The 56,795-nt window shown below is 38.0% G+C and overlaps 4 protein-coding genes, 1 long non-coding RNA gene and 1 pseudogene across 5 annotated transcripts; 1 reads left to right on the top strand and 5 right to left on the bottom strand.

Moving 5' to 3' along the window:
* Positions 1 to 8,656: 8,656 nt before the first annotated feature.
* On the bottom strand, positions 8,657 to 9,252 carry LOC145018010 (uncharacterized). The gene is made up of 2 exons (XR_013666770.1): positions 9,113 to 9,252; positions 8,657 to 9,025 (listed from the first exon to the last, which is right to left on the bottom strand). It is a non-coding gene; the product is annotated as an uncharacterized LOC145018010 (long non-coding RNA).
* Positions 9,253 to 9,311: 59 nt separating this feature from the next.
* LOC145016100 (uncharacterized) lies at positions 9,312 to 10,927 on the bottom strand. The gene is made up of 4 exons (XM_078974517.1): positions 10,196 to 10,927; positions 9,754 to 10,003; positions 9,401 to 9,660; positions 9,312 to 9,353 (listed from the first exon to the last, which is right to left on the bottom strand). The coding sequence occupies exons 1-4, from the start codon at positions 10,925 to 10,927 to the stop codon at positions 9,312 to 9,314; spliced, it is 1,284 nt and encodes a 427-aa protein (XP_078830643.1).
* Positions 10,687 to 12,357, bottom strand: LOC145017639 (uncharacterized). Its single transcript, XM_078975629.1, has 2 exons — positions 12,251 to 12,357; positions 10,687 to 12,156 (listed from the first exon to the last, which is right to left on the bottom strand). Exons 1-2 carry the CDS (start codon positions 12,315 to 12,317, stop codon positions 11,003 to 11,005), a joined length of 1,221 nt encoding a protein of 406 aa, XP_078831755.1. The 5' UTR covers positions 12,318 to 12,357; the 3' UTR covers positions 10,687 to 11,002.
* A 12,762-nt stretch (positions 12,358 to 25,119) lies between these two features.
* Positions 25,120 to 27,156, top strand: LOC145014742 (Haloacid dehalogenase-like hydrolase (HAD) superfamily protein). Its single transcript, XM_078973172.1, has 6 exons — positions 25,120 to 25,532; positions 25,686 to 25,792; positions 26,114 to 26,222; positions 26,295 to 26,456; positions 26,648 to 26,821; positions 26,915 to 27,156. Exons 1-6 carry the CDS (start codon positions 25,263 to 25,265, stop codon positions 26,942 to 26,944), a joined length of 852 nt encoding a protein of 283 aa, XP_078829298.1. The 5' UTR covers positions 25,120 to 25,262; the 3' UTR covers positions 26,945 to 27,156.
* Positions 27,157 to 27,541: 385 nt separating this feature from the next.
* On the bottom strand, positions 27,542 to 31,056 carry LOC145014741 (phosphatidylinositol 4-phosphate 5-kinase 6-like). The gene is made up of 8 exons (XM_078973171.1): positions 29,560 to 31,056; positions 29,298 to 29,465; positions 29,023 to 29,188; positions 28,816 to 28,932; positions 28,527 to 28,720; positions 28,328 to 28,431; positions 28,156 to 28,222; positions 27,542 to 28,063 (listed from the first exon to the last, which is right to left on the bottom strand). The coding sequence occupies exons 1-8, from the start codon at positions 30,672 to 30,674 to the stop codon at positions 27,787 to 27,789; spliced, it is 2,208 nt and encodes a 735-aa protein (XP_078829297.1). The 5' UTR covers positions 30,675 to 31,056; the 3' UTR covers positions 27,542 to 27,786.
* A 16,061-nt stretch (positions 31,057 to 47,117) lies between these two features.
* LOC145018234 (dirigent protein 21 pseudogene) lies at positions 47,118 to 47,729 on the bottom strand (annotated as a pseudogene).
* Positions 47,730 to 56,795: the final 9,066 nt, after the last annotated feature.

The raw sequence follows: 56,795 nt of genomic DNA, 5'->3' as shown, positions 1-56,795 counted from the left end.
TCCCGAGCCGAAGCTCTGCCCGCGAGAAGTTCAATTTTTTTGGAGATCTTCCAGATCTACCGAAAAATACTACTTCTGCAAGTCGTAGTGCTGTCCGATCGTATTTTGATCAAGTGAGTGTATACTACCTTTCATAAACGCAATAATAATACAAGTATGGTTTGAGTGTATTAAGTTTATTGTTGTTTATATGTGTAAGTGTGTAGTTACTTTCTTCTAACACATAAATATGACGTATTTGCTATGAAATACATGCTATGTGTTTATTTGTTATTTGTCTATTTGAGATGGGCATGGAAATTAGAGTTTTATACAGGTGTTAAATGATTTAAACTATGTAAGTATTTATGTCTACAAAATTGTTGGGTAGAACATAGGTAGATGGAATAGTTGGTGACTATGGAGTTAGCGCCTATTGTATAAACCTTGGCGACTATGGAGTTAGCGCACGTTGAGTAAACCTTGGCGACTATGTAGTTAGCGCACGTTGAGTAAACTTTGGCGACTATGGAGTTAGCACTTGTTGAGTACGCCTTGGCAACTATGGAGTTAGCGCTTGTTAAGTGAACCTTGGTGACTATGGAGTTAGCGCCAGATAACTATGGATTTAGTACTTGATAAATAAGCTTTGGCAACAATGGAATTCGTGCCAAATTCATTACGAATAAATGAATGAAGGATAGTTGGTTCTTAGGGTAAAACCTTAAGGAGATAATGGGGATGGGTAATTGGGTTGATTGTTTGCTGATTACATATAATAATTATATTATTGTGGGTTGAAAACCCTATATGCTCACCAGGCTCCCAAGCCTGACCCACTCAGTTTTCTTTTTATTACAGGTAATGGCACAAGGGTATAAGTTGGTGGACTTGATGAGAGATTTTGGATTATAGATCAGTAGTTGAATAACTATTGTAAGGTCTATTTTATATTGTTTATGCTTTTGGTCTGTATCGAACATGACATCCCAAGGTTTTATTATTTAATGAAAATACATTCTTTTTGAGAAATGTTTTGATAAATGGTTATCATATTTTATTTTGGGAACAAATTCCGCAACTCTTTTAATCAAAAGATTACTCTGATTTTATAAAACAAAGCATAAACAAATCGGTCTTTTCTGGCCGTGAAATTGGGGATGTCACAGATCCCATAGGATGTGTATTGATTATACAGAGCTAAACAAGCTAATGGTGAAGAACCGTTGATGATTTGTTCGATCAGCTGCAAGGTGCGTCTTGGTTTTCCAAGATTGATCTTCGATCGAGATACCATCAGATGAGGATTCGGGATGAGGATATACTGAAGACGGATTTCAGGACTCGGTATGGGCATTATGAGTTAGTAGTGATGTCGTTTGGGCTCACTAATGCCCCAACATCATTCATGTACCTTATGAATAGGGTGTGCAGACCGATGCTGGATCGGTCGGTGATCGTTTTTATTGATGATATCTTGGTCTATTCTAAGACTAGGGAGCAGCACAAATAGCACTTAAGGGAAGGGCTGGAGACCCTAAGGGCAGAGAAGTTGTATGCCAAGTTCTCCAAGTGTTATTTCTGGCTGCGAGAGGTATAATTCTTGGGGCATATCATCAATCAGGAGGGTATTTCGGGTGATCCAGCCAAGGTTGAGGCTGTGATGCGGTGGGAAGTACCGAAGAATACATTTGAGATTCGTAGCTTCTTAGGTTTAGCGAGTTATTATCGGAGATTTATTTAGGACTTCTCCAAGATTGTTATGCCATTGACACGACTAACCAAGAAGAATGTGATGTTTCGGTAGGGTACGGATCAACAGTTGGCTTCGAGATCTTGAGGCAGAGATTGTGCGAGGCTCCGATCCTTGTTTTACCAGAGGGATTAGATGATTTGATGGTGTATTGTGACGCATCGATTTCATGGTTAGGTGCGGTACTGATGCAAAGAGGGCATGTGATAGCATATGTCTTGCGACAACTAAAGCCTCATGAGGCGAATTACCCCACTCACGATGTCTGGAGATGTTAGAAGACTCTAGTCCACATCTGTGCCAAGAAGAGGGCGCACATACATTTTTAGATCTATAGTCTTAAAAAACACAAACAGTCCGTGAAGAGTAATGTCTGCGCGTGGTCTGCGCCGCGCAGACAGAAGAGGCTAAGAATATTTGCGGGCAAAAAACAAACACCACCTTATTCTAAGGCTATATAATCCTAACCGTATACAACTATACACCATATACTTACCAATTCACATAATCAAGTAGCACATAACAATCAAATCCCTAGGCTATAAGGAATCACAGAAGTCAGACAATACTTATCATACACTTCCTGAAGGAATCCTTAGCCTATTCACTAGCACGTTTTCGAAAACATTTTGTGAAAATTCTCGGATCCTAGTTTGAGTTTGGATCCAGAGCTCTAATTCTAACTTGTAACGTCTCATTTTCACGAACAAGTTTTTCATTTTTAATTAAGATAAAATACTGATAAACCCAAGTTAAGAATCTTATTTGTTCCAAAATATAATTGTTTGAAAAATCATAGTATTACAATATATGCAGAATCTCCAATGTTGTTGATGAGTGTGTATAGTCACGCCGTCGTCTTTCCACGATCACCAATGGTACCTGAAAAACGTTTAATCCATAAATATATGCCAAAGTTTAGTGAGTTCCCACAACATACCTCACACCAAAATACACATACAATGCATGCACATACACACACAAGTCTTCTGTATGACTCGACCGCCTTGTGAGACCTATAATATACCTGGACCGTCTCGAGAGGCCTACAATACACCTAGACCACCTACATGGGACTTTAGGCCATGATTGGTTTCCCTCCCGTGCCTACAGCCTATAGTTGGTTTGCACCTAACCTACAACACACCGCTGACCCATCTGGGTATATTGGCTTACCTTAAAAAGAACGACCGGCTCAACCTACCACACGGTATGTTGACATATAAACCAATAAGAAATCAAACAAGAACATAAACATATGTAACTTTCTTTATATGTCTAAATGTTTAACAACTCACTATAGCATACCGAGGCTTGTACAATACACTACATCACTACTCGAAGATCACTAATGAATGCATAACTGTGTGTAATCAGAGGTGAGATAGACAGTAGAACAGATGATCCCACTCTAGAGCCACAATCAAACAAGGAACATGTAAGAAAGCCTAGATCAATAGTTCTCAAGCTATCCTAGATGACTGCATACAATCCCTAGGGGACTCAACTAGATGATCACCAAGCCTTGGTACTCTAACCAACATACCAATACTCCTAGATACTAACATACAAGGATATATACTGCAACACAAAGTATAGTGAGGAAACTCAGTTGAATCGAAGACCAAAGGAAATACAACAACACCCTTACACCCTGCACTGATCACTCTTGCGGACCGAATGACACCAAATACAGATAACTCCTTAATCAATAACCCAAGTCCTTTAAGTTTGACCCAAAGTCAAACTGGTCAAAAGTAGACGGTCAACGGTCAACAAAGTTAATGGTCAACCAAGTCAATGCTCACCACGATGTGGAGAGCTCTTGGCCATGTCGTGGGAATACTAGGACAAAAAGTTGTGAAACAGAGAATCACAACGTCGTGGCAAACCCATTGCCACGTCGTGGGAACTGGCAAATTGCCATATTCTTCATTAAGTTTTTTTCATCCTTACCGATCTAAATCCATTACTTCAAATACGGTCTATTTTAATGACCTAACAGATAAAGTGTTAGATTAGGTGTCTAAGCCTATAACTATTTTGGTATGTACTTGATCCGATTATAAGCATGGTCCTTTTGGGTTGCCTTCACCATAACAATTGATAGGATGAATTAAAGAGAAAAAGGATTAATTATGATTTATTAATATATTATGTGAATAATATATTAAAAGAGAAATCATATTGTTTAATTAATATTGATCAAGAATTAATTTAGAATTAATTTTGTGGTCAAAAGAGATTAATTAAATAAAGGGGACTGGTACTGTAATTATAAGATAGTTACAAAGTTGGGCTTAGGATCCATAAGGATGCAATGGATGAATTCTATATGAGAGTCCTTATAGAAATCGTCCAAGGCCTTTCTGGAAGGATCTTTGGGCTACTTACGGACTAAGCAACTGGATTAGGGTTTCCAAGTTGAAAACCCTAGAAGCCTCAACTATATAAGGACCCCATAGGCTCCTAAAAACGCGTGTAACACTTGTAAGAGAACCCTAGACGTTTTTGATGCCTCCTCCTCCCTCTCATAAGTCATCTTGTTGCTAGTGGTGTTTGTGACTCCATTAGAGGTGCAAGATTTGAGGCACTAAGCTTTCAAAGGTCAAAGATATTCAAGGAGAACTTGTTATTACTACATAACAATAAATGTAAGATCTAAACCCTATTTTATATGTCAAATTGAGTTTTGTATGCTAGTTCTTAGGATCATTTCTTTGGTATTCAATGTTGTTGTGTTCATAGTAGAAAACCTAGATCAAAGCAATTACGGTTGCATGTACACCATAGGAATGATGTTATGCTCATTACCCATCATAAAGATCCCAACTTTATCCATTAGGACTCCACCTCAAGGCAAGATCTACAATTCTATGTCTAATAAGTCCTTAATGAGGCAATGTCTTAAACATGGATACAAAGTAACTCCAACCAAGACTCCTTTCTCAAATACCACAAACATAAAGACCACAAGAGGACCATAACAAGCTCTGGAGTTCCTTAAACTCCAAGAGCATCCTTAGAAGGGACCAAACCACCCAACATGACCCTAAACTTGAATCTAAAAGAAGAAATGCCAAGGTATGGACTTTATACCTTAAATAACTCGGAAATCAGAAGAGGATGATGACTATAAGTCAGACCCTTTCCCCTTGAACCAAATGATGTTTCTCCTTCCTCAAGTTCCACAAAAATCCTAGAACAAGGTCTTCAATCAAGCAAACAAGCTCTTAAACAACCATGAAGGCTAGGGTTTCGTTGATAAAGGGTTGGAGGAATGAAGAGGATATCATAATCCTTAAGATTGTGTGATTAAATATGGAGGAAACCCTAAAATCATGGGTTTGGGCTGCAACAGCTGCCACGTCGTGGCAGCCATCCGAAATGCATGTTTCATGCATTTGGTGCCACGTCGTGGTTCCCTATTTACCACATCGTGGCACTAGATTTTTTTCCCAAAAATCTTACCTTTGGCCCCTCCGAGTCCTCAACTAATCTGTTCTGAAAAATGGATGTTACAAATTACATGATTAAAATGCTCATTATCATGAAATTAATTATGAAATAATTCATACAAATGAGTCATTCCATAATTATAGCTTTTATTTTTTAGAATCATATATATTGTGTGAATATAAAAATAATTATAGATTGTGAGATAAAAAAACATCGACGATTTTGATGGGATTGACAATATTTTCTTATCCATAATTACATATTTGTAATTTAGAAATGTTTTAATTACTCGGGAATTAATAAGAACTATTGAATTTTTTAGTTCAACGTTTCATAGTTGTTCTTACCTTAACACAATAACTTTGATGTTTTGTATACATATTTATAGATATATTTTATTAATAAATATTTAATATAGATTTTAAAAGTTAGCTTTTTTCTTTTACATTTATTTTGGGAAAATCGAGTAATCTAACCAAAATTTTAAGTTTTTTTATAATAAATTAACAAATCTTCTTTTCGAAAAATAATCACTTATACTCCAGAGTAGGCAAAAATGGGTCAACCCCAATATTGTAGTCTTATTGTATATATATATGTGGCTTACACATTCACATTCGGAAGATACCATTCCGAATAATGCTCATTCTGAATTTCTTGCAACCAAAATATCAAAGCTTGTTTAGTGTTTTATACCATGGATTCAACAAACCAAATTAGTTTTATTAGTTCATGTATCTACACGTAGAACAAATCTAGAATGCGTATAACATGTCCGACCGGAATGACATATTGCATGTAAATTTATTGTTATTTTTAGCCATTATGACCATATAAGTAGCTCAGGGGATGTTTATTTTAAAAAAAAAACATCTTCTAGCCACTTTTGGCTTCACAACGCAAAACACGTGCAACAATTAGGTTTTTGTCGTTGTTTGTTTTTAAAAGGCTTCTAACTTAAAAATCTCTACATGTGTATTGTGTGATGCACATTGTACCAACTACTTTAAAACACTTCTAAAACCTACTAAAAAAGAGAAATGAGACATTTTTCACAAAGCGCCGCTCGTTCTTCTTTCGCCACTCGACCTTAACCCTCCATGGAACCTGATCGCCGGTGATTCGTCGCAGCCTCACAACACCATCATCTCGCCTGCCTCAACCCTTCTCCGTTACCTTCCTCCGCTTTGATATCTCGTCACCTTCCTCAACTATGATATCTCGTTGCACCACTCCAACCCTCGTGAATCATTAGCATCAACAAGTACGTTTCTTATAACATATCATGAATTCGATTTTGGTTATGCTGATTTTTTTTAAATCGATTGTTGTTTTATGATTTCCTTAAATGATTTTTCAAACTTTTTGAAATACCAAAGACTTGCTGAAATCGATTTTCTGATTTGTTGAATGTTAGATTTTTCTGATTTTTGTTATGCAAATTTGCTTGTGTGTTGATGTTGTTGTTATGTTAATTTGCTTAATCGATTTTTGTTTTCTAATTCATGATTCAAGTGTTGCTGAAATGCCATTATAATGTTTAATCGTTGCCTAAATCATTTTTTTTCTGATTCATGATGCTAGTGTTGCCGAAATGTCCTAGATTATAGATTAATTTCATCAATTGAAGTTTTTGTTATGTTAAAATGTCATTCTTGTGTGCTAAATGTCATATTTTTGGTTTGATGTTGTTCAAATCTTATAAGGTTTTGTTTGCTAAAATTTGAATTCTATACGTTTTTTTGTTATAACAATGGGATATAAACATATATGTTTTTTGCTAAAAAACTATTTTAAGTTCGTAAAACCAGTTCATTTAAATTTCATTTTATTGCAACAATATGAAGACGTTAAAAAATAAACATACTTCTTATAACAAACTATAACCGTTTGGTCCACCTCTTATGTTGCAGAGGGTTTTAGAAGTGGTCCATAGACTTTAGGCGTTTTCGCTTTGAAAAACAAACAAGACGAAGAACTTATGTGGAATGTCTCTTCGAAATGTTTTTTTTCCTTTTTCTTTTTGATATTGTTGACTAAAGAATGGATATTGATTTGTATTAAACCAATACCTACGAATTTGTCCGAAATCAGAAACAGTGCGTTTGAAGATGTCTCGGATCAATTTGCAAGAATGTTGCTAAAAAAATGGGTTTTATGGACGAAGAGATTGTATACCACCTATAAGAACTTTCAAAACTGGTCCCGATAAAGGTAACATTAAATTAAAATAAATGTATACTAAGTATTTGTCTTTACGATACTAAAACTAAACATTAATTTTTGGTTGCATTGTTTTTACAGATGAAAATATTAGATGTGGAAATAGAAAAAAAAAAAAATTACACACCAAGCCACCAAGGGAACCCATAAAAATAAGAAGGAAATCAGAGAGTGTTAAAGTTGAAATTTAAAGAAGATAGAACTTCGAAAGACGAGACCAGATCAAGTTTAGGAAAACATGTTATTTTAGAGTAGTTGTTATTTTATAATTTTGACAAAACTTCAAAAATGGTCCCTGTGGTTTCCAGAAATATCAAGTTTAGTCCCTAAGTTCAAAAAACCTCACAGATGGTCCATGTGGTTTCAAAACTTTTAACAAATGGTCCCTCCGGCTCACTCCGTTAGCATTTCACCGTTAACTCATTTTTTAATAAAATATTGCAGGGGTAATTTCGTCATTTCAGTTGTAACCTCCTCTCTTTAAAAGAAATTGCATGTCCGATTTTTGGGCAAATCCTTTAGCTTCATCAGTCGATCATCTCTCCTCCTTTCCACTGTTGCTCGACCGTTGCACCCTTCACGACATCCAATCGCTTCTGATTCAAAGATGGTGACTTGCAGATGTGGGAATGAAGCAACGAAGATCACTTCATGGACGGATCGTAACCATGGAAGGCAATTTTGGAACTGTAAAAGATGTGGTTTCATTCGATGGTCTGATCCCCCTATGTGTGCTAGGGCATTGGTGGTGATTCCAGGTTTGATAAGATCAAAGAATCGATTGGAGGAGAGGGTCGCCATTGTAACTGCACAATTGTGGAACTACCAGCTGATGTTGTTTTGTTCATGGGTGTTTTTTTTTGGTATTATTTTAATCTCTAAATATCTTCTGAAGGTTTGGATGGTAATGGAGTTTTGGTTTTTGGTTTGTAACCATTGCAGGGTTTTTTTTTTTATTTTAATCGGATAGGGGTTTTTTTGCTTTCAGTTTATGTAGGTGGTTTTGGAATTGGTGGTGTTGTATTTGGTTTATGTATCAGATTAATGTGTAATGCAGTGGTAATGGTAATGGTAATGGAATGTAGTTTGTTATAGTTCATTGTTCAATTTCTTGAATGTTTTTGAAATGTAATTGTTAAGTGTATTGTAATTGCATCTTGAAGATGGTTTTCATTTGCAATTGAAATGTACATTGTTATTAATTGATCTGTGAAGTGAAGGGTAGTACACAAAACATATTAATTCATCACCAAAAAGTGCATACACACCATTACATTCAAAGTTATAAAGTTCTTAACACAACCATGATCCAAAAAGTGCATACACACCATTACATGCAAAGTTTTCAAGTTCTTAACACATCTTCAAACAAGTACACATTACATAAGTTTCTAAATACCTACAACACCAACATCCTAATAACCACTAAAAAGTCAATTTTCAGCCTCCTCCAACTTCACCACTGCCTCCCTGCCCTTTACATGTTCTGGAATTGTGCCCTTTGTTATGACACTTTGAACAAGTGACTGCCAAATATTTCCTGCTCAATCTACCAGCTTGGCTGTTTGGCTCATCAACACCCCTTCTTCTCTTCTTCTTAGGCCTCCCAACCTACACATGTTGATATACTATAGTTAAAATTGAATTCATTCCATGTTCACATGTATACTATATATTTTGTGTACTTTAAATACAAACCTGTGTCTTATGTTTTGGTGGAAGTAAAGTGAATGGGCAGTCACTTTTAGGCCACATTGTACGTCCATTCAATGGATCAATTTTGTTGAAATACATGGCTTTCCATGTTGATAACCTATAGCAAGGATGGACCCATTCATCAACATGTAGGGCATTTTCATCATTTTCAATTTTGTCCCATATAGCACAAACAGCATGTCTACATGGGAAACCTGTAATCTCCCAAAACCCACAACTGCAACTGTGATCATTCAAATTTACCACATATTGGTCTTGCCATGTGCTTGCCACTTGGTACTTCCCTGCCCCATTGTATTTAGCCACATACTTTGATGCATCAGCCTTAATCTTTTCAAACAGTGTAGTTGCAGTAGGGGTTAGAAGTCCTTCACACTTATCTATTTCCTTTTGCACCACACATAACCTCTTCATGAGATACTCTCTAATATACTCTAAGCAAGTGATAATAGGTTTATCCCTACCTTCATCTAGCTTTGAATTGAATACCTCACAAAGGTTATTCAACAAACAATCAGTATGTGCCCTTCCTGAATAATATATATTAACAGAAGACAATTACACATATAGTAAACACACAAAAGGGAAGATTAACAATTCTCAATAAATTTCTAGAAACTTACCACTAAAGTGAGATTTAGCCCAAGTGTTTGCTGGGATCTTAGACACCCAAGCATGAGCCTCTGCATTGATCTTCTTCAACTCATCCATTGCTCTGTTAAAATGATTGACTGTTGTTGCTCTACCACACTCCCAAAGCTGGTCACTTAAGTCTTTTCCTTTCCATTGCTTCTTCATGTTTTCCTGGATATGCCTCAAACAGAACCTGTGTTCTGCACTAGGGAATACTTTCTCCATTGCTGATATTATTCCCTAAACAAAAGTCAATGTAATCAACATTAGTTAACCAAATGTATTTAGTAAAGGTAATAAAAAAGTTAGGTGGTACACACCTTTTGTCTATCTGAAATGAAGGTAAAGTTTGAATTTGGTCCCAGATCCAGATCTTCTCCTAATAGTTCCAAGAACCAGGTCCAGCTACTTGTTGATTCTGTCTCTACCTACAGGGTATATGCCATTGTTTGAGTCCAACCCTACAGCAGTTAACACTTGCCCAGGGTAAGGGCCCTTCATGAAAGTACCATCCAGACCTAGAAAATCTCTTAATCCAGATTTGAATCCTAACTTCAATGCACCTAAACAGACATATATTCTTCTAAAAGTTCTTGTGGTAACAGACAGGGAGGTTTCTGGATACACATCAATCCTAACTGTTGTACCAGGATTAGTGTTGAGTAGCTCCAACACATAATCCCTCAAAAATCCATACTGTACTTGGTAGTCCCCACTAATGATACGCTCAGCCATTGACTTTGCCCTAGCGACCTTTTGCAATGACATTCCTACCTCCAGTTTCTTGCACAACTCTTCGTGTAAAGCTTTCACTGGAATTTTAGGGTTACTCTGTATTTGTTGAACAATTAAGTTTGCTACGTATCTGGAAGTGCAAGCTTTAACCTCCCTTGTTTGCAAACATTTATGCTCATCTTGTACCGTTTTCACCAACCAATCCTGATTTTCATTAGCCCTCGATATTTGGACTGCCCATGGACATGTACCTTTATTGGCAATTACATCTTTACCCTTGCACTTTGCCCTACTTCTGGTTGAGGGTCCACCACTATCAACTCCTGTAGAAGGCTTACTTACAACACCTTTACATTTCACCCTAATCCGGATTTTGTCATTTTTGGCTAGGTATAAAGACCTCCTTGTTGCTACAGCATGTGAGTTCATGTAGTTTTTAACATCAACCTTGGTTTTGAAGACCTGACCAATCTGAAATGGTTTAACATGAACCTCTCCATGTGATCATGTACTTGACTTACTCAACTCTTTTAGCAGTCTCTTCCTATCATCTTCATGAAATCCTGCAAATTGATAATCATCAGTGGCAATAACTTCCAACTCATTATCAAAGTCAACCACTCCAATCCCATCATCTTTTGAATGATTGTTCAAGATTCCATGTTCATCTACATCAACAACATTATGGAATTCACTCATGTCTACATCTACATCAAATTGTATGTTAGACTCATCCACATTGTATTCACTGTCATCAGAATCATCTCCACTATCCTCAGAACCATGGCCACTCTCAGAGTAGAAAGCATCTCCACTATCATCACTCACCATACCCTCTAGATAATCCACTTCTGGTTGTTTTTCAAATGAAGTTTGAACATTAAACTCAGCATCATAATCAGCATAAAGTGAGTAATCCTTTACAAATGGTTCATAGTCATCAACTGTTGTAGTATTAGCTCCATTATCAGCTTGGCAGCTTGGTTCCTGTACATGGTAAGTTCCCAATTGTTCTTCAGTTTCAACTGCACTAGTGATCACTTCTTCTTGAGTTTCAATTTCATGATTCACCACTTCCTTTTGAATGACATGACTTTCTTTACCTTGTGACCTTATAAATGGTACAATACTCTTTGAGTAATCATGGCCTTCATCAACATCTAACACTTGTGACTGCTCATAATCAGGGTTCATAGACTTGTTTAGATCAAGCTTTCTACTACATGAGCCTGCTTCTCTCCTACAAGGTTTCTTTCTATTCATTTCAGGTGACACACTATCAGGCTCTAACTCTTCAATAACAACTTTAGAAGGAGACTTGTAATAACTACCTACCCTTGTCTGATCAGTTTCAATATACACCCTAATAAGTCTGTGTTTAGGGACATATGATACCATTTTAAGTACATCTTGATCATTACCTAAAGGCATTAAGCCATAGTCCAAAGGGTATTCAGGGATACAGAAATGGTAGTAAAGGGTTTGCTCAGTTTTGTACCCTAGTTCTCGAACCATGTCGTCAAGATCATGAACTGAAAATAAATCAGTGTCAACATAATCTACATATGCTACAACACCATCAACGTATTTCCTTCCAGGTGCTTTGGTGAAGACACCACTGTAGTGTATCTTCAACGTGAAATAGTTCTCATAACCTTCTGTAAACACAAAAAAAAGAAAGAGTAAAATCAATGATTTCCTTACGTCAACACAATAGACCAAGAAAAAACAAGTTTTGTTGTAGTATTGTACCGTATGTTTTTCCTAAGTCCTCCACGGTTACAAATTTTTCTCGAAAACACCATATTGATAGCACCATTGCAATTTCTGCAGCTTAAAACCCTAAATCCCAATTTCTGTTCTTTCTTCTTCGATGGGAATGAACCCGATGACTAAACCTGTAACTGGTTATCTTCTTGGGAGAGGGACGGGTAGTGATGTGCAAGCAAGTAATCATTTCATATTAAAGAGAGGAGGTTACAACTGAAATGACGAAATTACCCCTGCAATATTTTATTAAAAAATGAGTTAACGGTGAAATGCTAACGGAGTGAGTCGGAGGGACCATTTGTTAAAAGTTTTGAAACCACAGGGACCATCTGTGAGGTTTTTTGAACTTAGGGACTAAACTTGATATTTCTGGAAACCACAGGGACCATTTTTGAAGTTTTGTCTATAATTTTTGTTATGAATACGTTTTATAATGTTTGGTTTCATTTTTTGAACCATTTAACTTTTATAACACACACACACATAGACACACACACACACACACACACACACACACATATATATATATATATATATATCACAGTCTCCGACATCCAGTGAGTCGAGTGATAATGATGCATTTCAAAAAAAATATTAACTACTACACCTTAAGGACGACCAATGATGTATTGTTGATCCGATTACGTTAGAAATGATTCAACGTGCCAAGGATCGAATTATAATACTAAAAATCACATTACCGCCTTTGTGGCCGATGAGCATAGAGAACTAGCATTGTACAATATGCTAATGCTCCTCATTATAATGTCTGAAGATATACAATAATTTTTCTTAACACAATGGACATCATCAAAGAAACACGTAGGACTTGAGCAACGTTAGAAGAACGAGCGCAAATGTCTAATACTGTGTTCCGTCTAACTGAGACCTATATGGAATTGTTCAAAAATCATGTAGACACTAATTGTTTTCATCGTATGAAAGTTCCCAGTTATCTTGGAAATTCACTCTAATTTTAAATGTTGTAATGCCATTTTAAACTTAAATATGTAAAAAAAAAATTGGCATGTTTTTCTTAAAGGGCGGCGGTACTTTTAATTCACATTAGGTAAACGAACCTTAAAAAAGCTATTATATACTTAAATTGGTTTATACAAATGTGGAAATTATAAGAGATATATATTTTTTTCGCGGTAGATAAAATCTCCACAAAGTATAGTATCTTCTGTAAGACGATTCCATTCTGCCCGAAGCCTATCAATATTTGCATTCGCATCTCGAATCCACTTCCCAACCTCCTTGAGTTTTTTCCGAGTTTCAACCACCAAATTTTCTTTTTCATTTACTTTTTTCTGCTAGATCGTCTGAACATTTATTGAGTATCCGTCTCTTTTCAGAATCCCTTTTGGATTTTTTGGCGTCCGTAATCACTAGGAAAAAAGAAATCCGGGTGTTCAAGAAATGGGTTAATATCCAACAAACATAGCAATCTTCTCTTTACAATGCCAAACACCAAACACATATGAACTCATTCTCTTTTGGATTTTTTGGCGTCCATAATCACTAGGAAAATATCATCATACATTTTATCTGAGAGTGGAAAATCTGGGTCTTCAAGAAATGGGTTAATATCCAATAAACATAGCAATCTTCTCTTTACAATGCCAAACACCCAACACATATGAACTCATTCTCAGGTAATTAGTTTGATAATGTACTTCATTTACAACCGGTTATGTAGTGGATGGTAGATGAACAATAATAGTATGAGATAATTTTCCGGAATGTGTGACCGAAATCCTAGTCCGTATATATGCAGTGGGGGTTTGTGCAATGTTATTGAACCACTATAAATAAGAGTTAAATTGACTTTAATTATAGATTTCAAAAATGGCAACAAATCAGCCACTTCCATGGACTTCAGAAAAACAAATTGTGCTCATTCGGTCTTGGATTATCATTGAGGATGATATTGTTGTTACCGGTCTCCCATATTTGATGTATGGATCACTTTGGGACCATTTGAAAAATATGTTTCACTGTGAGTTATCTCATAGAGAGTATCGGATAAAAAAAAGTGAAGTCTAAGTTTAAGTATATAAGAACAAATGTGAAGATCTTTAACAAAAGTTATCACAAGATCTAAAACGAATTATTGAATGAAGATAAAGAGGTAATTTTGCAAACTGTTAGGGAGCAATACATAATCATAAATGACGGGGTCGATGTTATATACAAAGACAGTTTATTTTAAAATATGTCCCGAAAATCTAAATTTGTTTTTTTTGTTATTTGTAATATGTAATAAATAATAGGCAAATAATTATTTTCTTTTCTTCGTTTCAAATCGAAATCAAAATCCAAACCTCATTAATTAGTTAATACAAAAATAATTGTGTTTTTTCATTCCAAATCAATATCCGAGTATAATTAATTATGATTAAAAATAAATTATTCGATTACATAGGAATTAAAACATTTCTCATTCAAAAGGAGGGGGAGAGGAAGCCTATTTTCGTATGGTATGTAACTCGATACACATCAGACCTCCAATACAACTAAACCATATGGTAAAAGTCTGTGAAAGTTAAATAACGTCATACCGTAAGAGCATGACCGCACACTATATCACGACTATGCCATTTCTATACGTCCAACAGTTTAGATCTACAATGCAACTTTTTCTAAAAACACTTGAAAAATATCAGACAACATCTCAGACAACATCTTTCTTGTCTGCCACCGAACAGACTTATGCATCCTCATTTAAAGCACCATCTCTGCCTATGAGGTGAGTACATCTATAAACCGCCTTGAAAAATAAACATTATGATTTTGATCATTTTACAACTAAATAATATTTTATTATTTTTATAGTATCTTACCTCCCATGTCACTGCTTTTGAATAAAAATCCGTTGAATATATGATTCCTTCAATGACGATTGTTATCTGTATATTACATTCATGAACCGGTAACATCTAGATGAATTCTGGAATATCAATGTTTAGTAAATTATAACGGATGTTAGGGACAGGCCACTCACATGCAATTGGGGGTAACTGACCGAATGTTTCTTCAAAATCAGACATAGTATATGACTTGCATGTACGCTAAAACAAAGGTTCAAATGTTCTGTTTTTCGACCAATTATTGAGAGCACAGTCGATGTCAGTCAATGTCACACTCTTACAACAATACTCATGTAACGACTGGTTCCTGGTATGTATTTAAATTTATAATTTATTCTAATTTATAGAACAACTCGACGAGTTGGGAGCCCCAAACTCGTCGATTAGAGATCAAAAAGGGTCGCGCATTTTAAGTGACCTATTGGAAGAGTTGGGAGACCTTAACTCGAAGAGTAGGCTGGCATATGTGAAACCCTAATTTATAAGGTTTGCCCCCTATTTAAACACCTTAACCCCAAGGTGTTGGCCCCATTTCCAGCCTCCACTGTCCAAAACCCTAATCTCAAAACCCTAATTCTATAGTGTTTGTGAGCCATTTCAAGTGTTTTAGTGTGTGTTTTGAAGCCATTGGAAGAAGGAGAAGTTTAAGGACACAATAAGGAGTTTATAGATCTAGAATCCTTGCCTCATCCACGATATTTTGTTGGTATAAAGCTTGAACCTTGATTTGTGGTTATTTAGATATCCATTTTTGAAGTTCCTTGCTTTGTTTGGTCCAAATGATATGATTCTTGGGATTTGGACATCCCAAGTGGAGAACACTTCAGATCTAGGGCCCTAAGGTGTTTTAATGGCATAAATGTGCCAATTTTATGACCATGGAAGTCCCATGCGACCTTTAGACTATCATTTTGTCCTTTTGGAGCTTCTAATGGCCATGCATGTAGAGAAAGCTGAGACTTTACGTGATCATGGTCTATCTTGTAGTTTTGGTGGTGTTTGGCTTAAGACTTTGGCCTTTTGGGTTAGGGTTTGAGCTTAATCCCTTTAGGAAAGGTATTAATGGGTAAAGTTGGAAACTTTACCCTTCTAGAGGCATTTCCAACGTAGATCTAGAGTATGGGGTGTAGATACGAAGAATAAGTGCTTAATGCATTGAGAAGGGTTAACAGACTAAAGAAATCGACGAGTCCATAGGGGAACTAGACGAGTTGGGTCGATGTGTCCCGATTCTGTTAAAAAGGAAGAACTCAGCTAGTTGGAGGAAAACTCGATGAGTTGGATCACGAGTTCACGGTTTTATGATTCATGGGAACTTGGCGAGTTGAAGGGAAAACTCGACGAGTTGAGTCAACTCGGAGTGTTGACTTTGACTTCGACCTAGACTTGACTTTGACCATAGTTGACCCTAAAGGGGTTATAAGTATGAAATGGTATCTAAAGGGTTGTTTGGTTCAGGGAGTGAATAGAACTGATTCCAGGCAGATACGTTTCAGCCGTCATCCGACATTTGAGGTGAGTTTCCTCCTTGATTGAACGGGTCGAAGGCACCAATGTCGGCCCGTGTATATTATGTGTGCTGATTAGTAGCTAAGTGTGGGCAGGGCCCGTATCTTAGCATTACTTGAGTATGGATATGGAATGGCTTGATAGATTTGGTTATACTTGTTGTTTGTGTGATACTTGTATGTATTTCTTAGTTAGTTGAGTGTGGGCGGGGCCCGAATCTCACTATTAGCTGAGTGTGGGCGGGGCCCGTAACTCTTAGTTAGCCGAGTGTGGCGGAGCCCATATCTCCTAGGTAGCTGAGAGTGGGCGGGGCCCGTTATCCGAGTGTGGGCGAGGCCCATATCTCCTTGAGTGTGGGCGGGGCCCGTAACTCCTAGTTGCACGTTATGTGTATGGTATGTGGTAGTTTGGGGGAGATTTACTAAGCTTCGTGCTTACGGTTTTCAGTTTTTGTTTCAAGTATTTCCGGTAGCAAAGGGAAGAGATTGGGATGACTACATTATACACACCATGATGTTTAGCCTGGGTACTTTACTCTGATATATTTGACATATATTTTTTATATGGATACTTTGATTGTGATGTTTTGAATACTTTGACTTATGTTTTTTACGGATGTCTTGATAACTATGGTTTTATTTAATAATTAAAAATGAAATTTTTGGTTCTGAATTTTGGGATGTTTTAACTTATTATACGAATTAGGGAATACCTGACCTAGGGAAGCAGTTTATCACATCTTCCATATTGGTTATGAACGATACTTCTTTAGCGTACCCAAGAGCTTCCTTCAACCTCATTAGGAACCATGTACAAGAGTTGACAATATTTTTCACAAAAAAAAAACATTATAGGCTGGTTGTTTCCGTCCATAACAACCACTATGAATATTGTTTGTAGGTAGTCCCCTCTTAGAGGGACATTACCTATAAAAATGACAGACAACAAGCAACATGTGAATCTATAAAGTTGTATCTGTTTTGGAAAAATAAAACAATTAGTTGTAACAACATTAAAAATTTTAAATAAACAATTAAAATTTGCAACAAAATTATTTGTCATACATATAATAGCCACAAAACAAAGTTGAAAACGACCATAATATCAATTTTTATGTTGGTGGAACTATAAGGGTTTGTCATTCCAAAGTTGTGTAGGTAAACAGATAAGTTGATAAAGTTTTCTTCTTCATCGCTGTATGAGAAAATCATATTTAAAAAGTTATAAAACAAGATGATTACGAATTTTGATTGTAAGTAAAAAAAAAATGAAATACACATGTTATATAGTGAATAAAAATCTAGTAATTTTTTCCTGAATGTTTGTCCAGAATGTATGTTTGGGGTAAGATATACAGTCCGGACTTTCTGTCTTATATGTATGGTTTTGATTAGGGTGGTTTGGAATTGACTATTTCAATCCGGAATGTACAACCACAGGTTTCGAAATGGAATCAATATCTACCATGTCAATCCGAAATGAATAGTAAATTCTCCGGAATGCATATTTCAAAAAAGATAGTAATTATTCCACATATTAAAAAAAATTGATTATTTTTAAATTAAGTTAGTCATTTATAATTGTTAGTTTAATCAATTTCTCTTTATTTTAATACATCATGGTTAATTTTAGTTTTGTACAATTTTGGCTTTATAAAAGAAAGGTTATTTTGTGTATGAGGTATCAACTGGTGTGCTATCTATACAATTTGGACTTTTGATAAGTAGAAGACGAATGTGGTTTTCATGGGATGCCACGTAGATGGTTGTGTCCTTATTGCTCAGAACAATTCTGCAGACTAGATGATCACGACATAATCCATACGCAGTCGTCTATCTTTTTATCTTGTTAAGAAAAATAAATATCTTATCTCAATTTAGAATTAACTTTCGAGTGAATGACAAGTTCGTCATTTTGCTTTCTTTTTCTTTTTCTTTTTCTTTTTCTTTTTTCTTTTTATTTGGTTCTGGTTGCTTTTATTTATTATTTATTATTATTATTATTATTTTTTAAATATTCCAATTGTTTTATTTGTCTTGCAATTAGTTTCTAGAACGTTAAATTTGAAAAAAATAACTAGATTATTTTTATTATTTAGAAATATGAAATGTATCCATTTTTCTTAATTATAAACTAAAAATAACTTTTCCAATGCAATCACTTATTTTGTAATATCTAGTGGCGAAAATTTATATACACTAACAAAAGATAAAATATATAGTTCTCAATATACAAGTTCAAAAAATTCCGGTCTACGAAATTTTTTGATGTTTGAGAAGAGATTTTCTTAAAGAAAGTCCGAGAGGTCATTGGTGACAAGTATCAAGTATGTTTTCATTTTTCATTTCGCGATATACCGATGAACGTTTTGAACTTGGGGTGATGGCCGAAGAACATTGACATATTAAGTAATTTTTCTTCTTAAATTCCATTTTTTACCACAAGTTGTTCCTTAGTCCCAGAATTGATTCCCAGAGCAAAAATCGATTCGTTTTTCTTAGAGGGTGTTTCTTTTATCTTTTAAAGTGAATTTTCATATTTATCTTTTCCTAAAAATTAAAAAGAAGATAAAAGATGTTTGATAAAATGAAAATGACTTTTATAATAAACTTTTTAAATAGAAGGAAATTGAATCTTTTGAAAAGTCACCTAGATGTGACTTTTGTAACTTTGCAACCACTTACAACTTAAATAACTTTTATATCCTAACTAAATGTCTTTTTTAGTCATTTACATGTAAAAATTAAACCAAATATTTTTTAAAAACAATTTTTGATTTTTTCCTCTAAAAAACTAATCCAAACATATTTTAAAAAACAACTTTTGTAAAAAATCCTTTTACAAAAATGACTTTTACCTCTCAAAAGGTAAGCCAAATAACCTCTTAGATTATGAAATAGTTCATCACATTGAGAAACCTTTATACGACTTTTTAAAAAAAAAATATTGTTTATAACTCACCATGCTTGTAAGAAAAATAATATAGATTATCATAAACCAAGTTGACATAGAACAGAAAAAGAACAATTTTATACTCCGAAACCCAGTTAATACCCGCTATTCTCCTATGTGTTTAAGATATACTAATATTTCAGCATCAATAACATTACTAAACTGTTTAGTAATGCAACAAACATGTAAATTAATGCTCAATCATAAGAACAATATCTAATCCATCCATGTCAATATCAAAATTGGGTGATTTTCATTCAGAGAAATGATTTCTCACTCCACTGCAATGGTTTTTTTTTTTTTTTTTTTTTTTTTTTTTTTTTTTTTTTTTTATAATTATTTATTCCTTAATCATCTAATTATCGTAGATCTCCGTCAATTATATTAAGGAAAAATAAAATAATAACAACATACTTCAAATGTACCTTGTTAATGACATTGTATATCCACACTAAATCATCTTTAATTATACATTTCATACATTTGTATCTTATTATTGCTACAATTGCATTGATGATGATGATGATGATAATAATAATAATAATAATAATAATAATAATAATAATAATAATAATAATAATAACAACAACTAGTGGAAAGACCCGGGCTTCACCCCGGGATGTTTTTGTGTTTTTTTATGAAAAAATGTAAAAGTTTTGACTGTAAGAACCAAAAGTGTTAAAATGATTATGGAATTAAAGGGGTTGAAATTAGCAAGTTTTTAGAAAAGGGATTAAATTTGTCAATTCCTTAAAGTTCTGTGGTAAAACTTTGAATATTAAAAGTTTCCTAAAAATATAAAATTTGTGATTGAAATGACCAAAAATATCAAAATGGTTAAAAAGTGAGAGACAAAGTTGACAAAAAATATGCAAGTTTATTTTTCATAAGGGAACAAAATTTTAATATATATATATATATATATATATATATATATATATATATATGTATATATATATATATATATATATATATATATATATATATGTATAATAATAATAATAATAATAATAATAATAATAATAATAATAATAATAATAATTAAACAATGGGTATTAAATTATAAAAAAATAAAAAATGCCAATATCATTCTATGGGTGTTATATATGTAAACCAAAAGAAGCTTAAAATAATCTAGATGCATAACAAACTTTATATTAGATGTCATATTGATGGTGATAATTGGTTTGTATAATTTGCGCTATGTTTAGGATGAATGAGACAACTTTCTAAGTTTTAATTTGGGTTGTGACTTGTGAGGTTTTGAAGGGTATCACTCGACCGAATGGGAATAGACATGTAAAGTAACGTAGTTGGCATTAGGGATTTCAAAGGGTCCAATCGGAACGGATGTAGCATCTTAATATTCTTATTTTGTTTGTTGTGAATTGTGATCATCGTATATTTGAAATTGCATGACCATGCAACATGGTGCGTTGCTTCACTAGTGGTTTTTAAACCCAGAATCCTTATAGAATGGATTGGAAAAAAAGGCGATGGCAACCAGAACACAAACATAAGAAAATAAAGAATTTTTTAAACCTCATGATAGAATGATTTATAAATCCTTCAAACTGTCTTATATTAAAATTCTTAGATTTAGAATTCCCTTTCCTTGAACCAAACAACGATTTAAATGATTTTAGTTTCAAATTCGCTAATTTACTTTATAAATTATGTTAATAAACAAACAAATAATTTAGTTGTTAATTAACTCGACATCATTTTATATCTATTTGGGTATATCTAGGTACTTACATATATGTAAGGACAAATTGCACACGAATATAACCAATATTTTAGTGATTTTTTATTTTTGGACATGCTAATAATACTTTAGTACAAAGAAACAGAACTTTATTTTTGTTTTTAAAAATCCAGTTATCAAATTAAAATTAAAAATGATATTATTAATATTTATCTTTTAACAGAGTTTTTTTTTTTTTTTTTTTTTTTTTTTTTTTTAAAAGGTTGCAACTCCATTATAATAAAATACAATCTGATTTAACTTGTTTTTATTGAAATTTGTCAACAATGTCTAATGTAGTAATAATTTGTGTGACAGGAAATTTGATTCTTCATTTGTCAAACTATGCGCACATATAAAGTCCATTAATTAATTCTGTTATCATGATTTATTTTTAAAATTTTAAAATTCTAGAAGTTTAAATCTTAAACCCCTCTTTTTCACCCTTTCACGCATTATTCCACACAAAGTATGAAAGTTAATGAATATGAAACACAAATAGAGGTAAATTATTTAGAACTTAAATTTAAAATTCACATTATTATTATTATTATTATTATTATTATTATTATTATTATTATTATTTTGATATTGCTTTTTGTTTTAGAATTTCAAAATTTAGAAACAATCAAACAAATGAACTCTAAATAATCGTGGTTAATTATATATTTTAGAGTAAATTACACGAATGGTCCCTATGGTTTAGGGTAATTTGCACGTTTGGTTCCTAACTTATTTTTTTAAGACAAAATTGCAAAAATGGTCCCTGTGTTTGTCAAAATTATGTGGTTTTGGTCCAAAAAAGTTTGATGGTGTATCAGTGGTCCAATTTTGGATAATCTGTGCGATTTTGGTCCTTATAGTTAGCATTTTCGTGTGACTTTGGTCTATACCCAACCTAAAATGACTAATATGCCCTTAAAATTATTATTTTTCTATTTGTTTTAATTGAATTCTAATTCCTTTAATTAAAAAAAAACAAAAAATATATATCAACCCACGAATCTCTCTCTCACACACAGAACTAAACATTTTAGATCAAACATTCACCCAAAAAAATCATCTGTGTTCTTCAATGTTCTTCAAGGTGTTCATCAGAAAAACAAAAAAAATTATCAACGATTTCCATTTTATGATAAACAAAAAACTCCTCGTTATCTTCAACAGTTAATCATCAGCAAACTTTTTAGATCACACAGCTCATATCTCAAATCGATGTACCCCTCTTTCTCTCACAATCACAGGTACTCTCCTTCCAGTTCTAGCTTCAATCGATAACAACCACAACCCTCCCTTCCTAATATTTTGTTCTGATTTGATTCTCACCCTACCTTCTTCGATTCAGATCACACGATCTTGGTGATGGTGTGTCTGGTGGTGTTGAATGGAATTCTGTGGTAAATCAAGAAGAGATTAAGGTTAGTCAACATGAGAGAAGAAGGTGAGGAGGGTTGATTTGTAGGGGTGGTGACAGGATGGTTGTCGGATCTCCATTGTTTCTCACCATTATTGAACCTCCATCATTGCCCACCATGGAGCTTTCAAACGACGGTATACGCAGAGCAGGAGCTTTAAAATGATGGTGGAGGCAGATCAGGAGCTTTAAAGCGACATAGAAGTTCAATCAAACAAAACAGAGCATCGAAAAACTAACTTAGAAGATGGATGAGATGGAGCCCCCTGTGGAGGAAGAGAAGCACGATCTGACGCAAGCCCTAATTTAAAAAAAAAAAAAAAAACGGGTTCAGGGGGACTTGGAAGAATCTTCGATGGTTGATGATGTTAACGGAGAAGCTCCGAAGGTAGCTTTAAAGAGAGGAATTTTGGAGAAGCTCCACCATTATCAGACATTGGATGCCATGTTTCAATTAATGGTCATAAGATGTAGGAGAACGAGAACCTGTGGACAACAGTGTAGGGGTTGATGAAGCAAGGAACGAACAAGTGGGGGATACATGGGGTAAGTCGGTTGGTGATCGTATAGAACAAACAGTAACGACCTAAAATGCAGGTCCTAGCTCCAACGATAGCTTTGATGCATGGATGTGGATTTTGGGTGAGTGTGTGTTCTTGAGACTATATGTTTGTGGAGTAATGGACTCCGATCTAGTATCTGAAACCGCTTGCTTATAGTAAACTGCAAATGGGAGAAGGCCACTGAAACCCTAGAAGTATCGGGGTTTAATGGAACCAGGTGATGAAGGATGTTGGTTCCAGATAATGTTGTTAGTTCTGGATATCAGTGATGAGGATGAAACCGGGTGATGAAGGGCTTCTTTAAGATAAGAGTGGGGAACGGGTTATTGTTTTTATTATTTTTGTTTTAAGTTAAAAAGATATAAATTAAACTAGTTTATGTATTTTAACAATTAAAGAAAATGAAAAATATAAATTATAAGGGCATAACCGTCATTTTAAGTGTATAGGGACCAAAACCAATAGAAAAATCTAATTTTGGACCAGTGATGCACCAACATTTCGTTTTGGACCAAAATCACATAAATTTACCAACCACAAGGACCATTTTTGCAATTAACTCTTTTTTTAACTCGGAAGGTCCATATTGTTTGTTTTTGTTACACGCTTGGTCTCTGTCTTACCTAAAAAGACTATTTTGCCCCTGATTTTTTAATTTATTTAAATAAACACACTCTCAACCTGACTCCCCTCACCTTATCCTACCTATCCTATCATTTTTCCATATTCAAATAATAGTTTTTTTTAGGTAAGACAGGGACCAAGCGCGTAACAAAAACAAATAGAAGGGACCAAACGCGTAACAAAAACAAACAGTACGGACCTTTCAAGTTAAAAAAGTAAATTAGGGATTAAACGTGCAAATTACCCCAAACCATAGGGACCATTCGTGTAATTTACTCTATATTTTATATCATTTTCCTAGATAAATGATGTAATATCATTAAATCTTTTGGTATGGATAACATGAAAGTTTTATGGTGATGAGTTGGAGGAGGAAAACCATCTGAAAACAATTAGGCTGTAGGTAGTGGTTACCACCAATCCATCGAAAAAGTGGTGCCACCTCTGCGTCACGTCAGCTTCACCACCAATCCACTAGACATTAGAAATGATTATCACTCCACAATATTCATTTTTCTTATTTTTTAAGGGTATAATGAGATACAAAAGAATATTTTCAGGGACCATATGTGTAACATCAATTAAAGAGAAAATTGGTGAAAGCGACCTTTACTGCTCCTCCTTATTTCTTATTGGCTGTCTTGATGTGTCTTTGCACTCACGCCACATCCAAGCCACAACCCTTGGGGTGGTGTTCACTAGTCTTTTGCATGCCACATAAGCCTTCCATGCGTGGTTTTCTATCCCACTCTGGATAACCTTATAAAGGCCTCATGGTGATGACCTGGTGCCATGACCAGGACTTCTCTTGCTGTTGACCACAACTTACCGCAATCTATTACATCTCTCTTCTTCTCTCTTCTCTCACTTTTCCTTTTTTATAGATCTTCTTCCCACCGAATCACCCTTGGGAGTATACGACTTTGATGTGGAAGGGCAGATGGTGGTAAGGTGGAGGGAAACTAGGAGCCCTCTCGTGTATAAAGTAAAGTCTTGTCATTATTTAAATTTTAAACTTTCAATACCTTGTTAATTGTTATGTACTACAAAAAATAAAAAATAAAATTGTGGGGTATAATGGTTAAAAATCGCAATCACAAAGGGGTCAACGGTCATTTATGCAACAGTTATTCACCTCTCTCTCTCCTCCTTTCTAAACCACAGCTCCATTTAACTTGAATCAAAGCGAACAAAAAAATTAGGCCAAGAACCAAATTGCATCTCTTGGAAATCATCTTCATACCCACGATCAATTTCTACGCCGTGATGTCTGAACTCAAATGAAGCTCGGTGAATATTAATTAATCCTCTAATGGCGTCTCGCATGACAACATTCACTCGCCTCTTCTCCTCTAATGGCGTCGTATCAACGAATCGCGTAACCACGTTTTTGGGTTTGGGTTCGGGGTACAGCTCGTACTCTTCGGCAGTGGCTTCCCTTGAATCAGAGGCGGATTCTCGGTTGTTCGGTTTGAAAGATTACGAAAATTACAGAAAAACGCTCCATGGTGGAATCACTCATAAAGCACTGTTGGTGGACGCCGTTGGCACCCTCGTTATCCCTTCTCAGCCCATGGCTCAGGTCAGTCTCCGTGTGTATCATCCGAAATTCAAATTCGTAGGATCGATGTGTCGATTTAATTGATAATTTGCTCGATTCTCGTTATTTTTTTTGGGAAACCGTTAATTTGTTCTTCATTTTACGAGGATCCACTGAATTTGGTTGTAATTGTAGATTTATAGGCAGATTGGGGAGAAATACGGAGTGGAATTTAGTGAAGATGAGATTCTGAAGAGATACAGGAGAGCATATGAGCAACCATGGGGCAGATCTCGACTCAGGTAACCTTTTAGCATTTATTGATTTCTGTACATTTACTAAATTTGCATTTTGATGCGAAAAGTTTATTTAATAGTTAAAACCGTCAATGGAAAAATTATTTACCGATCAAATGAGCCCAAAGCTATGAGATAAGATATTCTTGATTCTCGTAAACCATCAAGAATTAATGGCGATGGCTCTTGATTTAATGAAGCAACAAGATTCAACCGAGTAAAATATAGAATGAAATCAGTGTAAAGAAATTAAACAACCCAATTTGTGTTAAGCATTTAATGCTCAAGATGGAAGTGATAGACTTACTTTGCTTCACAAACACACAGATACGTAGATGATGGAAGACCTTTCTGGCAACATATAGTTAGTTCATCAACAGGCTGTTCTAACTCTCAATACTTCGAGGAGCTTTATAATTATTACACCACTGAAAAGGTACATTTCATTTTATCATATACACATACACTGCAATTATACATCTAACAATGATTTGTTTCTCATCAAAAGGCATGGCATCTCTGTGATCCAAATGCTGAGAAGGTGTTCAAAGCTCTGAAAAAAGCCGGTGTAAAATTGGCAATTGTTTCAAACTTTGACACACGTTTAAGACCTCTTCTACGTGCCCTAAAATGTGATCACTGGTTCGATGCCTTGGCTGTTTCAGCTGAAGTAAGTGATATATTTAATTAACTTCTGTTGGTGGTGGGCCCCATTGACATCAGTCGGTACAATCAGTCTGTGTCCAAGTCCCAATGCAAGGCAAAACACAGTACAATCTGTTCTGTCTGTTCCAGTCCAGTCCTCCATAACAAACGGGGTCTTAATGAATTGAGATATTAATAATGGTTTTTGTTCTATAGGTTGCAGCAGAGAAACCAAATCCTATGATATTTCTAAAAGCATGTGAGTTATTAGGGGTAGAACCGGAAGATGCTGTCCACGTAGGCGATGACCGTAGAAACGATATATGGGGTGCCCGAGATGCGGGCTGTGATGCTTGGCTTTGGGGAAGCGATGTCCATTCCTTTAAGGAGGTATGTAACAAAATGTCAATTTTATCCTTGTACTTGTATATAAAATCAAACGTTATAATACTTATGTATGGAATGGTTTATTTGCTAATCTAGATTGCTGAAAGGATAGGTGTTGAAGTCTAAATGAAACCGAAGCTTTTTGGTTTTGAAGAAATAACGTGGCTGTTGTAAAATAGGGTTTTTGGTATCGAAATATAATGATGTATCATATTGTTCTATGGGTATGGTATAATTAGTCTATTGTGTTATACCATATTTTTAAGTCTGTAAGAACATGATGCAACTGTTGTATTCGATCCTTTTATTTTAATATATATTTTCTGTAGTTTTTGATATGAGCATGAGGGAAGTACTACTTGGCATTGTGTATGAAACTAATGAGATTTATAATAAATACTATTTTCTATAATTTGGTAAAGCAAATGAAACATTGACTAAATTACATAAATCGTCCATGTAGGTTGGGGTAAATTGCACTACTTGGCGTGACCCTTTTGACCTGTGTTAATTTGGTCTTGGAGCTGACTTGCATTAGATCACAATTTGATCCCCTTTGGTATTATAAATTCCAATCACACCAAAATGATGACACTAAATTAAGTTGACAACAATCATGGTGTGCCATGGTTGGTGTCAATGTCAATAGACACACCATATTGTACAACATGTGCAAGTGTAGTAGCGTCTTGGCTCAAAGAACGTGGCAAATTATTCCTTGCAAAGTCATTTATTTCTACACCAAAATTTCACATGTACATAATTGTTTCCGAAGAAAAATACCGAATTGTTCAATGAAATGTATTGTACAACACACAAGTATACTTACATGGCAACACATTGTACACTATAGAAACTAAAGAAGCTACTTCTACATGGTACTCCTGCCTGCCTTGGGTAAGTAGGTAATATGATTTAGAGAAATAGACAAGACGTATATCTGTACAAAGATTCTTAATTTTTCCTTTCTATTGATCATCTTCCTTGAAAATCGTGAGTATAAAATCATGAAAACGTTTAGCATATTGTCGGGGATCAACAGCTGATATTGAGGTAGGGTCGTAATGCATGGACTTGTAAGCATGCTCGAGTTTCTTGGTAATGTCGTAGTCTTGAAGTATGTCTATGATTCCGAAAAACATTACAACATCATAACACTCCCCTGTTGGTTCCCCTATCAGTTCTGTTTCTATCGTCCTCTCCATCTTTTCAATTCGTGCTTGCATGCCAATTCCCAATTGGTGTCTGCAATCATATATACACAAAAGCAAACTCAATGTGCAACCTAAATCTATTACTTTAAATTAACGTCATTTAAACAAAACCAATTGTTTTACCCAGATGGGTCTGAAAGAAGTTTGTCCATATCAGCCACAGAATACGAGTCCTCTACTGCGCCATCACCTGCAAATTAAACATGTTGAAAGATGTATGATAATTAAACAAACATGATATGGAGCTCCTAACCCGAATTCTATTCAAGTGAAAAGGAGAAGAGTGATTAATTACCAACAGGTGTTAAGTGCGATGGTTCTCTGAAGTGAAGACCAACCAAGAGACTATAATCCATTATTCTCTCCTGCTCCAGGAAATCACTGTCCTTCTCTATTTGCCTTTACATACATTTAGTCATGATATCCATGAACAAATTCTAAAAACTTTTTAAAATTTTAACAATGGCGCATTAATTTTGTTTTGTATTTTGTACCTTCTGAATTCTTCATTCCATGTTTTTGGTAATCGGAAAAAGTACTTGAGATCAAGATCTTTAAGTATAGTGGTTGCCTCTATTTCTGACTCTGGCTTATCCGTAAGTCGACCAAGGGAAGACCCTTTTAAGTCGAAGCGTCTATGAATGGTGTGATTCGTGCAGAAAAGATTTCCCATAATAATGAAACGTACCTACGTTATTTAAATTATTATTAATAATATATTTTAACACCTAATATATAGCATCCCAAGATAGAAGTCTTTGACTCATTGGTGTTGGATCATACCTTCCTTTGAGCAGCACCAGTTAACCTCACGCAATGCAGTCCAAAGAATTTTGTCAATAAAGTGTTTTCGTATTGTCGGAAATGATTGAAGTAAGCAGAAAGCATCCTTAGAATCACCTAATTAATGATCCACATTTGTTAATTAATCCAAAAATGGAAGTGAAAGTTGGTCAACATTGTTCATGTTATTGGAACTACGAATCTCACTTTGACTTCAGCTTTTTTGATGGTCTTGATCATGTACCGATCATCATAACTCAGGTAGAAGAAGCTTCCACTCTTCCCTGGTGAGGAGAGCTCTCGAAGGGAATCATTCCCACACATAGATAGCATATATTCAGCTGCATCTACCTTAAACAACATCCTTAATGTCCTATACGAGTACATAACATCGAAATGATATGTTTATGTCTGGATATATATATATATATATACAAAAGGAAAAACTAAGTAAAAAGAAGTAAACTTATTTATTGTGTTACCTGAAGACCAATGGGCAGTAATCCTTCCATTTGAATTCACAAGATTGGTGTGGAGGGGTGTATTTGGATCCCTCTGGTGGGAATCTCGTCCATACTTTCTCCTTTGGATTGAAAGCCGATGGCTTTAAATCTAATGAGGGAGTGGGACCCGGTCTTCCTACGGAATGCCTACATGCAACATCATTTCATCAGATTAATCCAAACCATGAAAGGCTGATCATGAAAAGAGGAAATAATAAAGCACAAGACTTCAAAATATAACCTGATTCCTAGTTGCAAATTGAGCATGAGTTCATAGTTCTTATGTCCTTTGGATATGATATCTCCTTGTTTCTTTACGACTTTGGGGATTTGTATTGGACTTGCTTCTACTGACGAATTACTAGGTGATGGTGATGAAAATGACGTATCATCTCTTGCCTTTAAATTTGCTTCTTCAACAGTACTACTCACATCGAAGCTGCTTCCGTCAATGGACATTCGTCTGGACCTAGGTGCAGTGTCACTAGTACTAGCAGTGCTACTGCTGCCCTTTGTCGATCTCCAAACTGCTAGTTTCTTGTGAGATGGCAAGATCGGGACCTTATCAAGAGGACATATTTCACATTCCTTAAGATCAACTTCATAAACTTGTTCTTGAGACCAGTCTTTATGTTCATCTTTAGAATTATCATCAGATGGATGATAATCACCGTTTTGGTCTGCGGCATCCTTACTCCAATTACCTTCATAAAAACTCCCATCAGCCCACTTGAATCTCCCATGCCCACTCGGTATACCATCATCCCATAACCCCTCAAACGTATTCCCGTTACTCCAAACCAGTTTTCCCATTCCAGACATCATTCCATTCTTCCATTCTCCATCGTAGCAATTCCCATCTTTCCATTGATACTTACCATTTCCTTCTTGTAACCCTCCACACCATTCCCCATCATATATATCCCCATTAGTGTATTCCTTCACCCCATGTCCATGTTTCAAGTTCATAACCCATGACCCTTTATAAGTATCTCCATTTGGCCCTGTATAGATCCCTTCTCCATCCATATACCCGCTTTTAAATTCGCCTTGATAGTTGGCTCCTGAAGGCCAACTGAAGGTGCCTTTTCCCATGGTTTTTCCACGATACCAGTCTCCCACATACATGCATCCATCGGTCCACCAGTATTTGCCAAAACCATGAGGAAAGTTATCCAACCAGTGACCTGTGTAGTAATCTCCGTTTGGGAGATAACGTTCAGCATGAAACACCTCTCCTGATGCATGAATCTCATCTTCTTCATCCATGTTTGCAACGGGGGATGAACTGAAGATATTGCTAGCTTGTCGTCTTGCAGCGTGTGTTTTCCTCACGGTTGCCTCCCATGCCTTCATGTCGCGCAGATGTAAATGTAAGGATGATCATGAATTTATAAATTTAATTTGTTCCTAGACTTTTTATCGGTTTCAATGTTTATGCATAAAAAAATTAAACATCCCTTCTTGGATTTGAATGTTTCTTTACACAATAATTATCAACGTACTGATCATGACAATGTAGTTGTTTGCACCTGGTTTCTGCCATTGTAATTAACGACATGCAACCTCGGAAATGGCTTCTCCAGTTCTCTCTCTATCTTGATTCGTCCCTTTTTTCGTGTTCTTGATCCTTCTTCTCTTTGTTCCCTCTCTCCGCTCAGATCAATCCCTCCTATGTAAATCAGAGGTCATCAAACCTCAGGGGAAATTCCTGTTTTTTTGTTGAATTTTCGTGTTTAATTTTGTGATCGGAGATTAATGTCTTGCTGTTAGATTAAGGAAAGATCTAAAATAATAAAATAATAAAATGGGGAGTTAATGGTCATATTGGTCTGAAACAACAAAATTTGCATGAGTCAATTAATTTGCACAATGAATTTAAGATACTCACGGTACATGTGGAGGGATGTGCACAAACTGTTGCACTTTTAAATGCATGGACATACCTTCAGAAATACTATCACACCCTTTTATAAATATCACTACACTAACCACACCAAGATTATAAGATTATACTCCGTGGACATCAGCAACAACAAATTAAAAAAAAAAAAAAATTAATACTTAATTATTGAGCAACGATAATAAAAAGTTTAATTATATATATATAATATTGAAAAACATATTTCTACTATAAATGAATAATTTACAAATAGATTCAAACTGAAGAAATATAATCACATCACATAATGAATACAATATACAAACAAAAATAATGAAATAAAAATAAAGTTGTTCAATTATTAAAAATAGTATAAACACCACATAATGAATAATGAAGCTTACATAAAAACATGGAATAAATTAATTATTGGCACGTCTTGAACTCCAATTAGTAAACATAGTATTAGAAAGAAGATCTCGATGGTCAGTCTATCCTTGCAACGTCTCCACGGTAGAAATAATGTTGTAATGTTCGTCTCCAAATTGGGTGTGATTTGTAGGGATTTGTTGATCAAGGGGGTCTTCCGTCATGGTTGTACGTATGAAGTTATGCATCAAACAACATGCAATGATTATGCGTGGCGTAGATTCTATTGGATGGTCTGCATTATCACGTAAAATCACCCATCTAGATTTAATTAATCCAAAACATCGTTCTATTAGAGTTTCTTGCTGATGAATGTCTCGTGTTATATAACTCTTTAGTATTTATAGGAGGTCGAGACCAATCGATAAGATGGTAACGTTGCCCGTGATAAGGTGTCAAAAACCTTTACCATTTGTATAACCCGCATCACAAAGGTAGTATGCTCCTAAAATAGATTCTACATATTTAGTTAGATTGTATTGATAATATTATGTAGCTTTATGTGTTATGTATATCATACCATGCGGTATTTTAAGACCATGTGGTCTACTAATAGCATCTCGCAATACTGGACTATCTGCTGCGGAACCCTCCCATCCCGCTAGTACATGTATGAACTGAAGATCTCTCGAACACACTCCAAGTACATTAGTACAAATCTCACCCTTGCATGTTCGATAAGCTTTTCTCTTTGCTGCAGGGACATTAACTTTGATATATGTTCTATCTAATGCCCCTAGGCAACCCTGTATCTAAAACAAAATATTTAATTAATATTGGAATTAAATAAATTTATAATAACTAATTACTAACCTTAAACCACCTCCACCTCTCATCGGTTTCGTCATCGAGTATTGGCACAAGTTTCTTGTAGAACTCTTTATGTAATCGACATACCGCATCTAAGACTACCTTGAAATATCGACTTATAGTTTCACCCGACCTTTTGAATCTTTCAACTATACTCCTATTTTTTTTCGTTATGTGCAATTACATGTAAGAACATAGCAACTTGCTCGTCAACTAACATGTTTTTGCTATTTTTCAACCCCCTCTTTGTTCAAGCATGTCGCATAGTCTCGTAAATGCATTTCTATTCATTCTTATGTTAACCACGCTTCTTTTTATCACTTTTATAAACCATATCATGAATATATACTATCACGTCTATTAAGGTTTGTAAATGTTCACCGTGTCTGGTGGGGTTTGTATTGATCTTTATAAATAATACAAAGATTACAAGATAAGGAAATAACAAACTTTCCTACTAATATAAGCTATACAATATAATTGCTATACTTATCATGATTATGTCGAATCATGTCTATTACCCCCCGCAAGCAAAGTGGCGGTGGTCCAACACGAAGCTTGGCTCTAAATTCTTCAAACAGCGGACGAGGAAGACTCTCAGTGAAAATGTCAGCAAGCTGGAGATGTGAAGGAGCAAACTTAGTATGAAGTTTCCCAGAAAGTACCAATTCCCTTACAAAATGGTAGTCAATATCAATGTGCTTGGCTCATTTATGTGAAATTGGATTTTGACTGAGGAATAAGGCACTCTTGTTATCACACAAAAGAGTAGGACGCGATGTAGATAAAACATGCAGTTCTCGTAATAAATGAGTGATCCAGATTATTTCAGCCGCAGTATTTGCTAAAGCACGATATTATGATTCACAACTAGACCGTGAAACAGTAGGCTGCTTTTTGGCACTCCAAGAAACGGGATTACCTCCAAGAAACACATAGTAACGATAGGTGGCACGACGGGTCTCAATGCAGCATGCCCAGTCAGCATCAGAGTAACCAAGGATAGAGGGCGTGTGAGCATGAGAAAAGGAGAGACCATATGACAACGTCCCTTTGACATACCGTAGGATGCGTGTAGCAGCCTGAAAATGATCTTGAGTAGGAGCATGAAGAAATTGACTAACCTGATTGACAGCATATGTGAGATCAGGTCGAGTAATAGTCAAGTATTGAAGTGCACCAACAAGAGAACGATAAATGGTAGGATCATGAAAAGGAGCACCAGTAGTGGTAAAATAATCGGATGTCGAAAGAGGAGTGGCAACTGGTTTGGCGTCCAAAAGTTGTGCTCTTGCAAGTATGTCATGGGCATACTTAGCTTGACTTAGAAATAATTCAGTGTCGGAATATGAGACTTCTAGGCCAAGAAAATAATTTAATTTGCCCAAATCCGTAATAGAGAATTCTTTATGAAGATGCGAAATAAAGTCCTTAATAGCAGCTGGGTCATTACCAGTCAAAATGATATCGTCAACATAAACAAGTAAATACAGAATGCAAGAACCACGTTTGAAGATAAACAACGAAGTGTCAGCACGGCTGCAAATGAAACCAATAGTAACCAAAAAAGTGCTTAAGTGTTGAAACCATGCCTGTGGAGCTTGCTTTAAACCATATAAGGCCTTTATTAAACGACAAACATGGGTAGGAAAATGAGTGTCAATGAAACCCGGAGGTTGCTCCATGAAAACTATATCAGTGAGATCACCATGCAGGAAGGCATTTTTGACATCTAATTGATGAAGAGGCCATTTGTGTAAGACTGCAAGTGAAAGAACAATGCGAACTATTGAGGCCTTCACTACTGGACTAAAAGTTGCAGAATAGTCCAAACTAGGTACCTGTATAAACCCTTGGGCAACCAAACGTGCTTTAAATTTGTCAACCGTGCCATCAGCATGAAATTTCGTCCGGAATACCCATTTAGAACCCACAATATTAGAATTCTTTGGCCTAGGAACAAGTTCCCAAGTATCATTTTTCTGAAGAGCAGCCATCTCATTACACATGGTTGAGTAGCAAGCCGGGTCCTTAGAGGAAGATATGAATCCTCTCGGTTCTTTAGTGGTAAATAAAGTATGATGAAGAACTGAAGAGGATAATTGAGATAAATCAGCCCGATATTTTGGTTTAAAAATACCATTTCTATAACGTGTCATCATTGGATGACCAGGTGGTTGTGGAGAAGCAGCCGGTTGCGGTGAATCAACAGGTGGAGGTTGCAACTGATTAACGGGTGCGGACTCACCATGAGCAAGAGTAGGCGGCGTCGGTATAGGATGTGCTGGTATAGCAGTCACATGTGTTGGGCAAAGAGTACATGGCGCTGAGTCGGTTGATGATAACGGTGGAGCAGCAGGTGCTGAGATAGGTGAGGAGGGAATCACGTCATGAATGGAAGGAGATCCATCATTATATGTAGAGAGGAGCAACTGAGCAGAGGGCATTTGTGATGAAATACACAAAATCCAGTGGTAGACTTACATAGCACGATATTCAGCCTCACATGTAGTTATAGCCATAGCACGATATCCAGCCTCTGTGGAAGATCTAGAGACAACATCCTGTTTCTTGATCTTCCATTAAATAAGAGACTCTCCAAGAAATACACAAAATCCAGTGGTACACTTACGATCATGACGATCGCCATCCCAATCAGCATCACTATAGGCACGTAACTCAAGAGAAGACTGTGACATCCCCAAAATCACGGCCAGAAAAGACCGATTTTGTTTATGCTTTATAAAAATCAGAGTACTTCATTTTATAAAAAGGTTGCGGAATTTGTTCCCAGAAAAACACGATAAATACGTTATTAAAATGTTTTCGAAGAAACGTATTTTTATTCATCTTAAAACGTTTGGGATGTCATCGTTAATACAGAAACATAAGCATAAACAGAACTTATAATTATTTACACTAGTGATCTACATCTCTTTAAATCTCTCAGTGTAATGTCACTTCATTTCGTCACCTGTGATATACATAAATTGAGTGGGTCAGGTTGGGAAACCTGGTGAGTACATAGGGTTTTCAACCCACAATAATATAATTATTATGTTTAATCAAACAATCAACCTAATTACCCATCCCCATTATCTTCTTTACTCTTTAAGGATTTAACCTAAGAGTCGTCTATCCTGCATTCGTTTATTCCGAAGTCCCTTACTTCCAGGGTTATAGGACTGACACTAAATCCATAGCTGCCAATGTTCGTTCGTAAAGCACTAATTCCATAGCTACCAACGCTCAACAGGTACTAAATCCATAGCTACCAATTCCTACAGGTACTAAATCCATAGCTACCAGTATCTAACTAATAGGTACTAAGTCCATAGCTACCAATTCCCAACAGGTACTAAATCCATAGCTACCAACGTCTGACAGGTACTAAGTCCATAGCTACCGGTGTTTGTCCCGTAGGCACTAAGTCTATAGGTGCCAATGTATACTCACGTCATCTTCTATCTCTCATTATTCATCTACCCATCATCATACCCAACATATTCGTATATATAAAATACGTATACAGTTTAAATCCTTTAAAACATGTATAAAACATTCATCCAGCATAATCAACAAGTATTCAGATAATATGCACACATAGCACGTAATTTATATAAAATACTTCATATCTATGTGTAAAATGAAAGGGACTATGCACTCACAACACGTAAATTATATAACAAATACTTCATATCTATGTGTAAGATGAAAGGGACCATGCACTCACTTGATAGGTGGTGACTCAACACTCGGACAGCGCTTCGATACTCTCAACACAATTTCCTTCGATAAAACCTAGTATCAACACCACTAGGGTTTAGTCTAACATTAACCACGACTAATTAATAGTATAGTTAATATTATTATTATATAAACGTTAAATAACACTCAATATAACTCATAGTAATAGCCCAAACAATTATGTTAAGGTCCTAATAATGTTACTATAATTAATTAGAAGCTATATTAAAACTAGCGTAGGCGTAGCTCACTTACAGCGGGTTTTTCGCAAAACCGGGCTTCGCTGGAGCAGCGTTTCCCGAGCCGAAAGGCTCTTTTCTCGGAGCCGTCGGGCACTCCGGGGCTTCCGCCTCGTGCTAGGGAGTTACCCTAGGCTTTAGGGGGGTTAGGGAGCTTAGAGAGAGAGTTTAGAGAGAGAAAGAGAAGTTGGAAGGTGTGAGAATGAATGGAACCCGACACCTCTATTTATAGGGGTGCTGACTGGTCTACTCGCCGAGTAGGGGGGACCTACTCGCCGAGTTGGTCCATGTGGTGGCCTTCTGGTGGTGCCACGTGTCCAATTCTGGTGGTGCCACGTCACCCCCTATCGTGTATCAGCCTTCAAACTTAGAAAAATCATAACTTTCGCATATGAGCTCCGTTTTCGACGTTCTTTATATCCACGCGTAGGTAAAATCAAGATCTACAACTTTTGTTTAGACTCCGTTGGCTAATTCTCGACCGATCTCAAATTTAACAGTAGGAGGCGTTTAGACTGTTAAATGACCGCGAAGATATCATAACTCCTTCATACGGACTCTGTTTTCGTCTGTCTTTTTTACCGTTTAGTTCCTATTAATGAGACCTTCAACTCTCATTTAGGTCGCGTAATCCAAAAACCGCTCAAACTAAAATTCGAGTTTCGGGTTGTATACTGCTAAGCCGAATCTTAGAAAAATCATAACTTCCTCATACGAAGTCAGATTTGGGCGTTCTTTTTATCGACGGTCTTAGTTTAACATATTCTACGAATTTCATTTAGATCACTAAGGCTAAAAAGTCCTCCATCGTAAATTCACTATTTACGCTTCCCGGTGCCGTGCCGGTTCCGTCGCGAAACTTCGACGGGCCATAACTTCTTCATTATAACTCGGATTTCGGCGTTCTTTATATGTACGGAAACATTGTGACATATTCTACAACTTGGTTAAGATTATTTATTCTAAATAATCTTTTGTTGAAAAGTCATTTTCGACCCCTAGTGCCTCTAAATTGACTAGCCCGGATCTACGGGCGTTACAATTATCTCCCCCTTAGGATGATTACGTCCCGAAATCATTAAAGAAACAGGGCTCACATGATGACTCCATTTGTTATCTATTCATCCTAAGTCATAACTTCGATGTTTCTTCGAACGTGTATCTAACTCTTAGACTCCTTGACTACAGGCGGTGCTCGATCTTGCATACGCTCTCTATCTCACGTTAGACTCCAAATTATGACCTTCAAGTCACAATCTCGATCCTCACTGGATACGAACTTAAGATAAGTTCTTTTATTAATACAATGGACCGATGTGTCATATTCTAATGACCTCTCATCGTATGTTGCAATGCTCAGACTCATGTCTCTTAGAGTCAAATTCCAGAACAGTCTATACCTTCCTTCATGTTCTAGTCACATCTAAAAAGGTAGCATCTCTAGCAACCATCTTCTTTTAACAACGAGCGCGATACTTCTATTGATCGCTTTGATTTCAATCGTTTGGTTTAAGTCGGACGCTACATCAAACTTGGTTCTCTGAACCACGTAACATACTCATCGTAGTCGGACTCAATTCGATATGACCACTAGGGTCGGAATATCAACAATCGTCTTAGTCATTACCGAAACAATGGTAACAACACACTTGAATAAATCGAAATCAATTACTAGTTTCTTGGTAACCTTGTGACTTTCCCTGATCCAAGCGTGAGTCCCGTGCTTCCGGTAGTATATGCATCTACTACCTTTCACACCTACTCATACTCGTCCCAAGTATTATCTCGCAGTTTTCCCAAGTTATTATCACCAAACAATTTTTAACACATAAAAATGTGTCCAAACAATCACAAAATTTTCCCTAGACTCTACTAGGACTTCTTGTATGCGTATCTTCAATCATCAATTTTGCTTTAGCTCGGTGGAAATACCATACGATGGGTCAACTTCATGAATTACGCCAATTATTCCATCATCTTGCCAATCGAAGGTGTACTTCGGACGTACTGTACTCCTCTAAACGTACTGCATGACATATTCTAAAGGCAAGATGCCACTCTTATGATATCTTTCGATAGGTGTCATTCACTATCGTAAGCCTTTTCATTTCCTCCACTTACTCAATTCTCTATGAGTCCTTATCATGACATTCTATTCTCCAAAGCAAGCGTTTGGTGTATCGAGACGAGAATATAGATAGAGGAAGAATTAGACGCGTATTCCTCCTTATTACTCCAAAAAGTTACATGCCAGTTCTAATATCGTAATTAAACGTTTAGAAACCTGAGCACATAAAATTTCCAGATCCGGTCGACAACAGACCATAGATCCGATCATATAATGCATATCATAAATCATTTAGCACATAAAAGCATGTTAGGAATTTTCCCTAAATAAGCTAGTGCTTGTGTCTATTCAGGTGTATTACCTAAATCTATTTGACACACTCCTCACAATCATTACTTAGCATTCTAAGTTTAAGTCTAAAAATAAATCCATATTCCTAGTTCGCTTAAACTAATGCTCTGATACCAACTGTGACATCCCCAAAATCACGGCCAGAAAAGACCGATTTTGTTTATGCTTTATAAAAATCAGAGTACTTCATTTTATAAAAAGGTTGCGGAATTTGTTCCCAGAAAAACACGATAAATACGTTATTAAAACGTTTTCGAAGAAACGTATTTTTATTCATCTTAAAACGTTTGGGATGTCATCGTTAATACAGAAACATAAGCATAAACAGAACTTACAATTATTTACACTAGTGATCTACATCTCTTTAAATCTCTCAGTGTAATGTCACTTCATTTCGTCACCTGTGATATACATAAATTGAGTGGGTCAGGTTGGGAAACCTGGTGAGTACATAGGGTTTTCAACCCACAATAATATAATTATTATGTTTAATCAAACAATCAACCCAATTACCCATCCCCATTATCTTCTTTACTCTTTAAGGATTTAACCTAAGAGTCGTCTATCCTGCATTCGTTTATTCCGAAGTCCCTTACTTCCAGGGTTATAGGACTGACACTAAATCCATAGCTGCCAATGTTCGTTCGTAAAGCACTAATTCCATAGCTGCTATATCTTACTCACCGGGTACTAAATCCATAGCTACCAACGCTCAACAGGTACTAAATCCATAGCTACCAATTCCTACAGGTACTAAATCCATAGCTACCAGTATCTAACTAGTATCTAACTAATAGGTACTAAGTCCATAGCTACCAATTCCCAACAGGTACTAAATCCATAGCTACCAACGTCTGACAGGTACTAAGTCCATAGCTACCGGTGTTTGTCCCGTAGGCACTAAGTCTATAGGTGCCAATGTATACTCACGTCATCTTCTATCTCTCATTATTCATCTACCCATCATCATACCCAACATATTCGTATATATAAAATACGTATACAGTTTAAATCCTTTAAAACATGTATAAAACATTCATCCAGCATAATCAACAAGTATTCAGATAATATGCACACATAGCACGTAATTTATATAAAATACTTCATATCTATGTGTAAAATGAAAGGGACTATGCACTCACAACACGTAAATTATATAATAAATACTTCATATCTACGTGTAAGATGAAAGGGACCATGCACTCACTTGATAGGTGGTGACTCAACACTCGGACAGCGCTTCGATACTCTCAACACAATTTCCTTCGATAAAACCTAGTATCAACACCACTAGGGTTTAGTCTAACATTAACCACGACTAATTAATAGTATAGTTAATATTATTATTATATAAACGTTAAATAACACTCAATATAACTCATAATAATAGCCCAAACAATTATGTTAAGGTCCTAATAATGTTACTATAATTAATTAGAAGCTATATTAAAACTAGCGTAGGCGTAGCTCACTTACAGCAGGTTTTTCGCAAAACCGGGCTTCGCTGGAGCAGCGTTTCCCTAGCCGAAAGGCTCTTTTATCGGAGCCGTCGGGCACTCCGGGGCTTCCGCCTCGTGCTAGGGAGTTACCCTAGGCTTTAGGGGGGTTAGGGAGCTTAGAGAGAGAGTTTAGAGAGAGAAAGAGAAGTTGGAAGGTGTGAGAATGAATGGAACCCGACACCTCTATTTATAGGGGTGCTGACTGGTCTACTCGCCGAGTAGGGGGGACCTACTCGCCGAGTTGGTCCATGTGGTGGCCTTCTGGTGGTGCCACGTGTCCAATTCTGGTGGTGCCACGTCACCCCCTATCGTGTATCAGCCTTCAAACTTAGAAAAATCATAACTTTCGCATATGAGCTCCGTTTTCGACGTTCTTTATATCCACGCGTAGGTAAAATCAAGATCTACAACTTTTGTTTAGACTCCGTTGGCTAATTCTCGACCGATCTCAAATTTAACAGTAGGAGGCGTTTAGACTGTTAAATGACCGCGAAGATATCATAACTCCTTCATACTGACTCTGTTTTCGTCTGTCTTTTTTACCGTTTAGTTCCTATTAATGAGACCTTCAACTCTCATTTAGGTCGCGTAATCCAAAAACCGCTCAAACTAAAATTCGAGTTTCGGGTTGTATACTGCTAAGCCGAATCTTAGAAAAATCATAACTTCCTCATACGAAGTCAGATTTGGGCGTTCTTTTTATCGACGGTCTTAGTTTAACATATTCTACGAATTTCATTTAGATCACTAAGGCTAAAAAGTCCTCCATCGTAAATTCACTATTTACGCTTCCCGGTGCCGTGCCGGTTCCGTCGCGAAACTTCGACGGGCCATAACTTCTTCATTATAACTCGGATTTCGGCGTTCTTTATATGTACGGAAACATTGTGACATATTCTACAACTTGGTTAAGATTATTTATTCTAAATAATCTTTTGTTGAAAAGTCATTTTCGACCCCTAGTGCCTCTAAATTGACTAGCCCGGATCTACGGGCGTTACAATTATCTCCCCCTTAGGATGATTACGTCCCGAAATCATTAAAGAAACAGGGCTCACATGATGACTCCATTTGTTATCTATTCATCCTAAGTCATAACTTCGATGTTTCTTCGAACGTGTATCTAACTCTTAGACTCCTTGACTACAGGCGGTGCTCGATCTTGCATACGCTCTCTATCTCACGTTAGACTCCAAATTATGACCTTCAAGTCACAATCTCGATCCTCACTGGATACGAACTTAAGATAAGTTCTTTTATTAATACAATGGACCGATGTGTCATATTCTAATGACCTCTCATCGTATGTTGCAATGCTCAGACTCATGTCTCTTAGAGTCAAATTCCAGAACAGTCTATACCTTCCTTCATGTTCTAGTCACATCTAAAAAGGTAGCATCTCTAGCAACCATCTTCTTTTAACAACGAGCGCGATACTTCTATTGATCGCTTTGATTTCAATCGTTTGGTTTAAGTCGGACGCTACATCAAACTTGGTTCTCTGAACCACGTAACATACTCATCGTAGTCGGACTCAATTCGATATGACCACTAGGGTCGGAATATCAACAATCGTCTTAGTCATTACCGAAACAATGGTAACAACACACTTGAATAAATCGAAATCAATTACTAGTTTCTTGGTAACCTTGTGACTTTCCCTGATCCAAGCGTGAGTCCCGTGCTTCCGGTAGTATATGCATCTACTACCTTTCACACCTACTCATACTCGTCCCAAGTATTATCTCGCAGTTTTCCCAAGTTATTATCACCAAACAATTTTTAACACATAAAAATGTGTCCAAACAATCACAAAATTTTCCCTAGACTCTACTAGGACTTCTTGTATGCGTATCTTCAATCATCAATTTTGCTTTAGCTCGGTGGAAATACCATACGATGGGTCAACTTCATGAATTACGCCAATTATTCCATCATCTTGCCAATCGAAGGTGTACTTCGGACGTACTGTACTCCTCTAAACGTACTGCATGACATATTCTAAAGGCAAGATGCCACTCTTATGATATCTTTCGATAGGTGTCATTCACTATCGTAAGCCTTTTCATTTCCTCCACTTACTCAATTCTCTATGAGTCCTTATCATGACATTCTATTCTCCAAAGCAAGCGTTTGGTGTATCGAGACGAGAATATAGATAGAGGAAGAATTAGACGCGTATTCCTCCTTATTACTCCAAAAAGTTACATGCCAGTTCTAATATCGTAATTAAACGTTTAGAAACCTGAGCACATAAAATTTCCAGATCCGGTCGACAACAGACCATAGATCCGATCATATAATGCATATCATAAATCATTTAGCACATAAAAGCATGTTAGGAATTTTCCCTAAATAAGCTAGTGCTTGTGTCTATTCAGGTGTATTACCTAAATCTATTTGACACACTCCTCACAATCATTACTTAGCATTCTAAGTTTAAGTCTAAAAATAAATCCATATTCCTAGTTCGCTTAAACTAATGCTCTGATACCAACTGTGACATCCCCAAAATCACGGCCAGAAAAGACCGATTTTGTTTATGCTTTATAAAAATCAGAGTACTTCATTTTATAAAAAGGTTGCGGAATTTGTTCCCAGAAAAACACGATAAATACGTTATTAAAACGTTTTCGAAGAAACATATTTTTATTCATCTTAAAACGTTTGGGATGTCATCGTTAATACAGAAACATAAGCATAAACAGAACTTACAATTATTTACACTAGTGATCTACATCTCTTTAAATCTCTCAGTGTAATGTCACTTCATTTCGTCACCTGTGATATACATAAATTGAGTGGGTCAGGTTGGGAAACCTGGTGAGTACATAGGGTTTTCAACCCACAATAATATAATTATTATGTTTAATCAAACAATCAACCCAATTACCCATCCCCATTATCTTCTTTACTCTTTAAGGATTTAACCTAAGAGTCGTCTATCCTGCATTCGTTTATTCCGAAGTCCCTTACTTCCAGGGTTATAGGACTGACACTAAATCCATAGCTGCCAATGTTCGTTCGTAAAGCACTAATTCCATAGCTGCTATATCTTACTCACCGGGTACTAAATCCATAGCTACCAACGCTCAACAGGTACTAAATCCATAGCTACCAATTCCTACAGGTACTAAATCCATAGCTACCAGTATCTAACTAGTATCTAACTAATAGGTACTAAGTCCATAGCTACCAATTCCCAACAGGTACTAAATCCATAGCTACCAACGTCTGACAGGTACTAAGTCCATAGCTACCGGTGTTTGTCCCGTAGGCACTAAGTCTATAGGTGCCAATGTATACTCACGTCATCTTCTATCTCTCATTATTCATCTACCCATCATCATACCCAACATATTCGTATATATAAAATACGTATACAGTTTAAATCCTTTAAAACATGTATAAAACATTCATCCAGCATAATCAACAAGTATTCAGATAATATGCACACATAGCACGTAATTTATATAAAATACTTCATATCTATGTGTAAAATGAAAGGGACTATGCACTCACAACACGTAAATTATATAATAAATACTTCATATCTACGTGTAAGATGAAAAGGACCATGCACTCACTTGATAGGTGGTGACTCAACACTCGGACAGCGCTTCGATACTCTCAACACAATTTCCTTCGATAAAACCTAGTATCAACACCACTAGGGTTTAGTCTAACATTAACCACGACTAATTAATAGTATAGTTAATATTATTATTATATAAACATTAAATAACACTCAATATAACTCATAATAATAGCCCAAACAATTATGTTAAGGTCCTAATAATGTTACTATAATTAATTAGAAGCTATATTAAAACTAGCGTAGGCGTAGCTCACTTACAGCGGGTTTTTCGCAAAACCGGGCTTCGCTGGAGCAGCGTTTCCCGAGCCGAAAGGCTCTTTTCTCGGAGCCGTCGGGCACTCCGGGGCTTCCGCCTCGTGCTAGGGAGTTACCCTAGGCTTTAGGGGGGTTAGGGAGCTTAGAGAGAGAGTTTAGAGAGAGAAAGAGAAGTTGGAAGGTGTGAGAATGAATGGAACCCGACACCTCTATTTATAGGGGTGCTGACTGGTCTACTCGCCGAGTAGGGGGGACCTACTCGCCGAGTTGGTCCATGTGGTGGCCTTCTGGTGGTGCCACGTGTCCAATTCTGGTGGTGCCACGTCACCACCTATCGTGTATCAGCCTTCAAACTTAGAAAAATCATAACTTTCGCATATGAGCTCCGTTTTCGACGTTCTTTATATCCACGCGTAGGTAAAATCAAGATCTACAACTTTTGTTTAGACTCCGTTGGCTAATTCTCGACCGATCTCAAATTTAACAGTAGGAGGCGTTTAGACTGTTAAATGACCGCGAAGATATCATAACTCCTTCATACGGACTCTGTTTTCGTCTGTCTTTTTTACCGTTTAGTTCCTATTAATGAGACCTTCAACTCTCATTTAGGTCGCGTAATCCAAAAACCGCTCAAACTAAAATTCGAGTTTCGGGTTGTATACTGCTAAGCCGAATCTTAGAAAAATCATAACTTCCTCATACGAAGTCAGATTTGGGCGTTCTTTTTATTGACGGTCTTAGTTTAACATATTCTACGAATTTCATTTAGATCACTAAGGCTAAAAAGTCCTCCATCGTAAATTCACTATTTACGCTTCCCGGTGCCGTGCCGGTTCCGTCGCGAAACTTCGACGGGCCATAACTTCTTCATTATAACTCGGATTTCGGCGTTCTTTATATGTACGGAAACCTTGTGACATATTCTACAACTTGGTTAAGATTATTTATTATAAATAATCTTTTGTTGAAAAGTCATTTTCGACCCCTATTGCCTCTAAATTGACTAGCCCGGATCTACGGGCGTTACAAAGACGTCGAGGGAAACAAGAGAGTTAGAAACTGAGTGCTACAAAGATATATCAAAATACGAAGAACAACTCCCCAATGAACAGAGGTAGGTACAGTAACAAACTGACTGACAATATGAACAACATGAGCAATATCTAGACAAGTGACTGTGAGATAAACAAAACTTCCCGCCACAGTACGATAAAGATTCAGATCAGACAAATGAACACCATCAGTAGGAGAGTATCGAGCATTGGTTTCAAGAGGGGTATCAACAGTCTGATTGTCAGAAAGTCTCGCCCATGTAAATAAGTCAAATATATATTTAGTCTGGGAAAGAAGGTACCCTTTCTTAGACTGAGCGACCTCTACCCAAGAAATAACGCAGCAAGCCCAAATCCTTAATAGCAAATCGACGAGCTAAATCATGCTTCAAAGACTCAATACCACCATGGTCATCACCTGTAATAATCATGTCATCCACATATAAGGACAGAAGAATCCGTCCTGCACTCGAGCATCTAACTAACATAGCAGAATCGTGATTACTCTGGACAAATCCAAGAGAGGTAATCATTGTGGAGAATTTCTCAAACCGAGCACGAGGGGCTTGCTTGAGCCCATACAAAGCTTCACAGCCGACCGACCGGGCGAGGTATATTCACCCCCTAAGTCACACATGAAGCACTTAATCACAGCTGAATGTTGAGTTTTAACGAGAGCTCTAAAATTGCTACAAACACTTCTAACAACGTATCAAACCTCCGCTCTGATACCATGAGAACATTGCCATATGATTATATCAAAGAGAAATTAGAAGGGTTCTCAGAGAAAAGCATGTAGACTACAAGAAATAAAGCGGATATAAATACTAGCTAGATAGAAACCCTAATGGGATAAAGACAAAAAAGAGCCCATAAACAAGCGGGCTAATAATATAGACTAACATTGTGTTTGATTAGGAAGGAGAACGAGGAAATAGATGGTAAAGAAGGGTCAAGAGAAAAAAATTAGGTGAGATTAGAGGGAGAGAAACCGATGTGTATATTTTAGGTTTTCAAAACGGTGCAACACCATTTTTGATTTTTGGAAATATTTTGATATTTCTAAAACAATTTTTAGTTTCCAGAATCATTTGGGTTACAAGTTTCAGATTATTGATTTTTTATTTTGCAATTCTGGAGAAGAGCGTACTGGGAGAGGAAGATAAGGAGTGGGTGTGCATATTTCTGGTGGTGCACCATTTTTTGATGATAGTGTCGGTGGTTAAATGTTCAACAAAAGAGGAAAACATATATGTATTTTAGATTTAAAGTGGGACGGACGCCCAATTTTAATTAGATTATTTTTCAATAATTAAAAACAATCAGAAATGTTAAAAATAAATGAAAATTAAGATTGAAAACGACATTGTAGTCTTTTAATGTCTCGCAAGGGATTAAACGTGTAAATTTAAACTAATAGTGCATGAAGTGTGCAATTTCTAACCAAACGAGTGATACTCCGAGTTAATTATTGAATATGAGGACTGAACGTGAATTTTGGTACCTAGACGATAGACGATTTGTTTAATTCCTCTGTAATATTATAAATGACAATTTTCTAAAGTAGAATGCTAGTGTTGTGTTGTTGTTGTTTATTTATTTATTTTTTATTTTTTTTTATTTTTTTAATTTTATCTGTGATTACCATGAGTATTAACTTAGTAGGATAATGTTTGAATAAAAATTAATGTGAAAGAAAAATACTTTACTGAAAAATATAGAGACAACATTATGATAAAAGAGAAATAACTAATTCAGCATAAACAAATACACAAATGTACACTCATAAATAAAGAATATAAAAATAAAATTATCATGAACCGGAAACCAGAAATAAGAACATCAATAAACAAGAGTGAAAAGTTAATATCAATAATGAAGGACATAAATATTGTACTCAACAATGGCATCTCGATTGGTCGCATTAAGAAAATAAGTCCGAGCTTCAGCATACCCTCGAGCAAATCTGAAAACACCACTCCCTCCAATCACCGGGAACTCTCTTACCGGCAACATAAGAGGGTTCCGACCCAATATACTCAAAGTGCTTCCATTATACCTTTCTTCATCAAACACATAGTTGTGAACCATCATAAAGCTCATATTATTCAAATCCGCAGATGCATACATCCCTTGAGCTCTTCCCACCCGAGTAGAGTTAGGTTCCGGCCCCACTGTCAAGAGGTTGTCCACCATGATCACCGCCCCAAATCCGGTGGCGGAAGTGTTGGTAATTGGGGCTTCAGCCACCCGAATGGCGGTTGCATTTGGGCCGCCAACCACGTTGTGGTAGAAAAAATGGAGGTGCGTTAGGTTTTGCTTTCCACGTGGCATCGCTGTTCGTCGCAAGCTGGTTGAGAAAGTCTGGGATTTTCCGGCGAGGAGGAGTGAGAGAAGGACGACTATGAAGGTGGTGGCAGCTGTGGAAGTGGAGATGAGATTGTTTGCCATTCAGTTCGATCTTTTAATTTGAGAAATAGCTAGAAAGTGGTGGATTGAGATGTTTTTTCCTTTGCATGGTGCTTGCCTATTTATATATACTTGAAAGTGAAAACTTTTGCAGAATAACTTGTCATAATAAATATTTCTATATATTAATACTTCTATGATGTAAAAATATTGAATAAATCTAAAACCTTGAACTTGATTATAAAAAACTGATTACACGTTTTTTCAGTATATATTTTCTTATGAATAAATCTTCAACCTGAATTTTTTTATACATTTACAAGGGTAAAACTAAATATTATTATACATTCAATTCATCCTTGTAAACTAGGGGCAGAACACGGGATTTAAAAAAGGGGGTTAAATATATATGATACTTGAATTCAGTTGAATAATTTTGTTTATAAAACTATAGAGTTGAAGAAGTTTTACGATGCAATTCATCTTTAAATGTGATATAAAAAAGAAACAGACAAAAAAATCTGCGACTATAATTGTTTTGGGTAGCTGTCATGATCATTTACAAAAATACAATGTTGAATGTTTGCGCCGATTTGAAACTAACTGATTGTATTGATCCTTCATATTTTTGATTGGTGGATGTGCATGGTTTTGAAACCTTTATGGCATCCACCACGCAAAACTGTTTGACCTTCTCCATGGTCAACGAATATAAGGTTTTGACTTTTGCTTGTGGTACTTAACTTTATCCACACAATACAATGCTCCATAATAATTAATTCAAAATTAAATTAGTTGCCATATTTTTTCTGTCTATGATATTAGCATCTTAGATGATGAACAAGACCAAGTTGCATGAGATACGCAACTTTCCAACGCGCTTCAAGATCGAGAAAGAAGACTATAATATGCACATCTAGATATTCCTAACCATCTCCCTCAAAGACATCAAGTGTTGTTTATTTTTTTATTTGACACTGAGTTATTTAAAGCTAAGACCAAGGAACGAGGAAATATACATAATTGTTTGGGTAATCACTGCTCGGAGAGATAATGTAAAGGAAATAAATGCTCGAAGAATTAAGAACCAAATCTTCACATGTGTAGACTAATAGACACCACTGATGAACTTGTTGAGATCATATTCCTACTGGATTCACCGGTAAGAATTCTATTATTATTGCATCAAAAAGTTGGGGATAATCAAATTCAGAGAATGCTAAGGAGTAAGAAAGCTTGAAGAATGAGCATAAGGCTAAACAGAAAATTAATAAAAAAATGTCGCACATATCCTACTCTTGAACTTCGGTACTCAACTTCCTATATATTAGACATCTAACGCATAAATCATGTACTAGAATTCTCATTCTTGAGTTCGAGATGTTCTTTCACATTGTCAAGATGAAGCGTCATAATGGAACTCGTCTTTGACGGTGTTAATTAAGGAGCTATTCAAGTATGATGTTGATTAACCTAAAAGTTGTAACACTGATTTTCAAACAAAATTTTTAATTTTTATATAAAACATAATTCCACTAATATTCATAAAAACACCCATTTTACTTGTTCAATAAAACAGTACAAAATCCCAAGATCAACATGTAAAACTTCAAACGTGTGTGTACGGATCAAGCCGGCGCCTTCCCGCGGTCGTCACTAGCACCTGAAACAAATAACATCAACACTGTAAGCACAAAGCTTAGTGAGTTCCCCAAAATACCACATAAAACACATATTAGCCACTCGAGGCTATAACTCTGTGGGTCCGTGCACCCAAACTCTGTGAACCCTCAGGTTCTAGCTCTGATAAACATGCACAGCATCAAACACATAAAAGTAATGCAGTACAACACATAACATACATAGCATACAAATACTCTAATCACATAACTCTGGTTGCCTACTCAAGGTAAAGTATAGTGAGGAGACTCACCTCGTGTGTCTCGGTAACTCGTAACCCTGAAATCACTAAACACTCGATCCGCCGAGCTGTAGTCCCCCTATGGCACAATACATCTCTAATTAACACTCTCCCAATCTAGGGTTGATCACACTATAACAAATCACTCTTGGTCAACGCTGGTCAACGGTCAACGGTCAACTCTGACCGGACTCGGCGAGTGCACTATGGCGACTCGGCGAGTCCGTGCGCATGCACCAACTTCCCTGGAATCCTCCCTTGACACGTCGAGTATTTCCCCCATCTCAACGAGCTCCACCTGGCACGAGTTGTGGGGCCACCACGACTCAACTCGCCGAGTCCAGTTTGACTCGGTCCATCTGACCATCCTGACTCTCCCTTGACCCACTGAGTTCACCTTTCCCAACTCGGCGAGACCACTCGCTGAGTGGTCGCGCAACATTCATGCTACTCGCCGAGTCTGTTCTTCGGACTCGGCGAGTCCGTGCCATGCACTGGCTCAATCTTGCTCTAAAGGCCAGATCCAGTCCACTAATCCATAGATCCAGTCCCCCCATGCTTATTTAGCACGTAAAGTCACAACCTTGATGCATAAATAACCTCTACATGATCACAAATGATGATTTTGACTCTATTACTTCAACACAAGGCCAAGGACTCCATTTTCACTCATAAAGCTTGATGAGTGAGGCCCTCTGGACCTCTATGGATCCAGATCCATGGTCTCAACTCAAAGAGGGGACAAAAGGGCACCAAATCACCCCATAAATGATCATATTAAGCCCTAACTTGCATCAAGTTCATCAAACAGGAAATGGTCCGAAAATAATACCTCTAGAGTGATGATCCAAGCTCCAAATCCACGAAGTATCAACCTCCTTTGCTTCCTCTTGCCTAGAGCCTCCTTCTTCTTGCTAAACAACACTCACAAGGTCAAGATTTGCTCTCAATCCTTCACCAAACGCTCAAGAACTCTAGGGACACACTCTGGGGGTTGGATGAGCGCAAATGACGGCCATAAGGCCCTTTAAATAGGCCACAAACCCGGAGATTTAGGGTTTCACTACACAGCGCAGACTCGCCGAGTCCATACCTTGGACTCGCCGAGTCCAAGCGCGCACCTTCGCTCAAACCCGCGTCTCTACTCGGCGAGTCTGAGCCCCGACTCGCCGAGTCCCTCTTACAAAATAACATAATTAAACTTTCATTATACCTGGTAAAAATCCGGATGTTACAACTCTCCCCCACTAGAATTGGACTTCGCCCTCGAAGTCCCGCTCTAAAACAGCTCCGGATGCTGCTCCTGCATCATATCCTCCGGCTCCCAGGTCATCTCTGATCCCTTCCGATGTTGCCACTGAACCAATACCAGAGGTACCTCCTTGCTCCTCAAAACCTTGATCTTCCGATCCCTAATAGCCACTGGTCTCTCCGCATAGTTCAGGCTTGCATCAACCTGAATATCCTCAAGTGGAACCACTGCCGACTCATCGGCTATACATTTCCTCAACTGCGATACATGAAAAGTGTTGTGAATCTGCCCCAACTCTGCTGGTAACTCCAGCCGATAGGCTACCCGGCACACCCTGGCGATCACACGAAATGGGCCAATAAATCGGGGTCCCAATTTACCCCTTTTCCTGAACCGGATCACTCCTTTCCAAGGAGAGACCTTCAAGAGAACAAAGTCGCCGACTTGAAATTCCAACTCGGACCGGCGCCTATCCGCGTAACTCTTCTGCCGGCTCTGAGCGGTCAATAACCTCTGCCTGACCAGCTGTATCTGCTCTGTCGTCTGATTCACGATCTCTGTACTGCCCATTACCCTTTGCCCAACCTCTCCCCAACATATGGGAGTCCGACACCTCCTACCATATAACAGCTCAAAGGGCGGCATACCAATGCTCGAATGATAGCTGTTATTGTAGGAAAATTCCGCTAGAGGCAAATACGAGTCCCAACTACCCCCAAAGTCCAATACACAAGCTCAAAGCATGTCCTCGAGTGTCTGTATCGTCCGCTCACTCTGACCGTCGGTCTGGGGGTGGTATGCGGTACTAAAATGCAGCTTAGTACCCAATTCCTCATGAAATTTCTTCCAAAAACGGGAAGTGAACCGCACATCGCGGTCTGAAACAATCGAGACCGGCACCCCATGCCGAGATACAACCTCTCTCACGTAAATCTCTGCCAATTTCTCCGCTGAAGAACTCTCACTGATGGCCAGAAAATGAGCGCTCTTTGTCAACCTATCCACGATCACCCAAAATGCATCAACTCCTCTGGCAGTCCTCGGCAATTTGGTGATAAAGTCCATAGTGATCTGTTCCCACTTCCACTCGGGAACCTCCAATGGCTGCAACTTGCCATGCGGTCTCTGGTGTTCGGCCTTTACCCTTCGACAGGTCAAACACCTCTCGACAAACCATGCTACATCCCTCTTCATACAGGGCCACCAATACTCCTTCCTTAGGTCCAAATACATCTTCGTGGCCCCGGGATGGATTGAAAATTTCGATCTATGAGCCTCCTCCATCAATGTAACACGGGTACCGCCCACAAACGGTACCCAGATCCTGCCCTGATAAGTCATAAGGCCTCGACTATCCGATATAAACTCAGAAACCATCCCAACAACCCGCTCCCTCTTCTGCATCTCCGGACGCACGGCCTCGGCCTGAGCCCCACGAATGGCGTCCAGAACTGGAGCTATCACGGTCAGTCTCAAACATACATCTCGCAGGGGAGCACTCTCCGCCCTGCGGCTCAACGCGTCGGCTACCACATTAGCCTTGCCCGGGTGGTACAAGATCTCACAATCATAGTCTTTGACCACATCTAACCATCTCCTCTGCCGCATGTTTAAGTTAGGCTGATCCATCAAGTACTTCAAACTCTTATGGTCCGTGTAAATCGTACAACGAACCCCATACAAGTAGTGCCGCCAAATCTTGAGAGCGAACACCACTGCCCCCAACTCCAAATCGTGTGTGGGGTACCTCGTCTCGTGAGGCTTCAACTGCCTCGATGCATAAGCTATCACATGACCCTTCTGCATCAATACCGCTCCCAATCCTAGGATCGATGCATCACAGAATACCACAAAACCTTCCATACCTTCCGGAAGGGCTAATACTGGGGCTTCACACAACCTTTGGCGAAGCGTCTCAAAGGAGGTTTGCTGCTCGGGACCCCATGCAAATGCCACACCCTTCCGGGTCAACCTGGTGAGTGGAACCACAATCTTGGAGAAATCCTTAATAAATCTCCGATAATACCCTGCCAACCCGAGAAAACTCCGTATCTCAGAAGGTGACCTCGGCACCTCCCACCTCATCACTGCGTCAACCTTGGCCGGATCGACCAATATCCCCTTCTAGTTAACGAGATGTCCCAGAAACTGGACCTCCCGCAACCAGAAATCGCACTTGGAGAACTTTGCGTAAAGCTTCTCCGCTCTCAAAACCCCAAGCACCTCCCTCAGATGCTCCTCGTGCTGCTCACTAGATCTCGAATATACCAGAATATCATCAATGAAAACAATCACCGACCGATCCAACATCGGCCGACATACCCTGTTCATGAGGTCCATGAACACAGCCGGGGCATTAGTGAGCCCGAAAGGCATCACCACAAACTCATAGTGCCCATAACGTGTCCTGAATGCTGTCTTCTGGACGTCCTCGTCCCGCACTCTCACCTGATGATAGCCCGACCTCAAATCAATCTTGGAGAACCAAGATGCTCCCTGTAGCTGATCGAATAAATCGTCGATCCTCGGCAGCGGGTAACGGTTCTTGACCGTCAGCTTATTCAATTCCCGGTAATCAATACACATGCGATGCGAACCATCCTTCTTCTTCACAAACAAGATGGGTGCTCCCCATGGCGAGCTACTCGGCCGAATAAACCCCTTCCCCAGCAACTCCTGAAGTTGCGAGGATAACTCCTGCATCTCTGGAGGCGCAAGGCGATACGGCACCTTAGCAATAGGTGCGGCCCCCGGAACCAAATCGATGCCAAACTCCACTTGCCTCGCGGGAGGCACTCCTGGTAACTCTTCGGGAAATACATCAGGAAACTCCCGCACCACCGGAACTTCCTCCACAGAGCTTGGTCTCTCGGAGATCACTCGCGTATCCATCACATACGCTACATAACCCTTACAGCCCTGCTGTAAACACTGCCTCGCCCTAGCAGCCGAACAAAAGGCTGATCCAGAACGTGTACCCTCGCCGTACACTGAAAGAACTCCCCCACTAGGATCTCGTATAGTCACCAGCTGTCGCTCGCAATCGATAACCGCACCGAATCGGCTCAACCAATCCATGCCCACTATAACACAAACATCACCCATCGCAATCGGAATCAGGTCGATCGGAAACTCGACCCCGAATATCTCCAATACACATCCCCGGAAGACCTCTGTAGCACAAATCACCCTGTCGGCGGCTATGGAAACCCGCAGAGGCCGACTCAATACTCCACGACTAACACTGATACGCTGACTAAATGCCAAAGATACAAAAGATCGACTCGCACCCGAGTCAAATAACACTAAAGCAGGTACAGAATTCACAAGGAAGGTACCTAAGCATAGCATGATATAAGCATAATATCTCAACACCATAAACAATAATGAAAAGGAAACATACCAGCCACAACATCGGGCAAGGCGCGGACCTCTTCCGCAGTCAGCTGGAAGGCTCTCCCCCGAGCCCTTGGCGCCTCGGCCTTCACGGGCCGACTCTCTGCAGCAGCAGCTCTGATGGCGGCGGGGGCAGACCCCTGAGATGCCCCGCGCAGCAGTGGACACTCCGCCTTCCGGTGTCCGGTCTGGTTGCAGTGGAAGCACACTGCAAATCCCTTGGGGCAGTCCTTAGCCATATGCCCCTCCTTGCCACATTTGTAGCAAGACCCTGCCCGACAGACGCCATCGTGACCCTTGCCGCACTTCCCACAAGTGCGGCCCTTCTGGCTCCCGGGTCTGGGATCAGCGGGCTTGGCCCGCTTGGCTGCCGGCTGGGACTGTGCCGGTCGCCGATCCCTCCCCATAGACTCCGCCTCCTCCCTGGCCTGAGTCTCAAGCTCAATCTCCCTCTTCCGAGCATTTGCCTGAAGCTCGGCAAATGTCCGGTACGAGGAGTTCGCAGCGAACTCCCGAATATCCCGCCTCAAAATGCTCAGATAACGGCTCATACGTGCCTGCTCGGTGGACACGTGCTCAGGGCAAAACATCGCCCTCTCCTGGAACATCCTCGTAATCGCTGTAACCGACTCGGTACCCTGCTTGAGGGTCAGAAACTCCTGCGCCAGACGTTCCCTCTCCACCTGAGGAACATACTCATCCCGGAACATGGAAGTGAACCTCTCCCAGGTCACTGCCGAAAGCTCAGCCGGTGTGAAATGCGCAATCACAAACTTCCACCAGTCCTTCGCTCCCAAGCGAAGCTGGTTCAGCGCGAACCGAACCTTCAAATGCTCGGGGGACGAGCAAGTGAAGAAGCATCCCTCCATATCAGATATCCACCTCATAGCCGCCACCGGATCCTGTGTACCATCAAACTCTGGTGGCTTGGTGTTGCTGAACTCCCTAAACAACATCGCATCACCTCCCTGGGGTCTCGTCGCAGCAATCGCTGCGGTAGCCGCTGCAACCGCAGCCTCAGAAAGAGCGGCATAGCGCTCATCAAACATCTCAATCAAAGCGGTCTTGATAGACCCGAACATCTCTGGTATCTCAGCTCTGATGACCGCAGCCACCTCCTCATGAATGATCTGTCGAATCTCCTCATCACTAGATCCGGCATCCTCCGGCATGTGTCGTGTCCTCACCATGATCAATCTCTGAAATACAACATACGATAATTAGAATTCACTCGAACACTCTTACATTCAACAATCCATCCCTCCTTGATTCTTGGCATCCCCAGATTCTTATTTGGACTGTGTACCGTACCGGTGCTTTGAGTAGTACGGGCCCAATACTACTGTCCGCACCGTCTCAGTACACACCCCAAATCGTCCTCTTCGGATCCCAGTCCCCAAGTACTCTATTATACTTAAATCACTCTGGAACAAATCTCACACAAAGCCCTAGCTGCTACCTAATTACTCTTAGCATCTCATAGCAGCTCACCATTCCCTAAGCTAAGGCATCACAAAACAGGTCACTCTAGTCCTATCAGCAATACCTAGCCTGCTCTAGCATGCAAACACATCACAGTATTAATTATTTCATAACAAAAGGTATTTTGGGAATTCACCGTTCGGGCGCTGACTGATCGTACACACGTTTCTTCCTGGAAAACCCTTTACTCTTAGAAAATTTTGGTTTTATTTTTGAAAATATCTCTTTAATTCCTCAGTTTGAGTTCAAATACTCCCGAAGGTGTACCCGAATCCCTCAAACCAAGGCTCTGATACCAATTTGTAACACTGATTTTCAAACAAAATTTTTAATTTTTATATAAAACATAATTCCACTAATATTCATAAAAACACCCATTTTACTTGTTCAATAAAACAGTACAAAATCCCAAGATCAACATGTAAAACTTCAAACGTGTGTGTACGGATCAAGCCGGCGCCTTCCCGCGGTCGTCACTAGCACCTGAAACAAATAACATCAACACTGTAAGCACAAAGCTTAGTGAGTTCCCCAAAATACCACATAAAACACATATTAGCCACTCGAGGCTATAACTCTGTGGGTCCGTGCACCCAAACTCTGTGAACCCTCAGGTTCTAGCTCTGATAAACATGCACAGCATCAAACACATAAAAGTAATGCAGTACAACACATAACATACATAGCATACAAATACTCTAATCACATAACTCTGGTTACCTACTCAAGGTAAAGTATAGTGAGGAGACTCACCTCGTGTGTCTCGGTAACTCGTAACCCTGAAATCACTAAACACTCGATCCGCCGAGCTGTAGTCCCCCTATGGCACAATACATCTCTAATTAACACTCTCCCAATCTAGGGTTGATCACACTATAACAAATCACTCTTGGTCAACGCTGGTCAACGGTCAACGGTCAACTCTGACCGGACTCGGCGAGTGCACTATGGCGACTCGGCGAGTCCGTGCGCATGCACCAACTTCCCTGGAATCCTCCCTTGACACGTCGAGTATTTCCCCCATCTCAACGAGCTCCACCTGGCACGAGTTGTGGGGCCACCACGACTCAACTCGCCGAGTCTCAAG

The sequence above is a fragment of the Lactuca saligna genome, chromosome 9 (assembly GCF_052625555.1).
Source record: "Lactuca saligna cultivar CGN05327 chromosome 9, ASM5262555v1, whole genome shotgun sequence".
NCBI lineage: Eukaryota > Viridiplantae > Streptophyta > Magnoliopsida > Asterales > Asteraceae > Lactuca > Lactuca saligna.
The sequence above is the reverse complement of the archived record's forward strand: the minus strand, read 5'-3'. Positions and strand labels throughout refer to the sequence as shown.

What these genes read in the sequence shown, in the direction of transcription:
- LOC145014741 (XM_078973171.1), bottom strand. Translation starts at nt 30,674, where the DNA reads ATGAAGGCATGGGAGGCAACCGTGAGGAAAACACACGCTGCAAGACGA. An exon ending in TCAAAAAAGCTGAAGTCAAA is followed by an intron (nt 28,933 to 29,022) that starts GTGAGATTCGTA and finishes ATCATTAATTAG; the next exon opens with GTGATTCTAAGGATGCTTTC. An exon ending in CTTCTTTCAGACCCATCTGG is followed by an intron (nt 28,064 to 28,155) that starts GTAAAACAATTG and finishes ATATGATTGCAG; the next exon opens with ACACCAATTGGGAATTGGCA.
- LOC145014742 (XM_078973172.1), top strand. Translation starts at nt 25,263, where the DNA reads ATGGCGTCTCGCATGACAACATTCACTCGCCTCTTCTCCTCTAATGGC. An exon ending in ATTATTACACCACTGAAAAG is followed by an intron (nt 26,223 to 26,294) that starts GTACATTTCATT and finishes TCTCATCAAAAG; the next exon opens with GCATGGCATCTCTGTGATCC. An exon ending in ATGTCCATTCCTTTAAGGAG is followed by an intron (nt 26,822 to 26,914) that starts GTATGTAACAAA and finishes TTGCTAATCTAG; the next exon opens with ATTGCTGAAAGGATAGGTGT.
- LOC145016100 (XM_078974517.1), bottom strand. Translation starts at nt 10,927, where the DNA reads ATGAACTCACATGCTGTAGCAACAAGGAGGTCTTTATACCTAGCCAAA. An exon ending in CAAACAATGGCATATACCCT is followed by an intron (nt 10,004 to 10,195) that starts GTAGGTAGAGAC and finishes ACTTTTGTTTAG; the next exon opens with GGAATAATATCAGCAATGGA. An exon ending in GGGCAGGGAAGTACCAAGTG is followed by an intron (nt 9,354 to 9,400) that starts GCAAGCACATGG and finishes GAATGATCACAG; the next exon opens with TTGCAGTTGTGGGTTTTGGG.
- LOC145017639 (XM_078975629.1), bottom strand. Translation starts at nt 12,317, where the DNA reads ATGGTGCTATCAATATGGTGTTTTCGAGAAAAATTTGTAACCGTGGAG. An exon ending in GGACTTAGGAAAAACATACG is followed by an intron (nt 12,157 to 12,250) that starts GTACAATACTAC and finishes TTGTGTTTACAG; the next exon opens with AAGGTTATGAGAACTATTTC.